Source organism: Phyllostomus discolor, chromosome 6 (assembly GCF_004126475.2).
Source record: "Phyllostomus discolor isolate MPI-MPIP mPhyDis1 chromosome 6, mPhyDis1.pri.v3, whole genome shotgun sequence".
NCBI classification, from domain to species: Eukaryota; Metazoa; Chordata; class Mammalia; order Chiroptera; family Phyllostomidae; genus Phyllostomus; species Phyllostomus discolor.
In genome coordinates, this window is record NC_040908.2 from 75,583,954 (window position 1) to 75,656,042 (window position 72,089).

General features: G+C 39.0%; 1 protein-coding gene across 1 annotated transcript; it reads left to right on the plus strand.

The window, feature by feature from the left end:
* Nucleotides 1–8,474: 8,474 nt before the first annotated feature.
* Nucleotides 8,475–41,196, plus strand: CREG2 (cellular repressor of E1A stimulated genes 2). The gene is given in 4 exon segments (XM_028517731.2): nt 8,475–8,789; nt 8,792–8,901; nt 22,251–22,312; nt 40,776–41,196. Coding segments are annotated over 4 exon segments (627 nt in total). The 5' UTR covers nt 8,475–8,482; the 3' UTR covers nt 40,924–41,196.
* The last annotated feature ends 30,893 nt before the right edge of the window (nt 41,197–72,089 follow it).

Sequence of the window (72,089 nt, forward strand, 5' to 3'; positions counted from 1 at the left end):
TACCCCCTCCATCTGGCACCCCCACTCCCTCAGGCAATCCCTACACCATTGTCCACATTCATGGGTCACACATATATGTTCTTCAGCTACTCTATTCCCTATGCTATACTTTATAACCCTTTGACCATTCTGTAACAATCACCTTGTACTTCTTAGTCTGTTTACCTTTTTACTTATCTCCTTGACCCCCATCCCATGTGGCAACCATCAAAATGTTCTCTGTATCTATGAGTCTGTTTCTGTTCTGCTTGTTTATTTTGTTTTTTTTAGGTTCAATTGTTGATAGATATGTATTTATTGCCATTTTATTGTTCATATGTTTTATCTTCTTCTTTGTTATGCAGAGAAGACCCTTTAACATTTCATATAATACCAGTTGGTTGGTGGGGAACTCCTTTAGTTTTTTTTTGTCTTGGATGTCTTTTATCTATCCTTCAATTCTAAATGATAGCTTTGATGTCATTAATCTCGGATTAATCTTGGATACATTAATCTTGGTGGTAGGTCCTTGCTTCTCATCATTTATAATATTTCTTGTCAATCCCTTCTAGAATGCAAAATTTCTTTTGAGAAATCAGCTGACAGTCTTATGAGGGCTCCCTTGTAGGTAACTAACTCTTTTTCTCTTGCTGCTTTCAAGATTCTCTCTTTGTCATTAACCTTTGGCATTTTAATTATGATGTGTCTTTATATGGGCCTCTTTGGGTTCATCTCATTTGGACTCTCTGTGCTTCCTGGACTTGTATATCTATTTTACTCACCAAGTTAGGGGAGTTTCCTGTTATTATTTTTTTCAAATAGGTTTCCAATTTCTTTCTCTTTCTCTTCACCTTCCGGGATACCCTTGATGCAAATGTTGGTAGGCTTGAAATTTTCCCAGAGGACCTTTACACTATCTTCATTTTATGGATTCCTTTTTCTTCATGTTGTACTAATTGGTTGTTTTTTGAGTCCTTATATTCCAATTCACTGATTTGGTTCTTAGTATTATCCATTCTACTGTTGATTCCCTGTAGACTGTTCTTTATTTTAATTACTATATCCTTTTTTTCTGACTAGATCTTTTTTATGCTGTTGAGGTTCTCACTAAGTTCTTTGAGCATCCTTGTAACCATTATTTTGAATTCTGCACCTAGTAGCTTACTTGTCTCCATTTTGTTTAGTTCTTTTTCTGGAGTTCTTTTCTTTCATTTGGCCCAGGTTTCTTTGTCCCATCATTTTGGCAGTCTCCCTGTGTTTGTTTCTATGTATTATGTAGAGCTTCTATGTCTCCCAGTTTGTGTAGAATGGCCTAATGTAGCAGGTGTCCAGAACAGTCCAGTGGTTCAGCCTCCCCTATTACCCACTTTGGGTACTCAATGTGTGCTCTCCATGTGGGCTGTGTACACTTTCTTGTAGTTGAGCCTTTATTGCTGTTGCACATCCAAGGTCACCCAATACCTGTGTTCTGTCTGGGGTCACCCAGCATAAGCAACAAAGTGATCAGCAGATGGCTGGTACTTGTCCTGAACTTAGAGTTGCCTTGCAAGGATGGCGGCTGCTAGTGCTGGCCCTGGGGCAACTTAATGAGCGGTATGGGACTCATTGAAGCCGTATGTTGATTGTTTGAGATAATTTGGGAAAATCTTAAGCATGGGCCTAAAGAAGCCATTCTTATGGAAAAGCTACCAGGAACAGCTTGGGTGGGCAGAAAGTTGGGTAGGGCAGGGTGATGCAGACTCTGGACAGCAGTGTCTGCAGTATTGTGAATGTGATGAACAAAATCACATGGACTGACGAAGTTCTGTGGAGAAAGGGCCAGCATGGCCACTCTCTAAGTGAGCGAATGCTTAGATACTTGCCTGGACAGGCTTTTATTGTTTTCTGGGAGCATTACATCAAGGAAGGTCTTCATTCTTTATGCTCACATTTGCTTTAAGTGATTGCTTCTTACAGATAACAAAGAAAAGAATGTCGCAAATGCAAGGAATGATAAAAGTGACAGATCTGGATGCATTCTGGCATTGGAACGGCTTAGCACAGACTTTAAGAAGTTACTTGAAAAATATACATTAAACATCTGCTGTCTTAACTCAGGGTGAGGGAGTCTTAGCAAAAGCAAGCCTCAAAGCAGGCTAGATATAATGCACTCCTGGCCCCCCATGGGAAAGCCAATGTGTGGGCCTGTCTCCTTGCGCCTGTTGGTTTTCTGAACCAAGGCTGAGCTACATTCGCTGTTACCATGTGGACCGGTTCCCTATAGTAGGGCCTTGGAGAATCACCAGCTTGGGGCAAACAGGTTGATGGAGTCTCAGATATGGCGCTCACCTGCTGGCTTTGTGCATTGTGGGGAGGAGGGCTCAGAAAAGGAACAATGGTCTCTGCCAGCACTTTCCTCTGTGACAAACCTGTGCCCCATCTCTTGCCCCAAGGCCAGGCAATTCACTTCCTCTTCATATGTCTCTGATGACTTTCAATATGCTCTCCTTGTGCTGGAGTTAGAGGGCATGAGACCAAGTAAGTCTCTGTGGGGGCCCTTTAAAAGGAACAGCCTGGGACTCCAGAAGTTTCTGTCTTCCATAGTCTCAAACTCCACTGTTTTTGTTTGTTTGTTTTGTTTTGTTTTTAGCCAGAAATTATGGAGACTTATCTTCCAGGCACTGGAACACTGGACTTGGGGTGTGGTGTGGGGCTGGGACCCTTTACTTCTGAGATATCCCTTCCAATTTTTATCTACCACATGTCAAGGTAGACCAGCCCATTTCAGATCTCTGCTCCTCCTATCTGGCTTGATGTGGTTTCTTCTTTAATTGCATAGTGGTAGGACTTCCATTCAGCTTGATTTTTGCAGTTCTGAATGATGGTTGTTTTATAGTTTAGATGTAATTTTGATGCGGTTGTGCAAGGAGACAAGTTGTGTTTACCTAAGCCAGCATTGTGACTGGATGTCTGGATGATTTTCATGAAAGTAATTTTGACTGAAAGTACAAAGACACAAATACATAAATGATTCTATTCATGTAAAGTTCAAAACAGAATAAACTAATACATACACAGGAGACAAGATAAATTAAATATTGCAAAGGACCTATATGTCATTTAAGGAGCTTGGACTTTATCGTGCTGGCAATAAGAAGACATTGAAAGATTTATAGCATTGTAATGGTGAGAAACCCAATGAAAAAATTTAAGGATTGGGCCAAGTTTGTGAGAGAAAGCATAGAAAGAAGAGAATAGATATTGACATATTTAAAACATTGAAGATATAAAATACCCAGGTCACGGCGGATGATTGGTTGAGTGAGATTACATCTATTTCAAACATGAGGTGAGAACTAGGTTTCTTTGAGTGATCAGGTCATTAATGAATGCTGATGATACACACTGAGGTGATTGCTGTAGGAAGAGCAGTGACTCTGGAAAGAGGATATATACCTTGAAGGCTGTCCAAAGCTGAAGGGGTTGAGATTTAATCTATGTACAAAGTAACCATTAGCTTCCCACCTTTGTGTGTGTGTGTGTGTGTGTGTGTGTGTGTGTGTGTGTGTGTTTATAGAGCTCAAGCCTCCTGAGTCAGAGAAATGGTCCATTTACTCAAAGAAAACCACAGAACATTATCATGCATCAGTTCCCCACATTACTATTTTCATAGGATGTTGCAATGAAGGCTAACTGTTACCTATATGTCTACCTGTATGTGGAGAGGAACTCTGAAATTATGAGATGCTGAGTTCTTCTCAGGGCAACTGATGATACCCTGCAATGTAAGCAAATCTCCAGGTATCTCTAGGTTTACTACCTTGAAATGTAAGCAAATGTCTCTGGGGAGAGAAAGGGAAGGGCTTTATCTTACTACCTGGAGTGTTTTGGGGAAAATAGGTCTCTAAGTGTTTCCAGAGGTATATACTATCTCTAGCTTTTCAAAAGTATTCAAACAGGTTCAGATTCTGTAGGAATGCAAGAAATCCACACAGAAGTATCTCAAGTTGAGTGTGTATTTTAACTTCAGTGTCTCAAGTTGAGAAACATCTCAAAGACCTGTTAGCTATTCAGGGTGGGGGTATAGTGGCAGAAGGCCAAATTACAATGACTATGGTTTACCCAGCATTTTCAATCTCTTCATGTCATGGGATGGGATTTAAAAGGATTATTCTTCCTTTTACTTCTTAATTACTTCTTAAACATCCCCTGACTTTGGATCTAATTGGGAAATATAGCACAAGAATCAGAGAGCTTAACATACTTGGGACAATCCTGACTAACTACGACTCCTATCTGGTTCTGCCATCAAACTTACTTTCTCAGTCATAGGCAGAACACAGCAGCCACAGCCCTCTAAGGGAGGAATCTCGGGCCTGACAAACAAGAGGGTAGTCAGACTATTTGGGAAAGAAAAGAATAACCCTGCAGAGGCTGAGACAGCATAGTGAGTTTCTCTTCCCAAACTCTGACATCAGATGAGTCATTTCTCCTCCCACAGGATGGCAGGAATAAGAGGACAGCCAAAAACCTGCAATCATTCTCCAGATATGCCCTTCCCAAGGATTAAAATGGGATGTTCCATCTCCTCTGTGGAAGCATAAAGACTGGATGATATGTGCCCACCATCAATAACGTATGTACTTCACACCTGATATCCCATTCGGTGATCATTTTCCCCCAGTAGAGAAGTTTTATTGAAAAAAATTGTACAAATACACTCTTGCTTTTATAGTAACACTCATTTCCCCCTCCATCCCTGTCTCTGAAAATCTATAAAAGAAAAAAATGTTCATGCCATGATGCCTGATGCAACAATCTACCAGATTTTTCCCAGTGCCCACCTGCAAAGTTTTTGTTGTTCGGGATTCTTGTTTTGTTTTGTTTGTTTTTAATGGAACAAGATAATGAAAGAGTACACACTTTATTTTAAACTTAGCACTTATAAAATATCTATCACTGTAGCTGTGATTCCACATCAAACCTGAATGCTAAGAACTGGACATTTATTGTTCACATCATGTCCCAGGATTGGCAGAGAGGACATCTACTGCCACTAAAGCCTCCAAGGAACAAGTGGTCCCTAATGGCCAAGGTCCAAGAATGAGAGCCCTGGGGGAGACCAGTCAGCCACAGGTTCCTGCTGTGCCTGCTGAGCACATGAAGGAAAAGGGGCTGTCATGGGCATCTCTGTTTTTCCTAGGTCACTAGGATAGATGTGGTTGTGCTCTTTTACAGACATGGACCATAGGTGATAGAACAGGGTTTAGACTCATTTGACTCAAGAGCCCATGTTTTTAATGACTTACCAGACTGCTTTTCTCAGACTGTAGGATGTTTCATTCTGGGGTAAGCGACAGAGGAAGTGGGAGAGGGCACTATGGGGGAAATGTAGTGGGCAAGTCAGAAGCATAAGAGGATGATAGAGCCATGGGGGGTAGATGAGAGAAGACAGAAAGGAGAAGGCAAGAGACAGAACAACCCTGTAGCCATCCAGGGAAGAAAATACCTGAAGGGGTAGCAAGGTTAGCTATGAAAAACTATGAGAGCTGTAGGGTGCTCCATTAAGAAAAGGCTAGAAAGAAGTCATCCTGACAAGGGCAATTGAGTGGAACAAAAGACCAGCTGGGAGTACATTGATGAGTTTAAGTAGACTTTCTTAAGCAAAATGACTTTGAATAAAAGGGGACAGGAAGAGGTAGCTGGATTGGAAGATGGGGCAGACATTGGATCCTTTACTTACAGCAGAATGTAACATTTGCCAGAAGATCTTTAAAAAATTCTTGTGTGAGTTCAAGTTATTTTCATCACAAATTAGAAGGACTATTAGATTTTAGATAGGAAATGTAGCACAGAAAAATGTCTTCTTATGGACTCAATTATAGATACCATAAGGAGAAGTTAAAAAGCATAAATAAATGGCCCAGTGTTGGAAACTGCCCTGCCTGGTTTCAGAAGCTGTAACCCTCCCATGGCTAAGGCTGAGTGAGAGACCTTGGAACCCTAAGCCATTAAGGAGACAAAGCTTATCTCCCTGGCAGGGGAACCACCTCTGCCTGCTTTACTCACCCTGCCTGGCCCCCAGTGGATGACCAGTTAGCCAATGACAGGTTAGATTCTTCAAAGGAGGGAAGACCTAAGACAGACATGGTCATGAAGGGGCCCTCAGGAAAGGACTTGGGGGGCTATAAAAAAGGGGGTGATGGAACCTTGCCCCTCAGCTTTGACATAGCCTGAGTCCTCATTCTGTCTGCAAGAAGCCTCCTAATCTCTTGGCTGCCTTACTACCCCTGCCCAACTTAAGCCTGAAACAATGCCAGAGGTGGGTGCAGCCCTGTGCTGGAAAGGGCAGGTTCCCCAGGATGATCAGGCCTAAGAAAGAATGCATAAAATCCTGTGAAACTTGCTTTGCTAATACCCTCACATTAAATGATAAGGGTCCAAGCATGAAATGAGTTTATTTCCCCAAAGTTTTATGGCCCTTTAGCTATCTGACCCTGACTCAAAATAAGCCCTCATAGTTCTTTGAATATTATCTATTGTTTGACCATTACTGCCGGACAATGATTGATGAACTTTACATGTACGCCCTGTATTCCTGTGCAAATGAACCCAATTAAAAGCCCACTGAAGAAAAGGCTCCTAGCCCTTCTCCTTTGAGGGATCTGCCACCTTTCCTCCCCAAACAGATCACATCTTGGTGAACTTATTTTTATCCGTGGCAGATGGGGTCCTCTGCAGCCTGAGCCCCGCCACAGCCCAACAATTCCACTTCTGAGAATTTATTCAAAGAAACCCAAAACACTTATTTGAAAATACATGCCCATCTTTATGTTCATTACAGCATTATTTACAATAGCCAATTTGGAAGCCCAAGTGTCCCTCAGCTGTTAAGTGGATAAAAAAGCTGTGATACATTTACACAATGGAATACTACTCGGCCATTAAAAAAGGAAGAAGGAAATCTTACCCTTTACCACAGCATGGATGGACCTGGAAAGCATTATGCTACATGAAATAAATCAGTCAGAGAAAGACAGAGACCATATGATTTCACCTATATGTGAAATCTAATGAGCAAAATGAACTAACAAGCAAAATACAGACAGACTCATAGATAGAGAGCAGGGTGACAGCTTGAGGGGGCGCAGCCCAGGGGAGGTCAAGGGATTGAGAAAATAAGAAAAAATCCATGGATACTAACAATAGAGTGGTGATTACAGGGGGAAGAAGGGTGGGGGAGGTAGGGGACAATGGAGTAGAGATAAATGGTGATGGAAGGAGACTTGACTTGAGGTGATGAACATAGTACAGTGTGAAGATGATGTGTTGTGGAACTGTGTACCTGAAACCTGTATAATTTTGTTAACCAATAAATTCAATAAAAATGGAAAAAGCACATATAATTTAAAATTATTTTGATATCTATAAAACTTTACTATTGTAAATAGTCCAAATTTTCATTAATATAAGAATGTTTTCAAATTGTGGTGCATCCATGCAATTCTTTTCCTACTCCACCTAGTCACATTCTCTCTGGGTGCTGGATTGGCTTTATTTTATTTTATATGTAAAAAACTTGGTTCTGCTTTCATTTTTTTTCTTTATTTTATTTTGACACTATTATAGATGTTCCCATCCCCTCCCCACTTTGTCCACTTCCATCCAGCCCCACCCCCTATTCCCTCTGGGCCATGACCACACTGTAGTCTGTGTCTATGGGTTATGCCTATGTGTTCTTTGGCTAATCCCTCCCTCTTCTTTCATCCAGTCTCCTCTCCTACTTCCCCTCTGACAGCTGCCAGTCTCTTCCATGTATCCATGCATTTGGGTCTGCTTTTAGATGACCTGGCAGAAATGCCCTTCTGTCGTAGCAAAATGTAAGATGGTCATTGTTCTTACAGAGCAACAAAGTAAGCTATGACACCAGAAGGTTTCAGTGCTAACCTTACACACCATTTACTCAATTTCCTCCTCTATGAAACATGATAACAATCTCTACCTTCGTTTGTTATCAAAACACAATGTGAATTCCATGCTACATACTATTCTAAGCATCTTCAAATATTAACTCATTTAATCCTCCCATCCATCACCCTTATGAGTTAAATACTGTGCTTTTTTTTTTTCATTTTCTAATGAGTAACTGGGGCACAGACAAATTAAGTAACTTGACCGGGTCATGGCAGGAAAGTAGAGGACTGTATTGAGTGGGGATTTATTTGAATGTCCATCATCTGCTGTAAAATGTGAGCCACGCAGTGGGAACTGAGTGTGTTCCAGACCTGGTACTTGATCAGGGATTCTGCACACTGTGACTACCGACTGCCATGCACTCAGCTTTGGAGCTTAATCTGGTTTTCCAAAAGCCTCGACTTCTACAGGTGGTGTGTGGCTGCCAGGGCATCCCACTGGCTGGGGGCTCCTGTTGCAGGGGGAAGGGAGTGCCAGCTCCCCACTTCCACCACCGGGGGACACTGCTGACATCTCCAGCCATTGGAGATGGCCGTGCACTGCCTGCAAAATGTCAGTGTGCCTCCGACCACAGCAGGTGCTACCAGAGACCAGGCTCTCTTGGTTATTGTGCTGCAGTGCCCTGAGGTCCCCAGCCTCAGGCTACATGATAGTGAGCTCAGTGTCCTGGGCTGTCACCAACCAGGTGGAGGAGGAGCTGGACAGCTGTTCCACAGAGGAGGCAGTACCCACGCTGCTGGAGGACTTGGGCAGTATATGGCAGCAGAGTCTCCCAACCTCAGTGCACAAGGAGGACCCACACCTGCAGTTCCCCACTGTGAGCACCGCCCATGCTAGGCTGCCTCCCGTGCACCCTGGATGTTCTCCTGCCCACAGGAAAGCAGCTCTAGGCTGTGCCTGGGCACCGCCCGTTTCCTGGTCCACACCAGTGCCTGGGGCTCTCTGGCTATGCTATCCACACATGAGAAGGTAAGCCACCCCTCAGGAAGCCGGTGGCCCATGAATGCCTTGCCATGGCCTGGCACCCAGGCAATACACACAGGGGTCAGGGAGATGCTAGCGACTTATGCACTCAGAGCCAGGTTTAACAGGTGTACCCAGTTATAGGAGACTGTTCTGCCATGGGGTGGGCCCAGACAGGACCCACGCCCACAGGTAGGTTCTCCCGTGGTGAATCGGGCCAGCATTGTACCTAGGCCACTTTAAGACTTGCTTTTGCTAAAACTCCCTCACCCTGAATTGAGGCAGCAAACATTTACTGCATATCTTTAAAGTAATTTCTTAAAATCCATGCTAAACCTTCCAAGAATGAGTATAACCAGTTCAACCACCTCTCCCTTTGCATTTGTAAATATCCTTCTTCTGTGATGTGATCAGTGGCATCCTCTCCTTTGTTTTCTATACAAGGTAACCACCTAAAGTGAACTGTGCATAGTAAATGAGGACCATCATGTAGTGTGCCCAGAAAAGCAATAAAAGCTTGTCAAGGTAAGGGTCGGGGCACAAGGTGCTCCAAGGCTATTTCTCCTCTTGAGAGAGTAGCCGTGCCGTCCCTTTTTCTCCACAGGACTTGGTAGTCTGTGTGAATTTGTCTTGTATCTCATCCATAATGTTGCAGACCCCATGAGCAAGGGTCCACATCACCCAGTGGGCTGGATTGGTCTATAGACCCTGTGTAAATAATGGAAGCAGATTTTGAAACAAATGAACAAATGAACAAAATGAAAAAAATGAACAAATGAACAAAAAATGGAACTCAATAATTTTTCTGGAAAGGAGTCTTATTGTACAAAGTGTGTAAATGCTAGAATGAGCTGTTATCATCACCTGTTAGTCCTGATTCCACCTGAAGGTGGAGTAACATCCAAAAATATACATCCTCCAGAAAGTGTTTACAGCTGTCAAGATAGATGAAAGGGGGTATCTACAGAGTAGTAATGTAAACTTTTATTTACTTTATGCAAAAAAAGTTATTTTATGGAATATGTAGGTATTGGTCAGAGGGCAGGTTCTTGCCCCAACCAAGGGTCTCATCAGCTCTGACACTGGCCAAATCACTGGGTTCTCCATCTTGCTTTCCTCATCTATAAAATTAAGTGGTCAACTAGGTTAGCTTAAAAACACTATCTAAATGGCAACCTTATTCTGATTACGGCAACTATCTTACCCTCTTTCACAGCATTCAAGTGGTTTTTCACATTATATGTTATGTTTCTAAGACACACCTTAAAAAGTTGTGAAGCTTAAATATGAAGCTGATCTTGGTTTAAAAGACAGGTTATTTTAAGCAACTAAATCTAATGTCATTGTTTTAAAGATATTTTGTACTTTTGACATCCCTTTTCTTAGCTTCATTAGTAGTTCATCTTTCCAATATTGATATTTAATCCAAACTTAATGAATTCAGAAAATGTTTACTGAGTGCCTGCCATGTGCGCAAAGCACAGCTCTAGGTAATTTGTAACTAACAGAAAAGCAGAGTCTGTGAATGAACTGATATTACAGTTTTGAAGGACTCTTTAATGTTGTTTTCTTAAAAGATTCAAGCCATCCTTATTGCTATTCCACACATTGTTGTCATGTAGCACTTCAAAGACAAAGACAGCCCCTGATTTCTGAGCTAATTGACAATGAGGAACACTGTGAAGGAAAAAGCTCATGGGGATGCTGTACCCAGCAGGGCTTGGGAAGACCCAAGAAATTCTTGTTTATATGTCTGAGAGTTTCACAAACAAAAATTGGCATAACATAACTTTGTTACTTCCTTTAAGCTAAAAGGATGAGAGACCAATTTCCCATAGGTTGCTGAATTATATAATGTAATATTATTGATTAAAATAAAAATATTACTAATATGTGAGAAAGTAGTGTATCCCTAAAAGAAACAATAACAGAAAGTTCCTAGAGTACAAAGCCAAGTTAAAATGTCTAAGTTAAGACTTAAATCCTATCCCCCAAAACTTGGAGGAGGCAGTGAAGCCACTGGGGTTTCCAGGGACAAGTTGTAAAAAAGGTTTTAGTAGCCGTCCATAAATTTCATTTCCCCTCCCCAAAATAAAGTTTCAATAAAGTGAGATTCAATAAAGTGAGTGTGTTTAATATGTACTGTGCTTACAGCTTCAAGAACAACCTCCCTCTCAATCAGAATGTCACTGCTAAACTCTATAGAAATTCTAGAGTCATCACTGTGTGTAAACTGGGCAGAATGAGAACCACTGTGCCTTCATTATTACCTGTCAGAACCATGGTAATACCATGCTCCCTTCACAGCCCTGGCACTATAATTCTTAGTCAGAGACACAAGTTAAGCTCAAGCTAATCCACAATCCACAGATCTTCTGCATAAAACAGAGAGGCTGTGGGGTGACCCCTCTCTGAGTCGAATGACTTGAAAAGGGCCTTAAGATGCAAAGTGATGTCTTCACCAACTTGATATGATTAGTATAGGGTGCCCTTGGAATCAGATCAGCAGAATTCCATCAGTCACCAAACTGGGTGATTTGGGATCTTCTATTTCCTTATTCGTAAAATAGGAATAATAATTTCTACCTCGTAGGGTTATTGGGAGTATTGACCTAAAAATAAAAGGGACTTTCAAAATGAGAGGCAAGAAGCACTTATTGAGACCAGCACTGCTTCAGCTCAAATAGTGTTCTGATTAGGAGACAAGGCAATGGGTATTTAATGAGAAAGAAAAGGGGAACAATTACATCAAAAGAAAGAAGACATTTTTTATTGGTGCAAATAACATAACATAGTGATGTTAATTCTAAACAATGTCTTTAATTTTCAGTACAATAGCCATCAGTCCAGTAGTCATAATAAGTGTTTTCTTGTAACATTTACAGTGTTGAGGACACAAGGTTGCTTAGGTCCAGTCCAAGGGTGATTTTGCTATGTTTTAACCTTCCAAGGTTTGAGACATAGGATGTACAAGGCAGCTCCTCTGGCATGGCAACTCTGGCTCCATTTTAAAGTGATTCCATCTATTATCATTTTTTTTTACAAGAGGGTCAGAAATATTTACAAAGTGACCTGGACAATACCAGGTGGATAGATGGTAGCTCTTGTTAGAAAAGGGTCAGGACAGAGGTGGGGAGGAGGTTGAGGAAGGAAGAGCCACAGTAGTTTTCTCCAAGAAACATTCAGCATAGAATCTATTTATTGTTTTTCAGATTAATTTCTATTTCCCCAGAGAGACAAGTGCAATAAAGACTTGGACTCCTTTAATGCACTTTCTCAAAAATTGTCTAAAAGAAAACACACTTAAGCTCAAATGGAACATTAATCCAACACCTTTTTCTGAATTTAAAATGTAGAGCTTGAAATCAGATCCTGCCAGGAAGATGTCTGTACTGAGCTGGTGTGGGGGCTACAAGTGTGCCCACTTTCAGAAGCAGCAAATGCAGCCAGTGCCCTCAGAAGAATCCCTTAATCCCCAGGACCTCAGTCACTCACCTGTAAAATGTAGTAACACTTTAGAAACTTGTATAAGACTCATCCCAGCTCCAAAATTCTGTTATTTTTAAAGAAAAGCATGAAAAGCATTAAGCAAAGAAATCTATTAGTTCTTTGCTAATGGAAGTGATAATAATCAAAGAACAATGTACTATAAAATGCAATCTGGATAAGATACTGTCACTTACCCTTGGGATGCTGACAATGAGACTCCTTTGGGCTGGAGATCATTCAAATGACCTGGCACCCTATTAGAATGTCAAGAAGTCAGGAAAAGGAATGTTTCCTTTTTCATGGAATATTTTTCCTGTTCTTGATCACTCAAACTAGCTGTTATTAGAAGTATATTCCCAGGATAACTTTCTAAATATCTGAGGTATTCCTAATTCAGGCATCCTAAAAGCAGTCATGCTGAAGCTGGTTGATCCCAGAACTCATAGCATACCTGCTCCTGTAAACAGGCTATAGAACAGAGCAGTGAACCAATCCACTACAGCACTCATATCATGAAAGGAATTGTCTACTGAAAAGTCCAGTAGACAGCTGCAAGAGATGGAAGCTAGGAATGGTGACAAATCCAGCTTACTGGGGTCCTCCCCAGAGGGTTCCAGGTCCATGAGAACTTTGTACGCTCACTCGCCCACCCTGCAGCTATGTGTGTAGACTGTGCTCATGCCACACACAGAAAGTACAGACATCTGTGAAGCATGCTGGGGTAACCAGATGAGGCAGCTCATAGTCTGAAGTGACCACCAAGGGCTGAGGTCATTAATATCTCAGCACACTTGTCACTCTGGCCTGGAAGAGAAGGGATGAGCCACAACCAATTGGTACCCTGATGTCCAGGTCCTCATGTGAACTGCCACCCCCTTGTACTGGTTAAGCTTCTAGAGCATTAAAATATAACATAAATATCTACACAATTAAGTTTATCCTCACTAAGCAACAAAGCAAAGGTTTCCAGACCATGGGGCTTGTGATCACCCCAGAGTCCACTAGTTCCCATGAGCTGCTTAAGCCCATGTGGATTTACCTGTGTGAGGTTCATGTTCCAAGTTTGCCATTACATATTGGGTCTCACCTTCAGAATCTCGATAATGTTAAGCGCAGAGACTTAACCAGTTAAAGACATGCAGACACTATTGACCTGAACAAACCAAGTAGGAGGTGCTCTGGCCCAGAGCACAATGGCATCAGTTAGAAATGTCTGTGCCTAAGAACTGTCCTGACAGGCACCTGCATGAAGACACAGCCCTTGAGAAGGAAGGCCCCAACAAATGGGATCAAACACAATTCATGCCCAAGTGGGAGAGGAATATAAGTCTGGGACTACTGCAAGAGCAGACTGCACTGACCCTCTGCACTTTTAGAGCTTCATTTAGCGTAAAAAAATTATGTATGTATGTATGTATATATATAGTGTATGTGTTTAATGAGCAGATAAGTAGATGATAGAAAGACAGACAAATAGATATATTTGTGTGTGTGTGTATTTTCACATATTCAACAATTATATATCTGAGAATGTATACTATAGTTGCTTCCAACTGATCTTCCTACTCTACTCTTCATCACCTTGAATTTATCCTCAGTCTAGTAACTGAAATAATCTTTCAAAACACAAATCAGATTTTGGGATTACCCAGTTTAAACTCTTTCATTAGGGAAAATAACAAAATTATTTTTTTAAGTTTTTATCATATTTTTCTATTACCATTTATCCCCCTTATACCCACTTCCACCTCCACCCACCCACCATCCCCTGCAATCCCCACACAGTTGTCCATGAGTTTGTTCTTTCTTTCTTTTTATTTTTGGCTTGACATCTCCACCCCAACAACCCCCACCCCAGAGCTACAGTTTTCTCTCTATGGGTCTCTCCCTGTTTTGCTTGTTAGTTCACTTTGTTCATTAGATTCCATATATAAGTGAAATTGTGTAGTAATTGCCTTTCTCTGACTGGATTATTTCACCTAACAAAATGTTCTCCAGGTCCATTCATGCTGTTGCAAAGGGTAAAATTCCTTACTTTTTAATGACTGAGTAGTATTCCATTGAGTAAATGTACCATAGCTGTTTTTTTATTCACTTGGACACTTGGGCTGCTTCCAAATCTTGGCTATTGTAAATAATGCTAAATGAACATAAGGGAGCAGGTATTCTTTCAAATTAGTATTTTGGGTTTCTTTGGATAAATTTTCATAAGTGGAATCATTGGGTTATAAGGGAGTCTCATTTTTATTATTTTGAGGTAACTCTATACTACTTTCCACAATGGGTACACCAAATATGCGTTCCTACCAACAGTGCAAAAGGATTCCTTTGTCTCAACATCCTGACAAACACTTGTTTTTTGTTGACAAAAAACAAGCCATCTTACTGGTTGACAACCATTCTGACAGATGTGAGGTTATGTCTCTGTGGTTTTAATTTGCACCAACATTTTGTGATGTTGAGCATCCTTTCATATATGTATTGGGCACCTGTATGTCCTCTTTGGAGGAGCATCTATTCAAAACCTTTGCCCATTTTTAAATTGGATTTTTGGGGAGTTTTGGTATTGAGTTTTATAACATTATTGGATATTAACACCTTATCAGATGTATTGGGGAATATGTTCTCCCATTCAATGAGTTATCTTTTAATTTTGTTGATAGTTTCCTCCGCCATGCAAAATTTTTTATTTTGTTTCCATTGCCTAAGGAGATATATTTTAAAAAGGTTGCTACAAGAAGTGTTCAAGATTTTACTGCCTATAAACACAGGATTTTTATGGTTTCGAGTCTAACATTTAAGTTTCAGTTTATTCTCATGAGTGGCATAAGGAGGTGGTCTAGTTTTATCTTCCATGTATCTGTTCAATTTTCCCAATACCATTTACTGAATAAACTATCTTTAGTCCATTGTATGTTTCTGTCTCTTCTGTCAAATATTAATTGACTGTAAAGGCATGGTCCTGGGTTCTCTATTCTGTTCCATTGATCTATTGAATATGTCTGTTTTTATGCCAGGACCATGGTGATTTGATTAGCCTCCTTATAGTATACTTTGATTCTAGGTATCATCGATTCCTACAAATTTGTTCTTATTTCTCAAGATTGCTTTTGCTATTTGGGGCCTTTCATTGCAGTGTGAAACCAAATAAATGTTCTCTGAAATATGTCATTTGCATCTGGATAGGAATTGCATTGAATCTATAATTATTTTGGGTAACATGGACATTTTAATGGTGTTAATTTTTCCTATCCATGAACACCATATATGCTCCCACTTATTCATATATTCTTCAATTTCTTCCTTTTGGGTCTTATAACTTTCTAAGTACAGGTTTTTACATTCTTGGTTAAATTTACTTCTAGGTATTTTTTTTTTTGCAGAAATTGTAAATACAATGGTTTTCTTAATTTCCATTTCTTTTTTTTAGATTTATTTATTCTTTAATTTTTTAAGTTTTATTTTAATCATTGTTCAAATACAGTTTTTTCCTTTTTATTCCCAGTCCAGCCCCCACTCCCACCCCTCCCCACTTCCTTCTCATTACCACCCTCCCCCTAGTTTTCGATCATGTGTCCTTAAAGTTTGTTCCTGTGAACCCTTCCCAATGTCCCCTGAAATTCCCACTACTCTCCCCTGTGGGCACTGTCAGACTGTCCTTTATTTCAGTGTCTTTGGTTATATTTTGCTTGTTTCTTTGTTTTGTTGTTTAGGTTCCTGTTAAAGGTGAGATCAGATGGTATTTGTCTTTCAAAGCCTGGCTTGTTTCACTTAGCATAATATTTTCCAGCTCCATCCAGGCTGTTGCAAAGGGTAGGAGCTCCTTCTTTCTTTCTGCTGCATAGAATTCCATAGTGTAAATGTACCATAGTTTTTTGATCCATTCATTTACTGATGGGCATCTAGGTTGCTTCCAGCACCTAGCTATTGTAAATTGTGTTGCTATGAACATTGGGATGCATAGGTTCTTTTGGATTGGTGTTTTAGTGTTCTTAGGATAGAGACCCAGCAGTGGAATGGCAGGGTCAAAAGGCAGATCCATTTTTAGTTTTCTGAGGAAGTTCCATACTGCTTTCCATAGTAGTTGTACCAGTCTGCAGTCCCACCAATAGTGCACTAGGGACCCCTTTTTTCCACAACCTCTCCAACACTTGTTGTTTGTTGCTTTGTTTATGATGGCCATTCTGACTGGTGTGAAGTGGTATCTCATTGTGGTTTTAATTTGCATCTCTCTGATAGCTAGCGATATTGAACATTGTTTCATGTGTATTTGGATTATCTGTATGTCCTCCTTGGAGAAGTGTCTGTTCAAGTCCTTTGACCATTTTTTAATTGGATTCCTTGTCTTCTTAGAGTGCAGTCTTGTAAGTTCTTTATATATTGGAGATTAAACTCTTGTCTGAGGTATCATGGGCAAATATGTTTTCCCATACAGTTGGTTCTCTTTTAATTTTGATACTGTTTTCTTTAGCAATCCAGAAGCTTTTTATTTTGATAAGATCCCAGTTGTTTATTCCTTCCTTTATGTCCCTTGCTCTAGGAGACAAGTCAGTAAAAAAGTTTCTTCATGAAATATCTGAGATTTTCCTACCTACGTTCTCCTCTAGGCCTTCAATGGTGTCATGTTTTATATTTAAGTCTTTTATCCACCTTTAATTTATTTTTTATATGGTGTAAGCTGGTGTTCAAGTTTCAGTTTTTTGCACGTGGCTGTCCAGTTCTCCCAACACCATTGGTTGAAGAGGCTATTTTTACTCCATTTTATGTTGCTGCCTCCTTTCTCAAATATTAATTGACCATAGAGACTTCGGTTTATTTCTGGGCTCTCTGTTCTGTTCCATTGGTCTATGTGCCTGCTTTCATGCCAGTACCAGGCTGTTTTGATGACAGTGGCCTTGTAGTATAGTTTAGTGTCAGGTATTGTGATCCCTCCTACTTTACTCTTCTTTCTCAAAATTGCAGCAGCTATTCAGGGTCATTTATGATTCCATATAAATTTTTGAAGTGTTTGTTCTATGTCTGTGAAATATGCCATTGGTACTTTAATAGGAATTGCATTGAATGTGTAAATTGCTTTGGGTAGTATGGACATTTGGATGATATTAATTCTTACAATCCATGAACACGGTATATGTTTCCATTTGTTTGTGTCTTCCTTGATTTCTTTCCTGAGTGTTATGTAGTTTTCTGAATACAGGTCTTTTACCTCTTTGGTTAGGTTTATTCCTAAATATTTTATTTTTCTTTTTGCTATTTCTAATGGGATTTTTTCCTTGATCTCTGCCTCTGCTGTTTCATTGTTGGTGTACAGAAATGCCTTTGATTTCTGGATATAGACTTTCTATCCCGCTGTTTTGCCAAATTCATTTATTAGGTCAAGCAGTTTTTTGGTGGAGTCTATAGGATTTTCTATGTACACTATCATGTCATCTGCAAACAGTGACAGCTTTGTTTCCTCCTTTCTGATTTGGATGCCTTTTATTTTTTTTCTTGTCTGATGGCTGTGGCTAAAACTTCCAGTACTATATTGAATAAAAGTAGTGAAAGTGGACAGCCTTGTCTTGTTCCTGATCTTAGTGGAAAAGATTTTAATTTTTGCCCATTGAGTATGATGTTTGCTGTAGGTCTCTCATATATGGCCTTTATTATGTTGAGGAATGCTCCCTCTATTCCCACTTTGCCGAGTGTTTTTATCATGAATGAGTGCTGTACCTTATCAAATACTTTTTCTGCATCTATTGATATGATCATGTGGTTTTTGTCTTTGCTTTTGTTTATGTGAAGTATTACATTTACTGATTTGTAAATATTGAACCATCCTTGCATCGCTGGAATGAATCCCACTTGGTCATGGTGTATGATCTTTTTAATGTATTGTTGGATGCGGTTTGCCAGGATTTTGTTGAGGATTTCAGCATCAATGTTCCTCAGTAATATTGGGCTGAAGTTTTCTTTCTTTGTTGTGTCTTTATCTGGTTTTGGGATTAGGATGATGTTGGCCTCATAAAAAGAATTTGGGAGACTCCCATCTTTTTGTATTTTTTGGAGTAGTCTGTGAAAGATAGGGGTTAGCTCTTCCTTAAATGCTTTGTAGAATTCTCCTGTGAAACCATCTGGTCCAGGGCTTTTGTGTGTTGGGAGTTTTTTGATTACTGCTTCAATTTCTTTTGTTGTTATTGGTTTGTTCAGGCTTTCTGCTTCTTTTTCATTGAGTTTTGGAAGATTATCTTTTTCTAGAAATTTGTCCATTTCACCTACGTTTTCAAATTTCTTGGCATACAGTTCTTTGCAGTAATTTCTTACAATCCTTTGTTTTCTGTGGTATTTGTTGTAACCTCTCCTCTTTCATTTCTGATTGTGTTTATTTGGATCTTCTCTCTTTTTTTCTTGATGAGTCTGCTTAAAGGCTTGTCGGTTTTGTTTATCTTTTCAAAGAATCAACTCTTGGATTCATTGATCCTTAGAATTGTGCTTTTAGTCTCTATGTCATTTAATTCTGCTCTGATCTTGGTTATTTCCTTCCTTCTGCTTGCTCTGGACTGCCTTTGTTGTTGTTCCTCGAGTTCTTGTAGACATAGGGTTAGGTTGTTTGTTTGGAATGTTTCTAACTTTTTTAGGTGTGCCTGTATCGCTATGAACTTCCCTCTCAGGACTGCCTTGGCTGTGTTGCATAAGTTTTGGGTTTTTGTGAGTTCGTTTTCATTTATTTCTAGAAACCTTTTGATTTCTTCCCTAATATCATTCTTGACCCATTCATTGTTTAATAGCATGCTATTTAATCTCCATGATTTTGAGTGTCTTGGGTTTTTTTCCTTGGGGTTTGTTTCTAGCTTCAGTCCCTTGTTGTTCGAGAAAATGCTTGGTATGATTTCAATTTTCTTGAAATTCTTGAGGCTTGTTTTGTGTCCTATCATGTGGTCTATCTTTGAGAATGTTCCATGTACATTTGAAAAGAATATATATTTAGCTTCTTTTGGATGGAGGGCTCTGTATATATCAGTAAAGTCCATTTCATCAAGGGTATTGTTCAATGCCACGATATCTTTATTTTGTTTGGAAGATCTGTTTATTTTTGATAGTGGGGTGTTAAAATCCCCCCACTATAATTGTGTTGCTGTCCATATCTTTCTTGAAGTCCTCTAAGATTTTCTTTATGTATTTGGATGCTCCTATGATGGGTGCATATATATTTACAATATTTATGTCTTCTTGGTGGATTCTTCCCTTGAGTATTATGAAGTGACCTTCTGGGTCTCTCTTTATGGACCTTTTTTTGGAAGTCTATTTTGTCTGATAGGAGTATTGCTACCCGGGCTTTTTTCCCCCTGTCCATTTGCTTGGAAGATTTCTTTCCAGCCCTTCACTTTCAGTCTGTGTAGTTCTTTTATCCTGATATGGATCTCTTGTAGACAGCATATATGTGGGTCATTTTTTCTTGTCCATTCAGCTATTCTATGTCTTTTGATTGGAGCATTTAATCCATTTACATTTAAGGTCATTATTGATAGGTACTTATTCCTTGTCTTTTATGTACATGTGTTCCTCTCTTTCTCTTTTCCTTTCTTTCCTTAAAGCAGTCCCTTTCAAATCTTTTGCAGAGCTGGTTTGGTGGAGGTGTATTCTTTTAGACTTCTTTTGTCTGGGAAGCTTCTTATTTGGCCTTCTATCTTGATCGAGAGCCTTGCTGGATAAAGTAGCCTTGGTTGCAGGCCTCTGGTTCTCATTACCTGGAGTATTTCTTGCCATTCTCTTCTGGCTTGAAGTGTTTCCATTGAAAAGTCAGCTGTTAGCCTTATTGGGGCTCCCTTGTATGTTACTTCCTGTTTCTCCCTTGCTGCCTTTAATATTCTCTTTGTCTTGGTATTTTGCCATTTTAATTATGATGTGTCTTGAGGTGTGCCTCTTTGGGTTCCTCTTGATTGGGACTCTCTGTGTTTCCTGGATTTGTGTGACTTTTTCTCTCATCAAATTAGGGAAGTTCTCCTTCATTACTTGTTCAACTAGGTTTTCGATCCCTTGCTCTTCTTCTCCTTCTGGTATCCCTATTATACAGATATTATTATGTTTCATATTTTCTTGCATTTCTCTTCATCCCTCTTCATTCTTTCTGAGCCTCTTTTCCTTTTCTTGCTCTTTCTGGATGTTGTTTTCTACTTTGTCCTCTAGCTCACTAATCCGATCTTCTGCTTCATCGATCCTGCTTTTCATTCCTTCTACTATGTTCTTCAGTTCAGAAATTGTATTCTTCATTTCCTCTTGGCCTTTGTTGAGAGTCTCTATTTCCTTTTTCATGTTTATATTGTTTGCAGTTAGATTGTTGTAGTTTCCCTCTAATTTCTGATGGGTCATTGTGAGTTCATTGAACTTCCTGATAATCATTGTTTTGAACTCACTGTCTGATAGTTGAGTTGCCTCTATTTCCTTTAGCATTTTTCCTGAGGCTTCCTCATTTCCCTTCAATTGGGGGTTGTATCTTTGTTTTCTCATTGTTCGTGGGTTTCTTCTTGTTAGCCTCTGTTTCTTAAATTGACCTGTTCTGCTTCCCTGTAATTATGGTGTGAACTTCTGTGGTAGAATACTTGTGAGATTCAGTGGTTCAATCTCCCTCGTGTATCCTGATGTTCACAGCTTCCCCCTACTCTTTTTTTGTGATCAATTGGAGGAGTAAGGCAAAATCATTTAAGACAGCAAGACAGTGTACTGTGATATTTACATTAGAAGTCAATAGAGAAGAGATGGGTTATCCTTTGGCTCCTTATAGTGTTAACCATAATCCTCCACTCCACTATCCACATTTTAGAAAGGATGGAAAGAGGGTAAGACTCCTATTGGGGACGAGAGGATTGTTAGTTGGATCTAGAAAGCTGTGAGGCTGTGGGAGGTCAGATTCTAAGGTAGGGTTGGATTAAAGATTAGTATATAGGAGTAGTGTGTAAAAGAATAGAGACAACCCCCACAATAGTATAGTTGAGGAAATTGCAAAGTGGGCTGAAATCAGGTAGGGGTATTGAGTAGTATTTACAATTGTATGAACTAGGTCTTATTAACAGTAATAGTAACGTGACAGTCTTGTGGCAGAATTGATGATATCTAGATAACAAGAATAAAGAGTATAGAACCTTGAGAGGTGTATTAATGGAACATAGATGAAGGATAGTAAATTATCAACACACTGTGACTGAGATACCAGGGGGAACCTATCAAATGATGGTATAACCAGCCAAGCAAAGAAGATTATACAGAAAGAAAAAGAATACCAAAATATTATTAAAGTAAAAAATGTTGGAAAAGTGAGAAAACGATAATACAAATTTACAGTAACTTGCAAGATTAAAAAAAAGAAAGAAAAGCAGAAGATGGAGTGCAGGAGAGATAAATTTGAAGTGCAAAGAATAATATTAGGATGAATGGAAGAGAAACATAAGGTATTGTGAGATATAAAAATAATAAGAATTAAAAATAAAACGTCACTTAAAACACAAGATAAAATCAATCAATCAGCAACAGCCACAAAAACCAAACCAAACCAAACCAAACAAAACAAAATAAAAAAAACTTCTTGTTGGTTTCTAACTGGCCAGACCAGTTTTTCTGATCTTGCTGGCTTCAGCTGGCTGAGGGACCTTTGAAATGCTTCTCTCTCTCCCCAGCCAGATCTCAGCAAGTCTCTCAGGAACCCTGGGCGCTCCCGAGCACACTCGCTCTCCGTAGCTCACTGCCACATTATTCCGGACTCTGGGGTCCCTGCAGGGTTCCAGCTCTATGATCTCAGGAGGCACCCGCGATGTTTTGGGATTCACTGAGCCCTCCCTGGGAATCGTAAAAGGGTGCACCCCTCCACCAAACTTTTGAGATTCGGGCTCTAGGAATGCCCTAAGCGCTGTGACCTTTCCGGGTTCACAGAGAGCAAGTCAGGATTCCCGATGGGGTGAGTGCTTCCACAGATCAGAACTGCAGGCTCCCAAGACCTGAGAACTCTCGAGTCCTTCCCGGCTCTGGGTTTTCCACCGATCCGCACTCCCACTGAGCTATGGATGCAGGTGCATTTCCCAGCTGCCCCTGGTTGGGCTGGCTGGAAATTTTTGAGTTTCGGGCTATAGGGATGCACTAAGCACCACATCCCTTCCGGGATCACAGCATGCAAGTTAGGATTCCCAATGCGGTGTGCACTTCTCCAGATCAGAACTGCAGGCTCCCGAGACCTGAGAAGGCATACACCCTTCCTGGCTCTGGGTTTTCCACCGATCCGCACGCCCACTGGGCTAGGGGTGTGGGTGCTCTTCCAGGCCACCCCTTGTAGTGCTGGCTGGAGGCCGTCACTTCTCCCAGGTCTCTGGGTGGGTGTTCATAGTCCCTGGGCAATTTTTCCCAGTCCAACTGGCCAATCTGTGCCTTCAAGCAACAAGTTCTCCCCTGGAGTTGTTCAACCCCCGTATTCGGGGTGAGGGAGCAGTGACTCCCCTCTCCCAGGAGCCCTGAGGCAGACCTGGGAGCACCGGGCCTGGGGACTGCACATCCCTAGTCCCCACACTGATCCCTGGGTCCCTTTTGTCCTGAAGAAGTCTCCTTACCGTTTGGTTTTTCAATGATCGCAATAATTTTTGATGTCCTGCTTTCAAAAGTGATTTGGTAACCTAGTCCACTTGCTCTGTTTCTCCACAGAACCTCGGGTTTCCCTCCTCTTCACAGAAGCTGAGAAACACGCTGCCTAGAGTAAAGCCGTCATCTTGACTCCTAATTTCCATTTCTTATAGTTTGTTATTGGCATATAAGATGCAACTGATTTCTGGATATTAGTTTGGTATCCTGTTACTTCACTGAATTTATTTATCAGTTCTAGTAGTTTTTTGGTGCAGTCTTTAGGGTTCTCTGTATATAGTATCATTTCACCTGCAGGTAATAAATTTTACCTCTTCCTTTTCAATTCAGATATCTTGTATTTCTTCTTTTTTATCTGATTTCTATGGCTAGGACTTCTAGAGTACCAAAAGCAGACATCCCTGTCTTGTTCTAGATCTTAAGGGGAACACTTGTAGTTTTTGCCCATTGACTATGATGTTGGCTAAAGGTTTGTCATATGACCTTTATTATATTGAGGTATGATCCCTCTATTCCCACTTTGCTGTGAGTTTTTATCACACATGTGTGCTGAATTTTATCAAATGCTTTTTAGCATCTGTTGATATAATCATAAGGTTTTTATCCTTCATTTTGTTTATGTAGTGTATCACATTTGTTGATTTGTGGGTATTTTACCAGACTTACATTGCTGGAATAAATCCCACTTGATCATGGTGCATGCTTTTTCTGATGTATTGCTCTATTTGGTTTGCTAATTTTTTGTTGAGGATTTTAGCATCAGTGTTCGTCAAGGATATTTTCCTATAATTTTCTTTCTTTGTGGTGTCTTTATCTGGTTTTGGAATTAGGATAATGTTGGTCTCATAAAATAAGCTTGGGGGTGTCTTCCCTTCACTTGAATTTTTTGGAATAGTTTGAGGTGAGGTATTAGTTCTTCTTTGAATGTTTGGTAAAATTCACCTGTGAAGCCATTCAGTCCAGAGCTTTTGTTTCTTGGGAGTTTTTCTTTTATTACTGCTTCAATTTCACTTAGCTGTAATCAATCTATTCAGATTTTATGATTCTTCCTGGCATAGTTTTGGAAGATTTTATGTTTCTAGGAATTTGTCCATTACATCCAGATTGTACAATTTTTTGGCTTATAGTTGTTTATAATATTTTATCACAGGTTTTTTTTTTATTTCTTTGGGGTCAATTGTTATTTCTCCTCTTTCATTTCTGATTGTATTTATTTGGATACTCTTTCTATTTTCCTTGATGAGTCTGGTTAAAGGTTTGTCAATCTTATTTATCCATTTCAAGAATAGCTCTTGGATGCATTGATCTTTGTATTGTTTTTTTAGACTCTATTTTGTTTATTTTTGCTCTGATTTTTATTACTTCCTCCCTTCTATTCACTTTATGCTCTGCTAGTACTTTTCTAAGATCTTTTAAGTATAATTATAAATTATATATTTGAGCTTTTTCTTGTTCCTTGAGACAGGCATGTAATGCTATGAATTTCCCTGTTACTGCTGCTTTTGCTATGTACTAACCATAATTTTGGGTTGTTTGTTCTTATATTCATTTTTGAAGGTATCTTTGTATTTCTTCCTTTATCTCATTGTTGACCCATTCATTCTTTAGTAACATGTTGTCTAGCTTCCATGTCTTTATGTATTTTTCAGTTTTCTTGTTGTGATTGATTGCTAGTTTCATAGCATTAAGGTCAGAGAAGTTGCTTGGTATGATTTCAGTTTTCTTAAATTTATTGATACATGTTTTGTGTCCTAACATGTGATCTATTCTAGGCAATGTTCCATGTGCACTTGGAAAGAATGTATATTCTGTTGCTTTGGGATGCAGTGCTCCGAAGATTATAATTAAATCCATTTGATCTATTGTATTATATAAGTCTGTCATCTCCTTACTGATTTTCTGCTTAGGAGATCTAGCCATCGTGTCAATGGGGGGTGTTAAAAATTCCCTACTATGACTGTATTTCTCTCAGTTTCTCTCTTTATGTCCTGTAATATTTACATATTTAGGTGTAACTATGTTGGGTGTATAAATGTTTACAGGGTTATAGCCTCTTGTTGGAATGTTCCCTTTATCATTATATAGTGTTCTTCTTTGTCTCTTACTATAGAATTTATTTTAAAGTCTGTTTTGTCAGGTATAAGTATTGCTACCCCAGTTTTTTTTTTTCTTCCCACTCACATGGAACATCTTTTTCCATCCTTTTATTTTTAGCCTGTGTGTATCTTTCATTCTGAGGTGGGTCTCTTGAAGATGGCATATATATATGGGTCTTGTGTTTTATCCATTCAGCTACCCTATGTCTTTTGAATGGAGCATTTAAGCCATTTGCATTACAGTGAATATCGATACATATGTATTTATTGCCATTTTATTCTTTTAATTATGTTCCCTTCTCCTCCTCCTTCTCTCTCCTTCTCTTCTTCCTTCTCCATAGTCTCCTTCTCTCTCCTTCTCCTCTTCCTCCTCCATTGTCTCCTCCTCCATTGTCTCCTCCTCCTCCTTGTTCTTTCTTCTTCCTCTTCTTCAAGCTAGCCCTTTAACATTTGTTGTAATACTGGTTTGGTGGTAACAAACTCCTTTAGCTTTTTCTTGCCTGGGAAGCATTTTATTTCTCCTTCAATTTTAAATGATAACCTTGCTGAGTAAAGTAGCCATGGATGTAGGTCCTTGCACTTCATCACTTTGAATATTGCATGCCACTCCCTGTGGCCTGAAATGTTTCTGTCGAAACACATCATATGACAGTCTTATGGAAGTTCACTTGTAGGTAAATAACTGCCTTTCTCATGTGACTTTTAAGATTCTTTCCTTGTCTTTAGCTTTGCCTTTTAGTTATGATGAATGTTGGTATGGACCTTTTTGGGTTCATCTTGTTTGGGACTCCCCTCACTTTCTGGACTGGTGTTTCTTTTTCTTTCACCAGACTGGGGAAGTTTTCCATTATTATTTGTTCTAATAGTTTCTCAATCCCTTGCTCTCTCTTTTCTCCTTTTAGTAGTCCTGTGATGTGGATATTGTTATGCTTAATTGTTATGCTTTCTCCCAAAGGTCTGCTAAATTATCCTCATTTTTTTAAATTTGTTTTTCTTGTCAATGCTCTGCTTGGGTGTTTTTTTCCTACCTTGCCTTCCAAATTGCTGATATGATCTTCTGCTTCATCTAAACTACTGTTTGTACCTTCCAGTGTATTAATTATTTCAGATATTACATTCTTGACTTCTCATTTACCCTTTTTTATGGTTTCTATGTCTTTTTTCATGCTGTTGAACATCCTTATAATCATTACTTTGAACTCTATATCTGATAAATTTCTTACCTACATTCCATTAAGTTCTTCTGGAGAATTCACTTGTTCTTTTATTTGGGGCCCGTTTCTTTATCTCCCCATTTTGGCAGCCTCTTTGTGTTTGTTTCTAGGTATTAGGGAGATCTGCAAAGACTTTGGTGTAGATCTTTGTCAGACACTGCCTGGGACTGGCCTTGGGCAACAAGCTGGATTAAAAATCCACAGCTTGTGGTTCCCTCTGCTGAGGCTGGGTGCATGTGGAAAGACCAAGCTGCACACCAAGTCTGGCTTTTACCAGAACTTGTCCCAGGGTCAGTCAGCAAAAGTCTCAAAACACAAATATATCATCTTCTGCCTGCAGGTTACCTGTTAGGCTAAGTCACTGAAAGACCCTCCAGCTGTACTTTTCAGCAGATCTTAAGCTCCACCGGATGGGGCAAGAGGAGATTTCTGAAGGTGGGGTTATTGCTTCCATCCAGGCTGATGCTGCATGGAGGGAGTACTCTGTCTGAAAAAGATGGTTTCTGCAGTATGGAGGGATGACTGGGCACAGGGATCCTAGCAGCTGACCCTTCAGCTCTTTCCCTAGAGCCACGAACCTCAGACTCTCCTCACACAGTTCTAGTCCACTCTGCCCTACCACTGCTAGATCCCAGGGTAAGTGGCTGCAAATAAAATTTTATGTGTTGTCCTATGAAGAGGGTGATTGCATCCCTAGCACTCTCTCCCTAGCAGACATAAGTGCCACTTCTTTTCACAGCTGGATGTTATGTAAGTACCTTTCCCTTTTCTGATGCTCCAGGCTGGTAGCCTGGCTTGGGGTCTAGGCTCACTACTTCTCAATCAGAACCCCACCCTCCACAGTTGAGATATCCCTCCAAAATGTCAGATGTTGCCCATGGTGCCCAGCTAGCCCTTTCTGCACTTACTACCAGTCTCAATGTGACTTTTTCTGCAAGTCCTTGGTTATAAGGCTTCTCTCCAGCTAGTCTTCAGTTGGTTATTCAGGATGATTTTTCTATAATTTGGTTGTAATTCCAATTTGGTCCTGGGAGGAAGTTTGTGTAACTCCCATCCAATCTGCTGCCATCTTGGATCTAACAAAATTCTTAATATGGCCTTGGAGGGCCTGCACCACAGAGTGCCTGTTTCTCTCTCAAAATAGATAATAGTGCCTGATCCTTTGTTAATTAACTTAATATTTGATTTATACCCTAGTTTTATTAAGTTGAGAGCTTTAACCAGAAAGCATGTTATAATCAAAATGGATATATATCCTTGGCATATAGCTAAGAAATGCTTTTTCTTTTATTGTGGATATAATTATTGACATATAACTTTATGTATGTTTAAGGGATTGATTTCATACATTTGTAATTGCAATATGATCATCACTGTAGCATTAGCCAATACCTCTATTATATTACATAATTATAATTTTTATGTGTGTGTGGTGAGAACATTTCAAATCAAGTCTTTTAGCAACTTTGAAGTTTATAATACAGTGACATTGGCTATGATCACTATGCTATGCATTACATCTCTAGAACTTACTCAGCTTCCAACTGCCAAGTATGTACCCTTTCATCAGCATCATCTCATTTACCCAACTCCCAGCCCCTGGTAACTGCCATTCTACTCTCTGTGCAACTCCAGGATTTTTTGAATTTCACATATAAATGGGATCATACCATACTTGTCTTTTTCTGACTAATTTCACCTAGCATAATGCCCTCACAGTCTATGCATGTTGTCACAAATTGCAGAATTTCTTTGTTTCACATAGCTAATATTCCATTGTATATATAAGAAATGCTAACACATACGTATGTTGACCCATATCATGTCTCCCCAAAATAATATTTAGGCTCATTAACCTGCCTGTGTTTTAAAATGAAAGTTATATCTAAACTGATATGGGTGAAAAACATTGAGTATCCAAAAATCTCAGGCATTTAATCATGAAGAAAATACACAACAGATGTTGTTTCCTTAACTGATGCTGGGAGAAGCCAATATCTTCAAAATAATGAAAGGAAGAAATACTTCTGCATATTTTATAGATTTATAGGGACCTTAAAGAGTTTTTAAATGAATCTTTAAAATTCAGCCTGGGACAGTACATCCCATCTGGTTATGGATTTTTCCCAGAACATTTCATTACCTTGATCTTCTAGCTCCTGAACTCCCCCTAAAAATGTCATTATAGAGTGACTAGATTTAATTGAAGACATTTTTCCAGACTTTCAACCCCAGGGTGCTTTGAATTGGCTGCTATTGTTCTTCCCTTCCTCCTGGAGGAAATACTTTGGAAAATGAATCTGACTGGATAAAAAGAGGAAGGTGCCTTTTAGTTCATTAAAGGACTAGTTTGGTGGTTTCCATGAGACAAAGCAACCATAAGAGATTTCTGGAGTACAATGAACTATCTCACCCATTCAGTACATCTCTTTTGCCATTGGTGTACTGGAGAGGAAAAGGGAAGCTACCTGAGGACCTTATGGCTCCATGGTTTATTGGAGATAGGATACTCCAAGAATAATAATATAGCTATTATTATATAGCTATATTATTATTATGCTATATAGGTAAAACAGCACATCTAGACTGCTACAGTGCTATAGGAATGCTATTAAATGGGGCTCTCACAAATTTAGAGTGGTAGTGAGACTCCCAACTGCATGGAGACAGAATGAGAAGGCCACATTATAATACCTGGACAATCTTGATTCTCCCCCAGCCCAAGGATCAGGGTCTCCTAGGGGACCAGGGTTCATAGTTGGAGGAGATCCTGGGGGATTCTGACACCGCTTTAAGATAATGCGGACATTGAGTCTGTTTCCAGTAAGGGCTTAATGAGAGTTGGGATTTGGCTGCCAGGAATGCTCATGTTATTTGTAAAGTGACATCAATATTACAGTCTGAGAAACATATAGAAGTGGCTTCCCCATTTCATCTGGCATTATACCATTCAAACAAGAACCTGCAGGCATATCTTGCCTACTTTTTATTACTTTATTTAAAGTCTGTTTAATTCCATTGTTCAGTTTACTCCTTGGTGCTTTCATTTAAAGCACCAAGCTTGGTACTTTCATTTAAAGTAATTAAATTTCATTTAATTGCTTACATGAATTGGGAATGGGAACCTACTTTCTAGCTCAGGTTAGGAAACCAACTGAGAATAAGATTTCAGTTTAAAAGAGCAACCCCTCTTCCCTCATTTTCCTCTCCCTTCAGCACACAGTAGCATGTACAAGATGCTTCTGTGACTAAATGAATTTATGCTCAGACCAAAGACCCACTTGTATGGACATTCAATAAATATTGATTGACAAAAAACATAGGGTAGCTAAATGAATAAGAAAACATGACCTATACATATACTGCACACAAGAGACCAACCTCAGAACAAAAGACCTATGCAGACTGAAAGTGAAGGATTGGAAAAAAAAAATACTCCAGGAAAATGGACAGGGAAAAAAGCTGGAGTAGAAATACTGCTATCAGACAAAATAGACTTCAACATGAAGGTGATAAAAAGAGACACAGAAGGACACTTCATAATAGTCAAGGGAAGAATCCATTAAGAAGACCTAAACATTGTAAACATGTGCACCCAACGTAGGAATATTCCAACATATAAAGAAAATCTTGGAGGCCTTCAAGAAAGACATAGACAGCAACACACTTATAGTAGGGAATTACAAGAATAGATAGATCTTGTAATCAAACAAAATATCAGCAAGAATATTCTGGGACTGAAAAACACCCTAGACCAAATGGACTTAACTGATTATATAGAGAGAGAGAACCTTTCATCCCAAAGAAGAAATATATACATTATTTTCAAATGCACATGGAACATTTTCAAAGATAGACCACACCATGGGACATAAAACCAGCCTCAATAAATTTAAGAACACTGAAATCATATCAAGCATCTTCTCAGACTGCAAGGGCCTGAAACTAGAAACCAACCCCAAGTAAAAAACTCAAAAACACTCAAAATAAGGGAGATTGAAAAGTATGCTATTAAATGATGAATGGGTTAAGAATGACATCAAGGAAAAAATTAAAGTTTCTGGAAACAAACAAAAATGAACTCACTACAGTCCAAAATTTATGGGACATAGCAAAGGCAGTCCTGAGAGGGAAGTTCATAGCAACAACAGGCCTACCTAAAAAAGATAGGAACATTCCAAATAAACAACCTAACTCTATATCTACAAGAACTTCAGGAACAACAACAGATAAAGCCCAGAGTAAGTAGAAGGAAGGAAATAACCTTTTTAGATCAAAGCAGAATTAAAAGACATAGAGACTAAAAGAATAATTCCAAGGATCAATAAATCCAGGAGCTGGTTCTTTGATATGATAAACAAAATTGAAAAGCCTTTAAGCAGACTCATCAAAAACAAAAAACAAAACAAAACAAAACAAAGAAACAAAAAGAGAGAGAGAACCCAAATAAACAAAATCAGAAATGAAATTGGAGAAATTGTAAGTGATACAACAGAAACACAAAGGATTGTAACAAATTACTACGAACAACCATGTGCCCAGATATTTGAAAACCATGGTGAAATGGAGAAATTTCTAGAAAAATATAATCTTCCAAAACCAAATGAAGAAGCAGAAAACCTGAACAGACCAATAACAGCTAGTGAAATTAAGGTAGTGATCAAAAAAAATTCCAGCACACAAAAGCCCTGGATTAGACAGTTTCACAGAAGAATTTAACAAAACACTTAAGGAAGAATTAACCCTTACTCTTCTCCAACTATTCCAAAAAAATCCAGGAGGAAGGAAGACTCCCAAAGTATTTTCATGAAGCTAGCATCATCCTAATCCCAAAACCAAATAAAGACACAATATAGGAAGAATACTACACAGCAACATTGCTGATGAACATAGATGCTAAAACCCTCAACAAAATGTTGGCAAACTGCATCATGATCAAGTGGGATTCATCCCAGGGATGCAAGAATGGTACAATATTCACAAATCAACAAATATAATACATCACATAAACAAAAGGAAAGACAAAAATCACATGATCATATCAATAGATGTAGAAAAAGCATTTGATAAGGTACAGCATCTATTTATGATAAAAACACTCAGCAAAGTGAGAGTAGAGGAAACATACTCCAACATAATAAAGGCCATATACAGAAACCTACAGCCAACACATGCTCAATGGGCAAAAACTAAAAGCTTTCCCACTAAAATCAGCAGTAAGACAAGCATGTTCACTGTCACCACTTCTGTTCAACATAGTATTGGAAGTCCTAGCCACAATGATAAGACAAGAAGAAGTAAAAGGTATTCAAATTGGAAAGGAGGAAGCAAAACTATCATTGTTTGCCGATCACATGATAGTATACATAGAAAATCCTATATACTCCATCAAAAACTATTCGACATAATAAGCGAATTTGGCAAAACAGCAGGATACAAAATTAATATTGATAAATTAAAGGCATTTTTGTACACCAACAATGAAATATCAGAAACAGAAATCAGAAAAAAAAACGCATTCGATACAGCAACAAGAAAAATAAAGTACATAGGAAGAAACCTAACCAAGGAAGTAAAAGACCTGTACTCAGAAAACTATACAATACTGAAGAAAGGAATGAAGGAACATACAAATTGAAGCATATACCGTGTTTATGGATTGGAAGAATTAACATCATCAAAATGTCCATACTACCCAAAGCAATTTATAGATTCAACACAATCACTATAGGAATGCCAATGGCATATTTCACAGACATAGAGCAAACATTTCAATAATTTATATGGGAGCATAAATGACCCTGAATACCTCTATAAATGACCCCATTGCAATTTTGAGAAAGAAGAACAAGGTAGAAGGGATCATAATACCTCATATCAAACTATACTGCAAAGCAACAGTAATCAGAACAGTTTGGTACTGGCATAAGAACAGACACATAGATTAATTGAACAGAATAGAGAACCCTAAAATATATCCAAGTCTCTATGGTCAATTAATCTTTGATAAAGGGGCAGAAGCATAAATTGGAGTAAAAGTAGCCTCTTCAACAAATAGTGTCGGGAGATCTGGACAGCTACATGCAAAAAAAAAGTGAAACTCGATCACCAGCCTTCATCATACACAAAACTAAATTCAAGGTGGATAAAAGACTTAAATACAGGTCATGAAACCATAAGAATCCTAGAGGGGAACATAAGCAGGAAAATCTCAGATATTCCAGGTAGCAATATTTTCACCAATATGTTCCTGGAGCAAGGGACAAAAAGGAAAGAATAAACAAATTGGACTTCATCAAAATAAAAAGCTTCTGAATAGCTGAAGAAAACAGCAGTAAAATGAAAAGGTAACCGATCTTATTGAAAATATATATTTGCAAACATACATCGGACAAGTGTTTGATCTACAAAATATATAAAGAACTCACATGACTCCACTGCAGGAAGACAAACAACCTAATTAAAAACTGGGCAAAGGACATAAACACACACTTCTCCAAGGACAGACAGAAGGCCAGAGATCTATGAAAGGATGCTCAGAATCACTAGCCATCAGACACATACAAATAAAACCACAATGAGATACCACTTCACTCTGGTCACAATGACCATTAATAGTTCAACAAACAATAAGTGTGAGAATGGTTGTGTAGGATAGGGAATCCTAGTGCACTGTTGGTGGGAATGCATTGTGGTGCAGCCACTGTGGAAAACAGTATGGAATTTCATCAAAATTCTAAATATGGAATTGCCTTTTTGATACAGCACTTTCACTGCTGTGATTATACCCTAAAAATCCTGAACACCAGTTCAAAAGAACCTATGCACCACAGTGTTCATAGCAGCATAATTTACAATATCCAAGTGCTAGAAACAACCTAAGTGCCCATCAGTAAATGAGTTGATCAAAAAACTATGATACACTTACACAGTGGAATATTATGCAGTACAAAGAAAGAAGGAGCTCTTACCCTTCTTGACAGCATGGGTGGATCTTGACAGCATTATGCTAAGTGAAGTAAGTCAGGCAGTGAAAGAAAAATACCATATGATCTCACTTATAAGTGGAACCTAATTAACAAAATGAACAAGCAAGTGAAATATAACCAGAGACATTTAAGTAGATAACAAACTGACAGTAACAAGAGGGGTGGGGTGGGGGATAATGGGGGAAAGAAGGGGAAGGGTTATCAAGGAGTATGTATAAAAGATCCATGGACAAAGATGACTGGGGCGGATAGGATTGAATGGGATTTGGGGAGGGCCTGGGGCTGGGGAAAGTGGTGGGGAGAAAATGGGGACAACTGTAGTAGAACAACAATAAAAAAGACTTAAAGACTCCCCCCTGCTTATCCATTACCAGTAATTTGAAGTGAAACAGCAAGATCTAAAACATTATCATGTATGCTAAGGGTCCCTAATTGTTAAAGATGACACATCTCCACAAGAGAGAAATGAGTAGAATTCCACACTGCAGCTGTGAAGACCACCACCTTAGCATCTTCACTTCCCACCTGTCTGCCCATCCACCTGTCCATCATTTCCACGTTGTCCCACTCAACCTGACCTGTCCTTCAAAATGAAGGCACTAACCTCCTAAAAGTTCCTTTTTTTTTACTTCTCTCTTCTGATTTTAAGGCTGTGTTCAATTTTCTAGTCCTAGTAATTACCAATTTGTCCCCCAGGGTGCATTTCCTTTTCTGTTTGACTTTCTTCTCACTCATGAGGAGTGCCATAGACTCAGCCCCTGAGACCTCTGCATCCTAGGCCCCTTCCTCTTAGGAGTCCATGTGATCCCCCTGGTCTGCCAGGACAGGAGTGTTGTAAATTAAATGAAGTCAGTCAGTCTCCCTCACCTGGATATCTTGGCAACTAAGATAAGCAATATTCCCACAACCTTGAGTGGGCCTGCATGTGCAGAAACACTCTTTGTTATACAATATCTTTGCACCCTGCTGGCTTTGTGGCATTTAGTATATAAGGTAGTTGGGACTCCCTGCCAGCAGGACACACAGTGCAACACATGGCTTACAGTGTGTGTGGCTCTCCCCACCTTTGAATAAAGCCATGTCAGACATCCCAGTAGCTCCATGAATTTTCTTCTGTCTGCTCAAATCTCAAGTGAACCTACCCGACCTTGATAGGTAGCAAGACAGGGGTGTTTGCATACTTTCCCCTTACTGATCCTGGTACTCTCACCACTTCCTTTCTGCCCTTTTCTTCTGAGCTTGCCACAGATCAGGCACAGGTGAGGCTAACCAGGCTGCAGGCAATTTGATTCACAAAGCAACAAAGCTTTCCCTGTGAAATAAAATGAGACTCTGTTTGGCAGTATGTATTTACAGCCTGGAAGAGCCCTGGCACCCACTCCCATCTTCCATTTTACAGGGTAGGAAACAGAGGAGCTGAGAACTGGAAGACAAAAAAAATGGATAGTCCATTTGTTTAGTTGTCCAGTGTTTAGTTTCTATAACCATCCGCTTTGTCCAGTGCATGGTCTCTGCAGACAGCTCTAACCCTGACTCAGCCCCCACTCCCTCTATCTACAACTCTCCTTACCTCTCAAATGAATGAAGCATTTGTGTCCCAGGCAGCTTTCCTTTTTTAGTACATGGTTTGTGGTACATCTTTAAATAATAAAACAGTAGGATTTTGGAAAGGACAACTGAATATGCCATTCAAGATGTCATTAGATAATGTATATATCGCACTTTACACTAGAGAGATGGCTCCTGGATTCATATAGTGGAGGATAAGGAAGAAAGCAGAGCACATCTGAGGGTTCCTTTGGCCTATGCATGCATATACAGGGATCTGTGTCCTATTTGTGACATATGCCATCAGACTGAGACAGGGGAAGCCAGAACTGAGCAGCACAGTCCCAGCACTGGCTCTCAGCCATGTCGGTGGGAAGAGGGAGCCTGAATGGAACTTGGAAGTGGCTTCAGGATAGCACCTACTCAGAGGCTAGTGCTTCAGTGAGAGCCTGGGACAGGTGAGGAGCTGCCAGGGCACCCCTTCCTCATCCCAGAAGATCACAAGATCATGGGGATGAGCCAAAAGGGCCCCCAGAGTGACCATGTGTTCCCACAACTCCAACTTGGCTGCTAGCTCTGGACCTGGGCACATGACTGAAGTTTGATTCTGGAACCCTCTTGTGGGCCACAATGTAACTAAGCCATGTTCAGGGAGCAGCCTAAGACCAGGAGGGCTACCAGGATTGTTTGTAAAATGCAGATTCCTGGGATCCAGCAGTCTCTGAAAGTGAGGCACTTGGAATCTGCCATTTCAAGGAACAACCCAGGAATTCTTAAAGCATACCTAAGTGTGAGAACTTAAGAGGAAAGAGTTCTAATGAGTGTGTAGGATTTGAATCCTAAGCCCACCAATAAGCCTTATGAGGATCAGGACCATGTCCTCATTGCTATCTCCTAGCCCCAGCAATTAGCACAGAGCCTTGAACATAATGAGGCTAAATATTTATTGGTTGAATATATGGGATATTTGAGTTGGACCTTGAGGGATGGTATATTAGTTTCCCATTGCTGCTGTGACAAATTGCCACAGCCTTTGTGGCTCAGAACAGCACAGATTTATTCTCATATAGTTATGGAAGTCAGAAGTCTGAAATGAGTCTTATAAGGCTACAGTCAAGATGTTGGCAGGGCTGATTCCCTCTGGAGATTCTGAGAGGGACATCCATTTTCTTGCTTTTTTCAGATTCTTGAGGCCACTTGGATTTTTGCATTCCTTGATACATGACTTCTTCCTTGCATCATTCTAACCTGTTTTTTCCATTGTCCATTACTCTACTACTCTGGTCTTCTGGGTCTCCCTCTATAAGGACCCTTGCAATTACATTGGGCCCACTGGATAATCTACAATAACCTTCCCATCTCAAAATCTTTAATTTAATCACATCTTTTAAGTCTCTTTTGCAACATAAGGTAATGTCACACACTCTATACATGTCCTAATTCTGGGGATTAGGGTATGCACATCTTTGCAGGGAGAGGGGCAGTATTCAACCAACCACAGATACATGTACCAGTTTAAATGCATTTGTAAGTATAGAAAGAAACTGGGTAATTTATTCTAAAATATTCTGAGGCTCTCTTTGGCATTTTGAGATAGTCATGATTGTATTGATTTCAAACATAGACACTTTTGAAATATATTTATAAGGATGGAGTAGAGGATAGTGGACATGACAGTCCTCCATTCTGTATACTTTGTAATAGAGTATCAAGATCAATTCTGTATACCACAATTTAACATGGATATTGACAAACTAGGAAGTCTAAAGACAGCCAGACTGCAGGGGATGGGGCAGGGAAGAAGACTTGAGAACATGAATGCTTTTTTGCAGATGCCTGAAATGCTAACCCAAAGAAGGAAAACTATTTGTTTTTGGTTATCCTGGAGACTAGAAGTAAAACTGGTGGGTGGGAGCTACAGAGGTTTCACATTTTCCTCTCTACTGCTACCCTCTTTTTCTCACCTTTGGCAACATGTGGATGGTCTATCCTACAACCTAGCTTCTCCAGCCAAGTGTTCACCACCCACTCCCATGACCACACCCCAGATTCAGTGGCAAATGCACCACATCTAAACCTCCATTCTGAGCATCCTACACCACAGTCTTCTTGCCTGAGTAGCCATTCTGCAACATGCTTGGACCACACGAAGTGGCCAATCCTTTGCCCCCATCACCATCTCACCCATCAGTGTCTCCTGGTTCCCCTTTCTGTTTTCCCAGGAGACACTGATGGGTGAGATGGTGATGGGGGCAAAGGGTTGGCCACTTCGTGTGGTCCAAGCATGTTGCAGAATGGCTACTCAGGGTCTATTAGACTAATAGACTCCAGGGTCTATTTTTATAATCAACTCCAAGACCATCTGCACTTCTTCTGCCCCTCTCCCTCTGGAGTTCCTGCCTAACTTCATCTATCCCACTAAACCCTGTTTCCTCCCTTCCTGTTCTTGCACACAGAAGGCTCAGCATTGTAATGACAACCCATGTGGCCGGGCTGACACTTCTACTTCAAATTCATGACAAAATCCTTCCATGCATTGTCAACACTGCTAAAAAGTCCATTATTTTTCCAGTAAGGTCTCTTTCTGGGCCTCAGTTTCATGCTTTCTCCCTCTTATTTCACACCAGACTTATTCATCTACTTCCATTCTCTCAATTGCATATGATATCCACATTTTTTCAACAAAGTGTGAAACTATATGGAGAGAACTTTCTCCTCTCCTTCCACTATATCTGTAAATGTACCCGTATCTGCACCAGTGGGTTTCAAATGGGTGGGGTCTGGGACCCCTCCCTCTGGGGATATTATACAATGTCTGGAGGCACCTTTGGTTGTTAAAATTTGAGGGCAGGTCATACTACTGCAAGCTCAGGGGTAAAGTCTAGGAAAGTTGCTAAATATTCTACAATGTACAGAGCAAGCCCCTACCATAGTTATCCAGCCATAGGTTTCTATAGTGCCAAGGTTAGATAGGAAACACTGATATGCACAGATTATCCTTAATTTTCTACCTCCCTGGATATATCTAAGAGATTGACAAAGATCAGCAGCATGTTTCAGGAGGTTCTATTACATTTGGTGGACATGTAGGTGGGGGTAGGGGTAGTTCATTGTGCAAGATAGTCCCATGAATTGCAGGACATTTAGAATTCCTGGCTTGTGCCCACTAAATCCAAGTTGAGCCCCAACCCAGTTGCTGTGACACTACAAATACTCCACAGATTTCCAATTGCCTTTTAAAGGCAAGAAGTCTCTCCCAGTTGAGAAGAACCTTGGCGCTGGGGAGGAGGACTTGGCCTTGCCTTGATAATCAGGCTCATTAAAGTACTTTCCTAAACAAAAGAGAAGCTCTTCCTGAGATGAATTTGCTATCCTCCACTACCATCACCACCCCTTGACCCCAATCACACCCAGGTGCTCAAACTCGAACCCAGTTGCCTATTGTTTCTTTCATAGTGATGTTTCTCTTGCTTCATCAGGAGTCAAGTTACATCATTGAGCTAGAGTCAGAGGTCAGGGAATGGTAGATGGTGTTTCAGACTGGGGGGTTTGTGCAAAATGCTGGTCAAAAGGGATACAGAAAGATATGGGGAAGGTTCAGGTAGATGGAGAAGGAGTCACCTTTGTGACAGTGCTGTTCAAATCCCCAGCCTGGGACTAATCCAGAAAGAGCAAGGCCACCAATGAATTTCAAACTTTGCACCAGTAAGTTCTTTTTTGTTACATTGCTCTATAATCCATGTAATATGAAAAAATTTTTGTCTAAAGAACAGATAACATTTTTAAATAATTTATTCTCCCCATTTTATTACTTCAAATAAATAGGTGATGATAGATAGACAGATGATGATGATAGATAGATAAATGATAGAAAGATGATAGATATATACAAATCAGAGCTTCTGATCAGCACAATAGCATGATATAATAATGCTTACCTCACTAATTCCAAAATAATTCAGTTCCAACCAGAAGCAAAGAAACTTAATGTTTTTATATGGTAACAAGAACTGTAAGGGATCTAAGGTTTTATCCTATTTGCAAAAAAATTAGTCTTGTTAGTCTTAACCAACAAGTTAGCCTGCCATGCTTCTTGGGTGCTAGCAGAAGACACAAGACTCCTGGGTCAAAGGCAAAGGATTTTACTATTCACTGCAATAGCAGTAGCCAGAGCAACCAACATTTGATGGCAGGGAGGTCCCCCAAGTAACAATTCCCATAGGTTTATCAAAGAGAGCCAAGTGACATCTGTACACATAGTGAGCTGCATTACAGGAGAGGAGCCCTGAGACTACAGAACCAAAAGCTTGTATAATGGAAAGCAAGTTTGCCTTCCCTTTACCCTAGACAGAATCTTCAGTCTACTGGGCAGTGTACAAGCCTGCTCTCTGCTCCACAGGGGACACTTTATCTTCCAAGGCAGTTTGCTCTATAAATATCTTTGTGAAAAGATGGTCCAGAACAAATGTACCTAGTTATAAGATGTTCAGAAACATGAGAGACCCATGAAGAACTGCTCTCAATAAATAGTGCATACAGTCTTATCTCAAGGAAAGGTATAAATGTGTGAATATTTTTAAAATATAGGTTGCTTTTGCTTTGTGTGATACTGCACTAAACCTATGCATATGGGAACTGTGTCCTTGATTTACAGTGTCCCATCGTGACTTCACTAGCTGTACTAAGGATAGTTTGTGATTGCTATTAAAACCTCCAGGACTTCTGGCCAAGATGGAAGCATAGGTTAATAGATACACTGTGCTTCCTCATACAACAAAAGGACAACAAATTTAAAAACAAAAAACAACCAGAACTGACAGAAAATTGAAATGTATGGAAGTCTGACAACCAAAGAGTGAAAGAAAAAATATTCACCCAGACTGGTAGAGTGAGTGGAGACAGGAATCCAGGCAGAGACTATTCATGGCAAGGCAGCAGCTGGCAGAGCCAGTGTTCCCACATTCGTATGTGGATAAATGAGGAGGAACAACTGGGGAGTGAGACAGACCATGCAACTCAGGGTTCCAGCATGGGGAAATAAAGTCTCAAAACTTCTGAGTGAAAAAACCTGTGGAGGTTGTGGCAGTGGGAGAAACTGCCAGCCTCACAAGAGAGTTCATTGGAGAGATCCTCATGGTCCTAAACCATACACAAGCCCATCTACCTGGGAGTTAGCACCAGAAGAGGACAATTTGCTTGTGGGTAGTGGAGGAAGTGACTGAAACCCTCTGAAATCTGAACAGGCAGCACCGTCCCCTCTCCAACCCTTCCCCCACATAGGCACCAAAACACAATGTGGATTGCCCAGGCCTGGAGAATACCTAAGGCTCTGTAACAGTCACTTCAAGACAAAAAAAAATATGGCCCAAATAAAAAAATAGATCAAAGCACCAGAAAAAAAATACAACTAAGCAATGAAGCCAACCAATTAGATTTATTTCATGGCCTCCTATTTCTTTCAATATTTCATACATAAAGCCTTTCTTTTTGCTACCTGACACAGTAACTGACCACTTCCTTTATTCAGGGGCCTTATGTGTGCCTAGTTGTTTGCTCCCCATGGAGCCTTGTGGTTTCAACACCATCTCCGTCACCCCACATGACAGGTGAGGAGAGAGACCTGGACTTGAGAGGGCAAACTGACCACAAGGCCTCACAGCTCCTCAGCAGTCAAACTGGAATTCAAACCAAAGAGTCTGGCTCCAGAGTGAAGCTGTTTGCCACCCCATGGAATGTTTCCTGCCTTCCTGAGGCTGCCCCAGGCCTCATCTCTGACTTTCTGGCTTCTGCCCTTGGCTATTTTGAGCAGGTCTCAGCCCAATGAGGTCCAAAGTCTGTAGGCCTGTGTAATCTAGCCAAGGACACCAGAGTATCCACCTGTGCTCTCTGAGGATTGCACTCTCTGGTAAGAATAGCTTCATCACACCCTCTACTTATTTTCACAGACAATTGGTTATGAGGAAGTGGCCTCACTAGTATGAATGATTCTTTATGAAGATGAGGATAGAACACATCTGGCTTCATAAATGGTATAGAGGAGTATCAGGAATTCCAAGGGAGGAATATTTCAAAGCATTTCGAAGAAAGGCCTGATGGTGTGAGAAGCAAGTTCTTGGTGTTTGCATAAAATGAAATCTTATAAGTTATGCTGCCAGACTGCTAATATCTCTTTGTGTAATATTCATAGTAGCCCCATAATCCTCCCATTAGAATGGGAGAGAGTGACCAGGGAAACCTGTGCTAAGACTGGAGAGTAAAGTGGTCATTTGAACACCCCTAATTCACATAGGTATTCCACATGCATTGTCTTTGTTTATGTTGTAGTCAATCCAACTCACCTATTTGGGAATCATTGTTGGCTGTCAAAATGGCATGTTGAGACAGTTGCTGTTGCATTCTTTAAGACAAAAAAGAAGCCTGTTTGTACCATGTGATTGCTTTGTATTGTGAGAATATTTTTGTGGCTTGCTATGCAAAAAACAGTATGTTGATTCTAAGCTCACAGCAACCACAAAGAAACTAAATATGCATCTCACAACCACAGTCTCATGTTTAGGGTGAGTATGCAGGACTTTTTTTCTATGGATTACTAATCATGCTACTGGATTGCAAATGCATTATTAAGTCACATTTGAGTTAGAATGTATTGGTCACTTAGAAACAGACACTTATCCTTTTCTTGTCTGATCACTGTGGCTAAAACTTCCAATACTATATTGAATAGAAGTGGTGAAAGTGGACAACCTTGTCTTGTTCCCAATCTTAGTGGAAAAGATTTTAGCTTTTGCCCATTGAGTATGATGTTGGCTGTAGGTCTCTCATATATGGCCTTTATTATGTTGAGGAATGCTCCCTCTAGTCCCACTTTGCTGAGTGTTTTTATCATAACTGGGTGCTGTACCTTATCAAATGCTTTTTCTGCATCTATTGATATGATCATGTGGTTTTTGTCTTTGCTTTTGTTTATGTGATGTGTTACACTTGCTGATTTGTGAATATTGAACCATCCTTGCATACCTGGAATGAATCCCACTTGGTCATGGTGTATGATCTTTTTAATGTATTGTTGGATGTGATTTGCCAATATTTTGTTGAGGATTTTAGTGTCTATATTCATCAGTGATATTGGCCTGAAGTTTTCTTTCTTTGTTGTGTCTTTATCTGGTTTTGGGATTAGGATGATTTTGGCTTCCTAAAAAGAGTTTGGGAGTCTTCCATCATTTTGGAGGGACATAAAGGAAAGAATAAACAAATGGGATCCTATCAAAATAAAAAGATTCTGAATGGCTAAAGAAAACAGTATTAAAATAAAAACAGAACCAACTGTATGAGAAAACATATTTGCCAATGATACCTCAGAGAAGGGTTTAATCTCCAAAATATACAAAGAACTTACATGACTCCACTGCAGGAAGACAAACAACCCAATTAAAAAATGGGCAAGGGACTTCAACAGACACTTTTCCAAGAAGGACATACAGAGGATCCAGAGACACATGAAAAGATGCTCAATATGGCTAGCTATCAGAGAGATGCAAATTAAAACCACAGTGAGATACCACTTCACACCAGTCAGAATGGCCATCATAAACAAAGCAACAAACAACAAGTGTTGGAGAGGTTCTGGAGAAAAGGGGACCCTAGTGTACTGTTGGTGGGAATGCACACTGGTACAACCACTATGAAAAACAGTATGGAATTTTCTCAGAAAGCTAAAAATGGATCTGCCTTTTTACCCAGCAATTCCACTGCTAGGATTATGTCCTAAGAACTCTGAAACAGCAATCCAAAAGAACCTATGCACCCCAATGTTCACAGCAGCACAATTTACGATGGCCAACTGTTGGAACCAACCTAGGTACCCATCAGTCAATGAATGGATCAAAAAACTATGGTACATTTACACAATGGAATTCTATGCAGCAGAAAAAAGGAGCTCCTACACTTTGCAACAGCATGGATGGAACTGGAAAGAATTATGCTGAGTGAAATAAGCCAGGTGGTGAAGGACAAATACCATATGATCTCACCTTTAACAGGAACCTAAACAACAAGACAAACAAACAAGCAAAATATAACCAAAAACACTGCAATAGAGAACGGGGTGACAATGACCAGAGAGGAGAGGGGAGGGAATTTCAGGGGAAAAAGGGATGGGTTTACAGGAACAAGTGTAAAGAACACATAGACAAAAACTAGGGGGTGGTGGAAACGGGAGTGAGGTGGGGAGCACTTGGGGGTGGGCTGGGATAGGAGTAAAAGACAGGAAACTGTACTTGAACAACAATTAAAATAATTTTTTTAAAAGAAAGAAACAGAAAGTCCTTGTCCACAGTAGCATGATAAACTAAGGATACATAGAGTTCCACATACAGCCCTATTCTATGCAAACAGGCCATGGAGGTACATTAACAAGGAAAGGCAGCTTCAACACCAAGCTCCTTGGATCCCCACTGCTAGTGCTTCTGACAGAGGGGTCCCTTCTATTAGGCATGAGGAGTGAACTCCAAAATAAAAAAAGGACCTCAGTCTTTGGTGCATAAGAGGAAAAGGAGAGGCTGAACATGGGACAAAATCAAAGGCAATATGTCAGAGAGGGAAGAAAAGAAGTCAGTAACTTAAGGTATGCTCCCTGCCCAGCCTTGGGGTAAGCTTTGCAGGGTCATCTAACTTAAGCCTTATAAACAATGAGATGCATATTATCATTTCCTCTTACAGAAAAGAAAATCAAGTCTCAGAAAAAGCTAAGTCAACATCCCAAGGTCTGACTCCAGCCTTACTGTACACATGAACTGAGTGGTACCTAGAAGATCTCCAGTTTTAAGGACAAGTGCACTTATTGAAGTGCACAGGTTGTCACTGAACCAGGAAAATCAGTAAAATGATGACTAATCTGCCTGTAGATGATTTGATACTGATTTCTGCAGAAAAAATAAAAGGTTAAGGGAGAACTCTGAAATTTGATTCTTGCTACAAATTATAAATTTTGTACAAATTATACGCAGAAGATCTTGGTGTTTGCAAGAAACTACATTGTACCTATGTACACATCTAAGGCCTAACTGGACCTATGTGTATATACATCCAAGATTTCTTATATTGACATCAACAAAGCATATAGCAGTGCCCAGTCTTCTGTCTTTCTATAATGGCTATAAATCCTCTTTAGTGAGTTAGGTATGTTTTATAACATAAAAACACATCACATAACTGTAGAAAGATAAAATACATTTTTAAAGTAAATAAAAATGTTACTAATGGTTATACTTTTCTTTACAAAATTGAGACCAGAGACTTTGAGTTCTCCAAATATTTTAGGTGCCTATTACTAAAAGCATAGCAAAATACACAGAATTATTGATCAAAAGTTGATTCTCAAGAGTTCTTAACAATAGCAATTTTAATATCTAAGAATAAGATAACAGAATATCTCATCTTTTCAGAGTTTAAAATTATTGTTAACCCCAATTTAGGAATAAGAAGGAAAAACTGACCCTGGCTGGGTAGCTCAGTTTGTTAGAGTGTCATTCCAGTGTGCCAAGGTTGCAGGTTCAATCCCAGTCAGGGCACATACAAGAGTCAACAAATGAATGTATAAATAAGTGAAATAACAAATCAGTCTGTGTGTGTGTGTGTGTGTGTGTGTGTCTAAAAAATTTAATAAAAAGAACTAGGGGAGCCCTGGCTGGCGTAGCTCAGTAGATTGAGCACAGGCTGTGAACCAAAGTGTTGCAGGTTTGATTCCCAGTCAGGGTACATGCCCGGGTTGCAGGCCATGACCCCCAGCAACCGCACATTGATGTTTCTCTCTCTCTCTCTCTGTCTCCCTCCCTTCCCTCTGTAAAAATAAATAAATAAAATCTTTTAAAAAAGAAATAGGAGAAAACTGGAAGAACAAACCACATATTCCATAACTCAACCTCAAACCTTAATTCTCTGAAGATTATTACCTCCTGTTCCAATCTCATGGATAATTTTCCTGTGCTGAGGTTGCATTTATAATAAGGTTCCGCTTAATTTATTAAAAGTCACTCTGCTGCTTCAAGGGGCTTTGCCATGTGGGTATCCTTTATAATCACTGAGGAATGTTAACAGTTATTTATCCAAATCACAGGAAATTGAATCTGAACAGGTTGGAAGATTAAGAAGTGTTAAAAATGCATCTGTCTCAGGTTAATGGGCCCCATTCAGGGCAGTAAGTTTCAGTAAATCTCTAGAAATTGACATTGATGATATCTTAAAGGTTATAGTGAAAGTTCTAGGCATAGCAATAAGTCAAGAAAACTAAACCAAAATCTATATGATTGAAAAGAAAGAAATAAAAGTTTCCTTATTTACAGGTGACATAATTGTCTACATAGAAAACTGCAAAGAATCTATTTTTAAGAGAAAACCTCCTAGACTAGTAAGTGGGTTCAGCAAAGTGTTAGGATACAAGATCAGCACCCAAAATATACTTGCATTTCTATATACGAAAAATGAACAAAGTAGAAACCAAAATTAACAACATAATACCATTTACAATCACTCCAAAGAAAATGCTTAAGTGTAAATTTAACAAAACATATACAGAATTTATATGCTGAAAATTAAAAGATGCAAATGAAATCAAAGATTTAAATAAATCTTTTATCATGGTTTGGAAGACACAAAATAGTAAAGATATCAATTGTCCCCAGATTCATCTATAGGTTTAATGCAGTGTTTATCAAAATCCCAGCAAAGTTATTGTATATACAGTCAAATTTATTCTAAAAGGTTCATGGCAAAGGCCATGAAATAGGTAAAAGAATCTTGTAAAAGAAGAATGAGTAGGAGAAACCACTCTTCTCAATATAAATATTTGTTATGTAGCTACAGTAATCAAGACAATGTAGTATTGACTAAGGCATCGACACACTGACAAATAGAAGAGAAAGAGAATCTAGGAACAGACTCATACAAATATGCTCAATTAATTTTTATAAAGGTACTAAAGTAACTCAGTGGAGGAAAGACAGTGTTTTAATAAATGTGCTGAAGCAATCACATATCCATAGGCAAATAAAAAGAACCTAAACCTCATACCTTGTATAAAAATTAACTCAAAATAGATCAGAACCTTAAATATAAAATGTAAAACTATAAGTTTCTTTATAAAATTGAAAGTTTGGGAGACTTAGTGATAAGAAAAGAGTTCTTAGACTTGACACCAAAAGCACAATACAAAAAAAGAGAAGAGTTTGATAAATTAAACTTCATCAAAAAGAAACCTGGGCACAATGGACAAATTTCTAGGAACATATAAACACATGAATATATAAACATAACATTTCTGCTCTATTTCCAGAAGCAAAAATATTTCTGCTTCTTCTTGACTCCAAAACTGAGTCAAAAAGAAGCAGAAAGTCAGAACAGATGGATAGCAAAATTGAAGCACTAATAAAAAATTCCCAACACAAAAGCCCGGGAATGGACAGTTTTGCAGGATAATTTTAAAAAACATTCAAGAGAGAGTTAACCCCTATCCTTCTCAACTATTCCAAAAAATCCAAGAACAGGGAAAACTCCCAAACTCCTTTTCTAAAGCCAGCATCACCTAAATCCAAAAACCAGATAACGACTAAACAGAAAGAAAACTTCAGACCAATATTGCTGATGACCATAGATGCTAAAATCCTCAACAAAATATTGGCAAACCGCATCAAGCAATACCTTAAAAAGATTATACACCATGATCAAGTGGAACCCATGGATGTAAGGATGGTACAATATTCACAAATCAGTAAACATAATACACCACATAAACAAAGTGAAAGACAAAAATCACATGAGCATATCAAAAGATATGGGAAACGTATTTGATAAGGTACACCACCCATTTATGATAAAAACACTCAGCAAAGTGGGAATAGAGGGAGCATCCCTCAACATAATAAAGGCCATATATGAGAGACCTACAGCCAACATCATACTCAATGGGCAAAAACTTAGAGTTTTCCCACTAAGATTGGGAACAAGACAAGGTTGTCCACTTTTACCACTCCTAGTCAATGTAGTACTGGAAGTCCTAACCACAAAAATCAGTCAAAAAAAGGAATAAATAAGTAAAAGGCATCCATAGGAAAGGAGGAAGCAAAACAGTCATTGATTGCAGGTGACATGATAGTGTACATAGAAAACCTTATAGACTCCACCAAAAAACTATTCAGCCTAATAAATGAATTTGGCAAAATAGTGGGATATGAAGTCAATAATCAGAAGTAAAAGGCATTTTTGTACAACAACAATGAAATCTCAAAAACAGAAACCAGGAAAAAAATCCCATTTGCTAAAGCAATAAGAAAAATAAAGTATCTAGGAAGAAACCTAACCAAGGAGGTAAAAGACCTGCACTCTGAAAACTATACAACACTGAGGAAAGAAATTAAGGAAGACACAAACAAATGGAAGCATGTAACATCCAATTCATTCCAAACATGAATTGGAATAATTATTATCAAAATGTCCATACCCAATGCAATTTATAGATTCAATGCAGTACCTATGGTCATTGGACTACCAATGACAGATTTCACAGATATAGAACAAACATCCCCAAAATCATATGGAACTATAAATGACCCTGAATAGCTGCAGCAATTTTCAGAAAAAAGAACAAAGTAAGAGGGATCACAATACCTGATATCAAACTGTATTACAAGGCCACTGTAATCAAAACAGCCTGATACTGGCATAAGAGCAGACACATGGACCAATGGAACAGAATACAGAGGCCAGAAATAAACCCACATCAATACAGTCAGTTAATATTTGACAAAGGGGGAAGGAACATAAAATGGAGCAAAAATAGCCTCATCAATAAATGGTGTTGGGAGACCTGCAAAAAAAAAAAAATAGTAAAATAGACCAATTTCCACCGTACACAAAAATAAACTCAAGATGGATAAAAGACTTAAATATAAGGGGTGACACCATAAAAATCCTATAGGAGAACATAGGCAGGAAAATTTCAAATATCCCATGCAGCAATATTTTCTCCAATACATCCCCTAGGGCAAGGTATATAAAGGTCAGAACAAAGAAATAGTTCTTTGCCTTTCCCTTTAAAGTTCTTACTTTTAGTTCTTTAGTTTGATGGGGCTACATTAAACTAAAAAGTTTCTCTGTGGCTAAAGAAAGCATCAACAAAATGGAAAGAGAATGAACTGGGTATGCAAATATATTTGCCAATGATACCTCAGACAAGGATTTGAACTCCAAAATAGATAAAGAACTTAGACAACTTTACACAAGGAAGACAAACAATCCAATTTAAAAAATAAACAAAGGACCTGAACAGACGCTTCTCCAAGGAGGATATACAGAGGGCACAGAGACACATGAAAAAATGTTCAACATCACTAGCCATTAGGGAGATGCAAATTAGCAGAAAGAGAGAAAGAGCATGGATGGAATTGGAGAGCATTATGCTAAGTGAAGTAAGGCAGGTGGTGAAAGATAAATACCATATGATCTCATCTTTAAGTAGAACTGAATCAACAAAACAAACAAGCAAGCAAAATATAACCAGAAACATTGAAATTAAGAACAAACAGACAGTAATCAGAGGCTGAGATGGGAGGGGATTGTGGGGGGGAGGAGTGAAGGGTTTTCAGGAACTATAAAAGACACATGGACAGATCAAGGTGGGGAGGAATCAGGGGAGGGAGGGAGGGAGGGATAGCTGGCGTGGGGTGGAGAGGTGCGGGGAAAAGCTGAAAACTGTACTTGAACAACAAGATAATTTTGAAAATGGAAAAAATTTAAAAAATAATAAAACCCACAATGACATACCACTTCATACAAGTCAGAATAGTCATCATTAACTAATCAACAAAAAACAAGTGCTGGCGAAGTTGTGGAGAAAAGGGAATGCTAGTTCACTGTTGGTGGGAATGTAGGCTGTGCAGCCACTGTGGATAACAGCATGGGATTTCCTCAAGAAACTAAACATAGAATTGCCTTTCTATCTAGCAATCCCACTGCGGGGACTATGCCCTAAGAATCTTGAATCACCAATTCAAAATAACCTACATACCCTAATGTTCATAGAAATGTTATTTATAATAGCCAAGTGCTGGAAACAGCCTAAGTGCCCATAAGAACTTCAGTACATTAACACAATGCAGTATTATGTAACAGAAAGAAAGAAGGAACTCCTGCACTTCATGACAGCATGTTTGAAACTGGAAAGCATTACGCTAAGTGAAATAAACCAGGTGGTGAAAGACAAATACCATATGATCTCACCTTTAACTGGAACCTAATCAACAAAACAATTAAATGAGCAAAATAGAAACAGAGACTTGGAAATAAAGAACAAGCTGACAGTGATCAGTGGGGAGGAGGATGGGGATAACAGAGGAAAGAAGTAGAACAGGTAAGCAAAAGAACAGAAATAGAGGACTCATGTGTATGGACAATGAGGGGGAGATTGTAGGAGTACTAATGGATGGGGTTGGGGTGAGCAAGGGGGAAAAGTGTAGGACAACTGTAACTGAACAATAAATAAAAAAACAATGTTTTATTCTAAAAAAAAAAGACATCTTAAGAGAATGAAAAGGTAAGAGATACTGGAAGAACAGATTTGCAAATCACATATCAACAAAAGATTAGTATCTAGAGTATACATACAACTCTTAAAATTCAAGTTTTTTTAATCCAATTAGGAAACAGAGCATGAACAAATCTTCCACTGAGGGGAGTATACAAAGAGCAAATAAGCACATAAAAAGGTACATCAGTAGTCAACGTGGAACGGCAAATTAAAACCACAAGATACCACTATGCACCTACAAAACTACTAAAATACAATAACAACTTCAAATGCTGGCAGGATGCAGAGCAGTGGGATCACTCACATATAACTGGTGGGAATGTAAAATTGACACAATCATGCTGGAAAACCATCTGACAGTTTCTTATAAAACTAAACCATATAACTGCCATACACTCAGCAATTGCAGTGCTGGGTATTTATCCCAGAAAAATAAAACTTACATTCACACAAAATTTGTGTATGTGTTCATAGCAGCCCTATTAATAATATTCATAATCTGTAAACAACAAGATGTCCTTTAATGAGTGGCTGGGGAGACAAGTTGTCCATGTCATGGACTTCTACTCAGCAATAAGCATAATTCCTGATTCAAGCAAAAGCTGGATGAATCCCCAGAGAATTATGCTGAGTGAAAAGCCAATCCCAAAAGATTACACAGTATGTAATTCCATTTCCATAACATTTTGAAATACAAAATTCTAGAAATGAAGAACAGACTAAGGGTTTCCAGGAAGGAGGGTGGAGAAGTAGAGAGGTCAGTGTGACCATACAAGGGTAACACAAGGATACTTGTAGTGATGAAAACATTCTGTATCTTGACTGTATCAATATAAAAATCCTGGTTGTGATACTGTACTATAGTTTTGCAAGATATTGTATTGTGGGAAACTGGGTAAATGTCACACAGGATCTCATTGTATTATTTCTTACAACTGCATCTGAAATCTACAATTATCTCAATTATATGAGTTTACAATAATCTCAAAAGGTTAATGTAAACAAAATTTAAGGTTTAGCTTAAATAAAGCATTTATATTTTCTTGTTGATTCCTAATGAAATGAAAACCTGAATTATGTGGCAGAATTTAGCAGAATGGAAAACATTAGTTTTATTTTGTTAAACATTAATATATGCATTTATGGAAGAGATAGAAGACTTCCTAAAATTTTTTATAAATGTATTCAACATTGAATACAAATTAATAAGAATTCAACAAATCTGATATATAGACCATACATGGGACATTTAGAAGGTGAAGCTGTTGTTGTATTTCTGACACAAACATGTTGACTAAGCCCTTGGTGTATATAGGTATCCAGGTCTGTACATAGTGATTCTCCATGGATGTTTATAGCAAATAACTCCATTTTCAGTCATCTTACTTTAAACATTCTGCAAGAGAATTCTTCTTTTGCTTCTGTGAAAAAGCTATATCCTGACTCCCTTGTTTTTATTGATGGTTATTGCACATATTCATGATGTAGAGAGAGGGAGTGTAATTCTGATGCTAATTGTTTCACTATGTCTTATGTACACTGACTTGTTCTAAAGAGTTGTTTTTTAGTTGCACTGTTATTTCTACAATACCTTCAAAAAGTCTACATTTCATCTAAATAATTTAACCATCAAATAATATTGTGAAATTAAACTCTAGAATAATGCATGGGTGCTTATTTCATTACTGTAACAGCAAGTCAATTATTATACAATTTGAATCGTAATGAAACTTTCATCTATGCAGTGCATGAATGTGAAGTGTAAAATCCACTTTCAAAACTGGATGTGTCTATTTAACCAAAGACTGTTTCATTCCTGATATGATTTCTGTGCTTGATTAAATAAAATAATAATTTATATAGCCTTTTCACATAATATTACAAATTGCCATTGTTATATTTATAAGAAAACTAAGAATATAAGAGTGAATCATCAGTTAAGCAAAAAAAGAATAAAAGGATCAGCAATTTGGAAGAAAAGATAGAAAAAGAAAACCCAAGCAGAGCAGCAGAAAGAAAAGGAAATTTTAAAAACTGAGGAGCATTTAAGAAACATTTTGGACACTGTGAAGTGTAACAATATCCACATAATAGGAATACCAGAAGGAGAAGAGAGTGAACAGACTGAGAACCTATTTGAAGAAATAATGACTGAAAATTTCCCCAAGCTGGTGAAAGAAAAAGAGACACAAGTCCAGGAAGTGCAGAGAGTCCCAAGCGAGAGAGACATAAAGAGGCCTACACCAAGACACATAATAATTAAAATGGCAAAGCTTAAAGACCAGAAGAGAATCTTAAAAGTCACAAGAGAAAACCACATAATTATCTACAAGGAACCTCCTACTAGATTGTCATCTGATTTCTCAACAGAAACATTTCAGGCCACAGGGTTTGGTGTGAAATATTCAAGGTGATGAAAAGCAAGGACCCACAACCAAGGGTACATTACCCATCAAGGCTATCATTTAAAATAAAAGAAGAATAAAGAGCTTCTCAGGCAAGAAAACTCTAAGGTAGTTTTTTTTTAACACCAAACCAGTACTGTAATAAATGTTAAAAGGCTTGCTTTAAGAAGAAAAAGAGAAAATAGTTAAAAAAATAAAATGGAAAATAATACATATCTATCAATAATCACTATAAATGAATATGGCTAAAATGCTCCAACCAAAAGACATAGGGATACTCTGGTTTCTCTACAGATTGTATAAACCTTTCATCTTTTACAAAAGACATAGAGTAGCTGAATGGATTAGAAAACAAGACCCTATATATGCTGTCTCAAAGAGACCCACCTCAGAACAAAAGATATAATGACTAAAAAATGATGGGAAAAGATATTCTATACAAATGTAAAGGGAAAAAAAGCTGAGGTAGCAATACTTATATCTGACAAAATTGACTTTAAAACCAAGGCTATAGTAGACACAAAGAAGCGCACTACATAATCATAAAGGGAACAATCCAACAAGAGGATATACAACTAGTAAACATCTCTGTGCCCAACAAAGGAGCACCTAAACATGTTAAACAAATCATAATGGACTTAAATGGAGAGACCGACAAAAATACAGTCATGTTAGGGGATTTTAACACGTCAGTGACTTCAATAGATAGACCCTCCAGACAGAAAATCAACAAAGAAAAAGTGCCCTTAAATGACACTCAAGATCAATATGATTTAATAGATGTCTTCAGAGTATTTCTTATCAAAGCAGCAGAATATACATTGTTTGCAACTGCACATAGAATGTTCTCAACTGTTTCTTTTAGAATTTATTTATTTATTTGTTTATTATCTATTTATTTGACATGCAATGTACACTTTTTAAATTTTTTCATGGGTTGTTTATTTCTAGAAATTAAAAAATATTTTTTTAATTCTTCAAGTACAGTTGTCTCCATGTTCCACCCATCACTCTCCCACACCCCACCAATACCCACCACCCTCCCTTGATCCTACCCCCATTGGTTTTATCTATGTGTCCTTTAGACATATTCCTTGATGACTCTTCACCTTTTTCCCTCATTCCCTACCACCTCCCCTCTGGTTTTTGTCAGTTTGTTCCTTATTTCAATGTTTCTGGTTATATTTTGCTTGCTTGTTTGTTTCACTAATTTGGTTGCCCTTATAGGTGAGATCATATAGTATTTGTCTTCCACCTCCTGGTTTATTTCACTTAACATAATGATCTCCAGATCCATCCATGTTGTTGGGAAGGGTAGGAGCTCCTTCTTTCTTTCTGCTGTGTAGAATTCCATTGTGTAAATGTACCATGGTTTTTTGATCCATTAATTTACTGATGGGCACTTAGGTTGCTTCTAACACTTGGCTATTATAAATTGTGCTGCTATGAACATTGGGGTGCATAGGTTCTTCTGAAGTGGTGTTTCAAGGTTCTTAGGGTATAATCCCAGGAATGAAATTTGTGGGTCAAAATCCAGTTCCATTTTTAGTTTTCTGAGTAAATACCATAATGTTTCCCTTACCAATGGCTACACCAATCTGTACTGCCAACCAACAGTGTCTAGGGCTCCTTTTCTCTACAGCCTCACCAGCACTTGTTGTTTGTTTATTTGTTTATGATGGCCATTCTCACTGGTGTGAAGTGGTATCTCATTGTGGTTTTAATTTGTATCTCTCTAATGACTAGTGAGGCTGAGCAGCCTTTCATATATCTCTGGGCCCTCTGTATGTCCTTCTTGGAGAAGTGTCTGTCCAGAACCTCTGCTCATTTTTTAATTGGGTTGTTTGTCTTCCTAGAGTGGAGTCATGTCAGTTCTGTATATATTTTGGAGATCAGACCCTTGTCTGAGGTATTCTTACAGAACACAACAAGGGGGGCCTGGGATGATATACTATTATTGAAAGAAGGCCCTGGGTCCGTTATGTCCGCTGCCCTAGGAAAGACATCTCTCAATGCCAGAGATTCGTGAAAAGGAAAGGAAATGTTTATTTAATGTTATACTAACTTAAAGTAGTGACCTAATGTCTTCACCAAAATCCCAAAGTCCCTTAAAACACCCACAAACAGACACAGTCCTTCCTTCCTTCCTTCCCCCTTTGCCCAGTCCAGAGTACCGTATCTCAGGAAAGGAAATAGGAGTCCATGGCTTAGGTAGTCCTCTGGTTCTTCCCAGTTAGTACTCCCTCTCGACTGGGAGACCTCCCTGGGTTCCTGGCACCCTCGGCTGAGTCACCGGGATCTCTGCTAAAACCAGGTGGTGCTTCCCCCTTCTAAAGCTGTGGGGGCCCCACTCTGCCAGGCCGCGTGGTTCTCTCCTCAGGGCTGCCGCGTGGTTCTCTTCTCAGGGCTGCAGGAGTCTACACTCTGTCAAGTCCGCGTGGTTCTCCTCCTCAAAGCAGCATGGTTCTCCCTTCTAAAGCAGCATGATTCTCCCCTCTAAAGCAGCATGGTTCTCCCCCTCAATGGCCGCCAAATCTGGGTTTTAAATCCTTGAGGCCAATCTTCCTCTGCAGCCTCATTTCCAACTCCTCCCACACTCGGCTTCACATGCCAGAACTCGTGTCCTTCCAGCTTTACTGGGCTGCCATCATGAGTCTGGGCAGGCGTGGCCCCATGTCCTGGAGCCAATCCTCTCTGAGCTCCCACGCAGGCGCTGTAACTCAGGGGACCTGCCCCCCCATTTACATCTAGGTGGGGAAGTTACTTCTGGGTGGGGAAGTTACTTCCATTCCCCTGGCTTAGAGCTGATCACAGCTACTTAACATATCTATGCAACCAGTCAAAGGCTATAGATATGTTAAATGACCAACCCAGAGGTTAGCTGCAAGGCTGTTGCTATGCAAAACAGCTCTCAATAGCCCTGCTCCATTTGTCCCTTCCCCCAACCCACACCCTGGGGTGGGGGATGGAGACATCTTAAAATCTCCTGGACACCTGAAGTTCTGGACCCCATTTCAAATGCCTATTTCGAGCCCCCCTCTTGGCTGCACCCTGTAACAGTATCATTGGCAAATATGTTTTCCCATATGGTTGGTTCCCTTTTCAATTTGCTAATATTTTCTGGGGGGGGGGGGTCCACCCGCAGCCCCCCCCCCCCCCCCCCCCAGCTGCCAAGGACGAGCATAAGTCTACCAAGACATGATCTTCTTGGGGAGGAAAGGTGGCCAATCTCTTAAAGGAGAAGGGCCAAGAGCCTTTTCCTCAGTGGGCTTTTATTGCGTTCATTTGCACAGGAATACAGGTAAAGCTCATTAATCGTTCTTAGGCAATAGGGATCAAACAATAGATAACAAAGAACTCTGAGGGCCTATTTTGAGTCAAGGTCAGGTAGCTAAAGAGCTGTAAAACTTTGAGGAACAAACTCACTTCTTGCTTGGACCCTTATCATTTAATTGAGAGCATTCTAAACAAACCAGGTTTCAGAGGATTTTATATATTCTTTCTTAGGCCTGATTGCCTGAGGAACCCACCCTTTCCAGCACGGGGCGGGGGGTGGGGGGGCGGGTTACACCACCCTCTGTCATTGTTTCAGGCTTAAGTCCGGTAGGGGAAGTAAGGCAGCCAAGAGATTAGGAGACTTCTTGCAGGCAGAATGAGGACTCAGGCTTTGTCAAAGCTGAGGGGCAAGGGTCCATCACCCCTTTTTGCTGTAGCCCCCCAAGTCCTTCCTTGGGGGCCTCCCACGTGATCATGCCTGGCTTAGGTCATTCCCCCCTTTGGGGAACCTTACCTGTAATTGGCTAACCAACCAAGCATTGGGGGCCAGTTATGGATGAAGTCAAAGGAGCAGAAGCAGTGCTCCTGCCAGGGAGGTAAGCTTTGTCTCCTCAGTGGCTTATGGTCCCAAGGCCACTCACCCAGCCTTAGTCATGGGGGGTTACAGCTTCTGAAATCAGGTAGGGTGGTTCCCAACAGTTTTCCTTAGCCATGCAAAAGCTTTTTATTTTGATAAGATTCCATTTGTTTATTCTTTCCTTTATGTCCCTTGCTCTAGGGGACATATCAGTGAAAATATTGCTACATAGAATATATAAGATTTTCCCACCTATGTTCTCCTCTAGGACTTTTATGGTGTCACAACTTATGTTTAAGTCTCTTATCCATCTTAAATTTATTTTGGTGTATAGTGTAAGTTAGTAGTCTACTCTCATTTTTTTTTTTTTGCATGTAGCTGTCCAGATCTCCCAACGCCATTTATTGAAAGTTATTTTTACTCCATTTTATGATTCTAATCCTTTGTTGAATATTAATTGACCATATTGTCATGGGTTTATTTCTGAACTCTATTCTGTTCCATTGGTCCATGTTATGCTATTATGCCAGTGCCAAACTGTTTTCATTACAGTGGCCTTGAAATATACTTGAATGTCAAGCATTATGATCCCTCCTACTTTCTTATTCTTTTTCAAAATACCTGTGGCTATTCAGAATTGTTTATGGTTCCGCATACATTTTTGAAGTGTTTGTTCTATATCTGTGAAATACATCATTGGTATTTTAACAGGAATTACATTGAATCTATAAATTGCTTTGGGTAGTATGGACATTATGACGATGTTAATTCTTTTAATCCATGAACACAGTATATGCCTTCTTCTATTTGTGCCTTCCTTAATTTCCTCCTTCAGTGTTGTGTCATTTTCTGAGTATAGGTCTTTTACCTCCTTATTTGGGTTTATTACTAGGTACTTTCTTGTTGCTATAGCAAATGGTATATTTTCCTAATTTCTATTTCTGATATTTTATTGAGAATGTACAAAAATATCTTTGATTTCTGAATATTCACTTTGTATCATGACATTTTGACAAATTCATTTATTAAGTTGAGTAATTTTTTTGGTAGAGTCTATAGAATATTCTACATGCAGTATCATGTCATCTGCAAACAATGACAGTTTTACTTCCTCCTTTAAACTTTGGGTGCCTTTTATTTCCTTTTCTTGTCTGATTGCACTACTAAAACTTCCAATATTATGTTGAATAGTACTGGTGAAAGAGATCACCCTTATCTAGTTCCTGATCTTAGTGAGAAAGCTTCTAGTTTTTGCCTGTTGAATATTATGTTGGCTGTAGGTTTCTCATAAATGGCCTTTATTATGTTGAGGTATGCTCCCTCTGTTCCCACTTTTGTGTTTTTATCATAAATGGGTAGTGTACCTTATCAAATGCTTTTTCCACATCTTTTGATACGATCATGTGATATTTGTCTTTACTTTTGGTTATGTGATGTATTACACTTATTGATTTGCATATATTTTACCATTCTTGCATGCCTGAGATGAGTCCCACTTGATCATGGTGTATGATCTTTTTAATGTGTTTCTGGATGAGCTCTGCCAATATTTTGTTCAAGATGTTAGTGTCTATGTTTATCAGTAATATTGGCCTGTAGTTTTCTTTCTTTGCTCTGTCTTTTTCTGGTTTGAGGATTAGGATGATGCTGGCCTCATAAAAAAGAGTTTGGGAGTCTTCCTTCTTCTTGGATTTTTTTTTTTTTTTTTTAGTCTGTGAAAGATAGGGGCTAGCTCTTCCTTAAATGTTTTGTAAAATTCTCCTGTGAAACATCCGGTCCTTTGTGTGGCTAGAGATTTTTGATTACTCCTTCAATGTCATCAGCTGTTATTGGTCTGTTCAGGCTTTCTTCTGTTTCTTCATTCAGTTTTGCGAGTTTATATTTTTCTAGATATGTGTTCATATCACCAAAATTTTCAACTTCCTTGGCGTAAAGTTGTTTGTAGTAATTTCTTAAAACCTTTTGTATATCTGTGGTGACTTGTAATCTCTCGTTTCATTTCTGATTTTATTTATATGGGTTACTTCTCTTTTGTTTTATATTTTTCATGTTAAGTCTGGTTAAATTCTAGTTGATTTTGTGTATTTTTTCAAAGACTCAGCTCCTGGGTTTTTTTATCAATTGTTCCATTAGTGTCCATTTAGTTTAATTCTGCTCTCATCTTGGTAATTTCCTTACTTCTAGTCACTCTAGGCTTTTTTTTGTTGTTGTTCCTCAAGTTCTTGTAGATGTCATGTTAGGTCATTTATTTTAAATGTTTCTATTATTTTTAGGTAGGCATATATCACTAATGAATTTCCCTCTCAGGATTGCCTTCACTGTGTTCCATAAGTTTTGGACTGTTCTGTGTTCATTTTTCTTTTTTCCCAGAAACTTTTTGATTTATTCCTTGATCTCGTTCTTGACCCATTCATTGTTTAATAGCATGTTATTCAATCTCCGTGAATTTGAGTGTTTTGAGTTTTATGTTGAGGTTGGTTTCTGGTTTCAGGTTCTTGTGATCCATGAAAATGTTTGATATAATTTCAATTTTCTTGAACTGGTTGAGGCTTGTCTTTTGTCCTATTGTATGGTATATCTTTAACAATGTTTTATGTGCACTTGAAAGGAATATGTGTTTGGCTTTTTTGCGATGAAAAGTTCTATGCATATCATTTATGTCCATTTGATCTAGGGCATTGTTCAATGATACAATATCGTTGTTGGTATTTTCTTTGAAAGATCTCTCCATTTTTTTGACAGTGGGGTGTTAAAATCCCCTAGTATAAGTGTGTTGCTTTCTCTATCTCTCTTGAAGTCCTCCAAGATTTTCCTCATATATTTGGATGCTCCTACACTGGGTGTGTTTATGTTTATAATGTTTATGTCTTTTTGATGGATTCTTTTGTTGAGTATTATGAAGTGTTAGTCAGTGTCTCTTTTTGTGACATTTGTTTTGAAGTCTAGTTTGGCTGATAGAAGTTACTACCTCATCTTTTTCTTCCTCTCCATTTTCTTGTAATATTTTTGCATCCCCTCACTTTCAGTCTGTATAGGTCTTTTGTCCTAAGGTGAGTCTCTTGTAGGCAGCTTATGTGAGGGTCATATTTTCTTGTCCACTCAGCTACCTTATGTCTTTTGATTGGAGCATTTAATCCATTTAAATTTAAGTTTATTATTGATTGGTACGTCTTCATTGCCATTTTCATTCCTTTGTGTCTGTGTTCCTCTCTCTCTCACTCTTTTACTTCATCTTATTAAAACAGTCCCTTTAGTATATCTTGCAGTGCTGGTTTGGTAGAATTGTGTCCTTTCAGCCTTCTTTTGTCTGGGAAACTCTTATTTCACCTTGCATTTTAATTGAGGGCTTTACTGAGTATAGTAGTCTTGGTTGCAAGCCTTTTCTTCTCATTACTTTGAATATTTCTAGTCATTGCCTTTTGACTTATAGTGTTTCCATTGAGAAGTCCACTGCTAGTTTTGTCGGGCCTCCCTTTTATTTTCCTATCTGTTTTTTCACTGATGGTTTTAAGATTCTCTCTTTGTCATTGAATTTTGCCATTTTTATTATGATGTCTCTTGGAACAGGCCTCTTTGGGTTCCTCTTGATTGGGACTTTCTGTGCTTCCTGGATTTATGTGACTCTTTCTCTCATCAAATTAGGGAAGTTTTCCATCATTACTTGTTCAAACAGGTTTTCTATCTCTTGCTCTTCTCTTTCTGGCATCCCTATTATATGAATGTTATTACATTTCATGTTGTCCTGCAGTTCCTTTAATCACTCTTTATTCTTTTCCAGTCTTTTTTCCTTTTCTTGATCTTTGTGGGAGTTTTTTCTACCTTTTCCTCCAGTTCACTTATGTGATCCCCTGCTTCATCCAGTCTGCTTTTGATTCCTTCTATTGTGTTCTTCAATTCAGAAAATGTATTCTTCATTTCTTCTTGGCTCTTGTTGATAGTTCTATGTCCTTTTTTCATGCAGATATAGTTTGTAGTAAGTTCTTTATAGCTTCCCTGTATGTAGTTTTTGATAATTCTCAGTGAGGTCATTGGGCTTCCTTATAACCATTGTTTTGAACTCAATATATGATAGTTCACTTGCTCCTATTTCATTTAGCACTCTTCCTGTGGATTCCTCCTTTTCTTTCATTTAGGGGTTGTTTCCTTGTCTTTTGTTTTTTTTGTGAGGCTCTTCTTGTTTGCAGAGAAAACCATGCAGTTTTGGCAGAGTGGGGACTCTCCCTTCCTGCAGCCCTGAGAGAGAGAACCACGTGGCCTGGCAGAGTGGGGACCCCCGCAGCCTTAGAAGGGGGAATCACCACCTGGTTTTAGCAGAGATCCCGGCAACTCAGCTGAGGGTGCCAGGAACCCAGGGAGCTCTCCCAGTCGAGATGGAGTTCTAACTGGGAAGAACAGAGGACTGCCTGAGCCATGGACTTCTATTTCCTTTCCTGAGATACGGTACTCTGGACTGGGCAAAGGGGGAAGGAAGGAAGGACTGTATCTGTTTGTGGATGTTTTAAGGGACTTTGGGATTTTGGTGAAGACATTAGGTCACTACTTTAAGTCAGTATAGCATTAAATAAACATTTCCTTTCCTTTTCACAAATCTCTGGCATTGAGAGACGTCTTTCCTAGGGTGGCGGACATAATGGACCTGGGGCCTTCTTTCAATAATAGTATATTGTCCCAGGCCCCCCTTGTTGTTGTTCTGTAACACTGGGATCCCCTTTATGCCATTTATGTTGGCTCTCTGGGTGAAACCAGGTTTGATTGTTATTGGATCATTCTTTTCTGGGTCCTGCCCTCCAGCTGGTTGACTGAGGGTCACTCTGTCCACTACGTTTTCTATGCTGTTGTGCAGGTACTGCCAGGACAAAACCACAAAGCTGAGGGAACAAACACACTTCTGCAAAAATATGTCTCCCCTCCCCTGGCAATCCCACTATCAACAGCAAATAATCCAGTACTAATATGGCTGAAATGAGATTAAGAGTATTATAAGAAGAGAAATAAGTTATAGTATACAATCTAGTGACAATGTGCACAAACTTGATAGACAAGAAATGAATGTTAAAAAGTTTTGCAGGAAAGAAATATCACAGATCATGGAGAAGACCACAGTGGATTTTGTCTCAGCAACCCCTAATATTTGCCACTGTTTTTTATTTGTGGACCCGCCTCTGGTGATGTCAGATGTTGACCCCATCTGACCATATGCAATCTACTCCAAGACTGATAGTGATCTATTGTCTGTGGCTGTCTCTTTTAGTTGTTAATCTAGCCACTTTTCACTCAGCAATCATACTTGAGCCCATAGGGTGGGGCAGAATTCCTCCTGGGGTTGGGGCAGTAGTTTCCCCTCAGGCTGCTACCACTCAGAGGAGTGGTCTTCCTGAGCAGGATGACTGCTACCATATGGTAGATGACTCAGAACCAGGATCTTGGGAGCTACTCTCTCAGTTCTCTCCCCAAAGCCTCTGTCCCCAGTCTCTCCTCAAGCATCTCTAGTCCACTCTTCCCCTTTTTGCCAGGGATCTACTGTCTGTGGCTGATTCCTTTGGTTATTAATCTAGTCACTCTTCACTCAGCAGTCATGCTTAGGCACCACAGAGCTGTGGAAGAGGTTCTCCTGGGGTCAGGGGTATTGTTTCCCCTCAGGCTGTTGCTGCTTGGAGAGGAATGATCTACCTGAGCAGAATGGCTGCTACCATATGTGGGATGACTCAGAAGTGAGATCCCCACAGCTACTCTCTCAGGTCTGTTCCCAAAGCTACCATCCCCAGTCTCTCCTCAGGCATCTCTAGCCCACTCTGCTCCCACCATTTCTGGAGTCTAGGGTAAGTACCTGCAAATGAAAAATTGTGTGTTGGCCCTTTAAATGGCTTTTTATGTCTCCAGCTATCCATCTCTGGCAGAAACAACCCTGCCTCTTTTCACTGCTTTTTTATCTGTGTTCTTTTTTGGCTCTGGTACTCTAGGATGGGGATCCTAGATTAGGGTTTAGATCCCACACTTCTCAAGGAGATCCAACCACTTGCTTAATTATACCTACAGCACTGCCACCTGTGGGTGACCAGCAAGCCTTCTGGAGTCTCCACTGCATTCCTAACCGGTCAGGTTGTGCTGAAGCTGATTCTTCTGTCTCTCTGAGGTGATAAGGCTTCTCTCTCACTATTGTTTAGTTATTTGTCCCAGGTAATTCCTCCACAATTTAATTGTATTTCCAGATTTGTCCTGGGAGGAGGTCAGTGTGGCTTCCATGCATTCCTCTGCCATCTTGCACCTCCACATGAAGTGTTTTCTAGGACAGACCACATGTTATGACATAAAACAAGTCCCAATAAATTTTGTTGGTTTTTTTTGTTATTATTTTTTTATTGTTGTTCAAGTACAGTCTTCTCATCCCTCCCTGCCTCATCCTTCCATGCCTCCTACCCTCAATCCTACCCATGCTGGCTTTGTCCATGGGTCCTTTATACATGGTCCCCAATGACCCTTCTCATTATTTTCCTCATTATCCCCACCCCCATTCCCTCTGGTTACTGTCAGTTTGCTCTTTATTTCAGTGATATATTGGTTATATTTTGCTTGCTTATTTGTTTTGTTGATTAGGTTACACATATATGGGAGATATTATAATAGTTCTCTTTTACCACCTGGCTTATTTCACTTAGCATAATGCTCTGCAGATGCATCCATGTTGTCATGAAGCGCAGGAGCTCCTTCTTTCTTTATGCTGCATAGTATTCCATTGTGTAAATGTACCATAGTTTTTTGACCCATTCATTTGCTGATGGTAACTTAGTCTCAAGAAATTTAAGAAGATTGAAATCATATTAAGCACCTTCTCTGACCATAAGACTATGAAAGTAGCAATCAATCTCCCCAATAAAAGTTTCAAATACACAAAGACATGAAAATTAAATAACATGTTACTAAACAATGAATGGGTCAACAATGAAACCAATGAATAAATCAAAAGATACTTTAAAACTAATGAAAATGAGAACAAAACAATGCAAAATTCACAGGGCACAAGGAAAACAACCCTAAGAGAGAATTCACAGCATCACAGGACTATGTGAAGAAGGAAGAAAAAGCTCAAATAAACAATATAACTTTATACTTAAAAAAACCTGAAAAGGAGCAAAAACAAAGCCCAAAGTGAATACAAGGAAGGAAATAATAAATATCGGAGCATAACTAAATGACATAGAGTCTTAAAAAATGTTACAGAAGTTCAATAAATCCAAGAGATGTTTATTTGAAAAGATATGCAAGATATACAAACCTTTAACCAGACTCATCAAGAAAAAAGAGTACCTGATAAATAATATCAGAAATGAAAGAGGAGAAATAACAACTGACACCAAAGAAATACTGAGGGTTATAAGAAAAATATTTTTTAAAACAATATGCCAATAAATTGGACAACCTGGACAAAATGGATAAATTTTGAGAAACACACAATATTCCAAAACTAAATTAGGAAGAAGAGAGAATATGAATAGATATATTATACCTAGTAAAATTGAAACAGTAATCAAAAATTTTCTAACAAATAAAATCCCTGGACCAGGTGGCTTCACAGGTGAATTTCACCAAACATTCCAAGATGAAATAACACCTCTCCTTCTCAAACTATTCCAAAAATTTTAAGAGGGGGAAAACTCTCAAGCTCATTTTATCAGGGCAATATTATCCCTCATTCCAAAACCAGATAAAGACACCACAAAGAAAGAAAACTGTAGGCCAACATCCCTGATGAACATAGATGCTAAAACCCTCAAAAAAAAATGAATACTGTATTCAGCAAAATGAATACAGCAATACATTAAAACAATCATACACCATGACTAAGTGTGACTCATTCTGGAAATGCATGGTTCGTACCACATTCACAAATCAATGAAGGTGATACACCACATAAACAAAGTGAAGAATAAAACCACACGATCATGTCAATAGCTGCAGAAAAAGCATTTGATGAAATCCAGCACCAATTTAAGGTGGAAAAACTCAGCAAAGTGAGAATACAGGGAACATAGATAAACATCATAAAGGCCATATATGACAAACACACTGCCTGCGTCAGGTGTAATGGACAAAAGCTACAAGCATTCCCCTTATAATTGGGAATGAGACAGGGATGTCAGCTTTCACCTCTCTTATTCAATGTAGTACTGAAAGTCCTAGCTATAACAATCAGACTAGAAAAAATAAAAGAAATCCAAATTGAAAATGAGGAAGTAAAACTGTCTGTATTTGCAGATTACATGCTGCTGTATAAAAACAACCTTAAGGATTTCACCAAGAAACTACTGGAACTGATAAATGAATTTAGTAAAGTAGTAGGATACAAAATTAATATCTAGAAGTCAGTTGCATTTTATATGCCAATAATGAATTATCAGAAAAAGAAAGTAAGAAAAAACACTATTTACAATATCATGAAAGGGAATAAAATACCTAGGAATAAATCTAACCAAAGATGTAAAAGACCTGTAGTCAGAAATTTATAAGACACCTAAGAAAGAGACTATGTTTTGTGACAGCCTGGATGGAACTGGAGAATATTAGGCTAAGTGAGATAAGCCAGGTGATGAAAGACAATACTTTATGATCCCACCTATAAGAGGAACCTAATGAACAAAACACATGAGCAAGACAGAAACAGAGGCATGGAAACAAGGAACAGACTGATAATGACCAGAAGGGAGAGAATAGGGGGATAACAGGGGAAAGAAGTCAAAGGGTAAGCAATGTAATATGTATGAATGACCCATAGACATGGACAACAGGTTGCATATTGACTGTGGGAGCTGAGTGTAGGTGGGATGGAGGAAGGCAAAGGAGGAAAAATTGGACAGTAATAGAACAATAAAACATTTCAATAAAAGTAGATACAAATAAATGGAAGCACATAGAGTATTCATGCATGGGAGAATTAACATCGACTTCTGGCCAAGATGGAGGTGTAGGTAGACACACTGTGCCTCCTCACACAACCAAAATAAAAACAACAACAATTTAGAAATAAAAAACAACCAGTACTGACAGAAAAATGAACTGTATGGAAGTCCGAAACCAAGGAGTTAAAATAGACACATTCATCCAAACTTGTAGGAGGGCAGAGTCAGGCGGCTGGGTGTAGAGAGGTTGAGGCAAAAAAAAGTAGTGGCTGGCAGACCTGGGTGCACAAGGTGGCAGCAGGCAGACCCAGCAAGGTGGTGGATAGTGGATGGGCATGGCACGCAAGGAGGCTGGCAGAACCCGGCAGTCCCACATTTGCATGCAGATAAACCAGGCGAAACTGGGGAGCCAGACAGACCATGCAACCCAGGGGCCCAGCACAGAGAAATAAAGCCTTGAAATACTGATCGAAAACACCTGTGGGGGTTGAGGTGCTGGGAGAGACTCCCAGCCTCACAGAAAAGTTTGTAGGAGAGACCCACAGGGTTCTACAATGTACACAAACCCACCCACATGGAAATTGGCACCAGAAGGGCCCAGTTTGCTTTGGGGAAGCAGCAGAAGGGACTGAAATCCAGCAGAGAGTGGAGCAAGCACCATTGTTCCCTCTCAGGCCCCTCCCCCACAAACAGCATCACAACGCAGCAATGTGGGTTGCCCTGCCATGATGAATAACTAAGGCTCCACCCTTCACTACATAACAGGTACATCAAGACAAAAAAAAAAAAATGGCCCAAACAAAAGAACAGATCAAAGCTCCAAAACAAATACAACTAAGAAACAAAGAGAGAGCCAACCTATCAGATGCACAGTTCAAAATAATGGTGACCAGGATGCTCACAGAATTGGTTGAATTTGGTCACAAATCAGATAAAAAAATGAAGGCTATGCTAAGTGAAATGAAGAAAAATGCACAGGGAACCAATAGCAATGGAAAGGAAACTGTGACTCAAATCAATGGAGCGGACTAGAAGGAAGAAAGAAATAAACAGAAAAGAATGAAAAAATGAGAATTCAAAACAAATGAGGAGAGGCTGAGAAACCTCCAGGACATCTTTAAACATTCCAACATCTGAATTATAGGGGTACCAGAAGGGGAAGAGGAAGAGCAACAAGTGGAAAAGTTATTTGAACAAATAATAAAGGAGAACTTCCCCATTCTGGCAAAGGAAATAGACTTCCAGGAAGTTCAGGAAGCTCAGAGAGTCCCAAAGAACTTGGACCCAAGGAGGAACACACCAAGGCACATTATAATTACATTAGCCAAGGTAAAAATGAAGGAGAGAATCCTAGAAGCAGCAAGAGATAAAGAGACAGTAACCTACACAGGAGTCCCCATCAGAATGTCAGCTGATTTCTCAAAAGAGACCTTACAGGCAAGAAGGGGCTGGAAAGAAGTATTCCAAATCATGAAAGGCAATGATCTACCTCCAAGATTGCTCTATCCAGCAAGGCTTTCATTTAGAATGGAAGGGCAGATAAAGTGCTTCTTAGATAAGGTCAAGTTAAAGGAGTTCATCATCTCCAAGACCTTGTTATATAAAATGTTAAAGGGACTTATCTAACAAAAAGAAGATAAAAAAAACTTGTATAGTAAAATGGCAGCAAACTCACAATTATTAAAAACCATACCTAAAACAAAAGCAAACTAAGCAAACAACTAGAACAGGAACAGAACCACAGAAATAGAGATCACATGGAGGGTTATCAACAAGGGAGTGGGAAGAGCAGAGAGGGGGAAAAGGTACAGAGAATAAGTAGCATGGATGATAGGTAGAAAATGGACAGGGAGAGAACAAGAATAGAATGGGAAATGTAGAAGCCAAAGTATGAACCTGTAAGTATGACACATGGAGATGAACTAAAGGTGGGGAATGTGGGCGGGAGAGAGAGTGCAGGGTGGAGGAGAGTGAAGGGGGAAAACTGGGACAACTGTAATAGCATAATCAATAAAACATATTTTAAAAAAGAATTAACATCATTAAAGTGTATATACTACCCAAAGTAATCTATAGATTCAACAAAATCCCTATCAAGATACTAATGACTTATTTCACAGAACTAGAACAAATGTTTCAAAAATATATGAAATGCAAAAGGCCCCAAAGAGCATCAGTGATCTGGAGAAAGAATAACAAAGTTGGAGAAATCGTGCTACCTAATATTAAACTATTCTATAACGCCTTCCACATCAAAACAACATAGTACTGGCATAAAAACAGATACATAGACCAATGGAACAGAATAGAGAGGATATAAATAAACCTATGCCTTTATAGTCAATATTTGACAAGGGAAGAAAGCACATTCAGTGGGCTGAATATAGTTCATTCAATAAATGGTGTTGGGATTGGACAGATATGTGCAGAAAAATGAAAATAGAACACCTTTTTACACCACACACAAGAATAAATTCAAAATGGATCAAGGACTATAGTCATAGATCTCAAACTATAAAAATCCTAGAAGAAAACATAGACAGCGATATCTCAGACATTGCTTATAGAAATTTTTTATCAGATATATCTCCCCAGGCAAGGGAAAGAAACAAAAAAAATAAACAAATGGAACTACATCAAATTAAAATTTTTTTGCACAGCAAAGAAAACCATCAAAAATATTAAGAGACAGCTCACTGAATGGGAGAACATATTTGCCAATACATCTAATAAGAGGTTAATATCCAAAATTCATAAATAACTTATAAAATTCAATAACAGAACCACAATCCAATTAAAAAATGGACAAAGGACCTGAATAGACACATCTCCCAAAATGACATGTAGATGACCAATAGACATATGAAAAGATGCTCAACGTCACTAATCATCAGAGAAATGCTAATTAAAACCACAATTAGATATCACTTCACCCCTCTCAGGATGGCTATGATGTGGGAGATGGGAACCCTTTTTGCACTGTTGGTGGGAATGCACATTTGGTGCAGCCATTGTTGAAAGAAGTATGGAGATACTTCAAAAAATTAAAAATGGAACTGCCTTATGACCCAGCAATTCTATTACTGGGAATTTATCCTAAGAACCCAAAACACTAATTCAAAGAATATAAGCACCCCTATGTTCATTGCAGCATTATTTACAATTGCCAGTATCTGAAAGTATCCCAAGTATCATCAGTAGATCGATGAGTGGATAAAACAACTGTGGTACATATACACAATGGAATACTATTCAGCCATAAAAGAAGAAAATTTTGCCCTTTGCAACAGCATGGATGGACCTGGAGAACACTAGGCTAAGTGAAATAAGCCAGTCTGAGAAATACAAATATCATGTGGTTTCACTCACATGTGCAATCTAATGAAGAAACTGAACTAACAAGCAAAATAGAGACAAACAGGCTGACAGTTCTGGTCCGTTGTGCTTAGGGGGTGGAGAGAGTATCGAGCAGTAAGGATAAAGGACTCATGAACATAGACAACAGTGTGGTGATGGGGAAGGGGCTATGAGAAGGATAAATGGTAATGGAAAAAATATAGTATAAATATACTTTTAAAAAGACTAAATAGTGGAACAATAAATAAATGATGATAGATGATAGATGATAGATAGGTAGATAGATATTTGATTGATTGATGATAGATAGATGATAGATAGACAGAAAGAAAATTAGCTGCACAAGTTTTTTAAACATTTTTATTTTGTTTTCTTTTTTCTTTTTTTAATTGTCCTTCAAGTACAATTGTCTCCATTTTCACGCCACCACTTTTCCCCTCCTTACCCATCCCCACTTCCCACCCTCAATCCTACCCCACTTTGGCTTTGTCCATGGGTCTTTTATACATGTTTCTGATGATCCTTCCAGTTCTTTTCCCCATTATCCCCCTCCTCCATCCTCTCTGATTACTGTCAGTTTTGTTCTTTATTTCAATGTCTCTGGTTACATTTTTCTTGCTTTCTTGTTGTGTTAATTTGGTTCCACTTACAGCTGAGACCATAGGGTATTTGTCTTTTACTGCCTGGCTTATTTTATTTAGCATAAAGCTATCCAGTTCCACCCATACTGCCACAAAATGTAGGAGCTCCTTCTTTCTTTTTACTATTCCATTGTGTAGAATTCCATTGTGTAAATGTACCACAGTTTTTTTTAATTGATTATTTTATTGTTTTTCAATTACAGTTGTCCATATTTTCTCTCAACCCTTCCCCCAATCCCCTTCAAACCCACCTCCCTACCTTGCTTCCACCCTCCCCCTTAGTTTTGTCCATGTGTCCTTTATAGTAAGTAGTTCCTGAAAACCCTTCTTCCTACTGTCTCCTTCCCCTCCCCTCTGGCTATTGTTAGATTGTTCTTAATTTCAATGACTCTGGTTATATTATGTTTGCTTTTTTCTTTTGTTGATTATGTTCCAGTTAAAGGTGAGAAAAAAAAAACTATTACACAATGGAATTCTATGCAGCAGAGAGAAAGAAGAGGCTTATACCCTTTGAGACAGCATGGATGGAACTGGAGAGCATTATGCTAAGTGAAATAAGTCAGATAGTGAGGGACAAATACCATATGTACCATAGTTTTCTGATTCACTCATTTACCAATGGGCAATTAGGTACCTGGGCAACTTTGGTTTATACAATTTTAAGACTCTGACTACAATGAACTTAATCTGAAGACTTGAAAATGCTAATGTAGCCATTCTATGGTGTTCCCACTCTGGAAGTATTTGACAATTTTAAATAGTTGTTACTCCTAGAGTTGAGGGCTACAAAAAATGTTCCATTTCACTGATGATAAAACATGCCAAAATGGTCACAATTTTTTTTTAAGTGACATAGGCCCACAAGAGTGAATAGTCCTGCAGCTTCAATAGACCAACCACCAACACTGGCCCTCAGAGACATTCTTGCCCTATATTTAGAGTGACCAATAAGACAAATTTACCCAGGACTGAGGATTCTCTGGGACATGAGACTTTCAGTGGTAAAGTCAGAAATTCCTAGACAAACTGAGATAAACTGGTTACCCTACCTCCACTCCTCCTCAGGCCCCAATGTCTTAAAAAGGTCTTCTCAGAGCTGACCACATGGAATCCTTGCATTTGGACAGTTCCTCAACCTACATTTTCTCCCAGAACCCTAAACTTCCTCACCCTCACCATCTGACTCATTTGCTCAAGAAGGTGTTAAAATGGTTAAAGACAATTTTGGTGACACAAACTTTATTTTCACTTTATTAAATGACAGTCTCTGTTCACAAAAGCCCATAAAAGGGCAACATGGGGAAGAAGGCAGGGAGCTTCCATAGGATAAAAAGTAATGAAGAAGGGGACTTCTTGTTAAGATGGAGGTGTAAACATGTCTCACCTTTGTGCGCAACTAGAGCAAAAAATACAGGTATACTACAAAACTAACATCACCCAGAACCGTCAGAAAATCAAGCTGTGTGGAAGCCCAACAACCAAGGATTTAAAGAAGCCACACTCATCCAGATGGGTAGGAGGGGTGGAGTCACAGAGTGGTGCAGAATGATGCAGACAGGTGCAGAGATGGGAATGAGTGGTTTCACATCCACATATGGTGTGTAAAAAAATGAGAGGGATACCTCTGATGCAAAGGATCCCAGCCCTAATCTAGACCACCCAGCCCAGGGTCCTAGTGCCAGGAAGATAAGTCCCCAAAACTTCTGGCTGTAAAAAGCAGTGGAGATTGAGACAGTGAAAGAAACTTCATCCTTTTAAAGGGCCCACAATAGACTTAGGACTCATGTAGACTCACCCCCCTCTAAAATTCAGCACTATGGCAACATCTGGAAGGGCACCAGTGACATATGGGGAAAAAGTGATGTGCAAGTGAATAGACAGCCTCTTCCTGGTAAAATTCCACAGGTGAGGCAGTGGCACTGTTCCCTCTGTGAGCCCTCTCACACATAGAGCAACAGAATGGTGACATAGGTTGCCCAGCCCTGGAGATTACCTAAGGCTCCACCCCATACAATTTACCAGGTGTGCTAATACAGGGAGTCAAAGCAGCTCTACTTAATACACAGAAACATAGAGAGGCTGCCAAAATGAGGAGACAAAGAAATATGGCCCGCATGAAAGAACAGAACAAAAACTTCAGAGAAAGAACTAAATGAAATGAAGATAAGCAACCTTTCAAATTCACAGTTCAAAACACTGGGTTGCATTAAGTGAAATAAAGTAAAATCCACAGGAAAACAACAGTGGAGAAGACGAAGCTGAGAATCAAATAAAAATTTTTGTACACAAGGAAGGCAAAAGCATTTGCTCAGAACATCAGGAGGAAAAAAGAATAGAAAAAAAAATGAAGATAGGCTTAGGAACTTCTGGGATCTCTTTAAATGTATCAATGTCTAAATCATAGGGGTGCCAGAAAGAGAAGAGAAAGATCAAGAAATTGAAAACCTAATTGAAAAAGTAATAAAAGAAAATTCCCCTAATTTGGTGAAGGAAATAGATAGACAAGTATAGGAAGTACAAAGAGTCCCAAACAAACTGGACCCAAAGAAGGTAACAGCAAGATACATCATAATTAAAATGCCAAAGATTGCAGATAAAGAGGGAATCTTAAAAGCAGCAAGAGAAAAGCAGAGAGGTACGTACAAAGGAGTGCCCATAAGACTATCAGCTGGTTTCTCAAAAGAAATGGCTAGAAGAGACTGTAAAGAAGTATTCAGAGTGATGAATAGAAAGGACCCACAACCTATCCAGCAAAGCTATCATTTAGAATGGAAGGGCAAATAAGTGCTTCCCAGACAAGATAAAACTAAAGGAGTACATCACTAAGCCATTAGTATATGAAATGCTTAAGGGGATTATGTAAGAAAAATAAGAACAAAAGAATGAACATTAAAATGGAATAAATTCACAACTATCAATGATTGAATCCAAATAACAAACTAAGCAAACAAAGAGAACAGGAACAGTATCACAGATATGGAGATGATATGGAGGGTTATGAGTTGGGAGGGGCGAAGGGAAAATAGGGAGAAGGTTCAGGGATTAAGAAGCACAAATTGGTAGGTACAAAATAGGGGGATGTAAAGAACAGTATAGGTAATGAAGTAGCCAAAGAACTTATATGCATGATCCATGGACATAAAATAAGGGAGGGATTTCTGGAGGAAATTGAGGTACTGGGTGGATGGGTACAAAGGGGAAAAATTGAGACAACCGTAATAGCATAATCAATAAAATATATTTTTTAAAAAGAACAATGAAGAAGGAGTGAGCCACGATCCCAGAGTTGACTTTGCACTTGCAGATTGGCTGACTGGCTATCCTGCATTTCTGATCAAATGGAGCATTTACAGGGAACCAAAAGATAGCAGCTCCATCTTGGGCCTAGAAATTTGTTTTAGCTAAGGAAAACAACATGGTGGGATTACAGTAGGGAACAAGGACCCCACTCAGGAAGTTTGTATTTTTTAAAAAATATTTATTATTGATTATGCTATTACATTTGTCCAACTCCTCCCCCCTTTATTCCCC